This window comes from Lathyrus oleraceus, chromosome 3 (genome assembly GCF_024323335.1).
Source record: "Lathyrus oleraceus cultivar Zhongwan6 chromosome 3, CAAS_Psat_ZW6_1.0, whole genome shotgun sequence".
Classification (NCBI taxonomy): Eukaryota; Viridiplantae; Streptophyta; class Magnoliopsida; order Fabales; family Fabaceae; genus Lathyrus; species Lathyrus oleraceus.
In genome coordinates, this window is record NC_066581.1 from 494,162,628 (window position 1) to 494,234,716 (window position 72,089).

General features: G+C 36.7%; 3 protein-coding genes across 4 annotated transcripts; 2 read left to right on the forward strand and 1 right to left on the reverse strand.

Moving 5' to 3' along the window:
* The first annotated feature begins 13,542 nt into the window (after positions 1-13,542).
* On the forward strand, positions 13,543-38,533 carry LOC127128343 (probable aldo-keto reductase 2). Of its 2 annotated transcripts, XM_051057595.1 has the most exons (5): positions 13,543-13,729; positions 37,035-37,345; positions 37,432-37,604; positions 37,778-37,880; positions 38,017-38,533. In XM_051057595.1, exons 1-5 carry the CDS (start codon positions 13,627-13,629, stop codon positions 38,347-38,349), a joined length of 1,023 nt encoding a protein of 340 aa, XP_050913552.1. In that variant the 5' UTR covers positions 13,543-13,626; the 3' UTR covers positions 38,350-38,533. The 2 variants fall into 2 exon arrangements, with proteins under 2 accessions (XP_050913552.1, XP_050913551.1); XM_051057594.1 differs by lacking the exons at positions 37,035-37,345; positions 37,432-37,604; positions 37,778-37,880; positions 38,017-38,533 and adding exons at positions 13,920-14,120; positions 14,223-14,395; positions 14,535-15,111 and having other exon boundaries at positions 13,552-13,839.
* A 3,802-nt stretch (positions 38,534-42,335) lies between these two features.
* Positions 42,336-42,860, forward strand: LOC127131815 (secreted RxLR effector protein 161-like). Its single transcript, XM_051060715.1, has one exon. The coding sequence runs from the start codon at positions 42,336-42,338 to the stop codon at positions 42,858-42,860; it is 525 nt and encodes a 174-aa protein (XP_050916672.1).
* Positions 42,861-44,203: 1,343 nt separating this feature from the next.
* LOC127128344 (unknown seed protein USP) lies at positions 44,204-45,509 on the reverse strand. Its single transcript, XM_051057597.1, has 3 exons — positions 45,426-45,509; positions 45,189-45,222; positions 44,204-45,077 (listed from the first exon to the last, which is right to left on the reverse strand). The coding sequence occupies exons 1-3, from the start codon at positions 45,462-45,464 to the stop codon at positions 44,440-44,442; spliced, it is 711 nt and encodes a 236-aa protein (XP_050913554.1). The 5' UTR covers positions 45,465-45,509; the 3' UTR covers positions 44,204-44,439.
* Positions 45,510-72,089: the final 26,580 nt, after the last annotated feature.

Here is a 72,089-nt window from a genome sequence, read left to right on the forward strand (position 1 = left end):
ATAAAGCTATAAAGTTGGTTAGTCAAATGTTTTTCTATTGATATTTTTTTAATTAAAAAATAAAAATAATTTCTTTTATAATATTTTAAATAAATATTTTATATATATATATATATATATATATATATATATATATATATATATATATATATATATATATATATATATATATATATATTTGTTTATAATAGGAGAGAGAAATAAACAATAAAAAATTGAAATGGTACTGTATACGGTGTAGGTGTACAATATTGGTGTAAAGATATCATTTCTGTTTCTTATATCAACACCACTGTTCTTTAAGAGTTTAACACGGATGAAAGTAGATTTATAATTAAAGTATTTATATTTCTCTAAGATCATTTCAATATAATGAGATTGATCCAAAAAAAATTCACATAATAATCTTAATTTAAAAAAAAACTATATGTATAATAAACATTACATCTTTATAAGTCGCTAATCAGGTATTAGAAATTCATGAAAATAAAAAGATCTCGATAAAATATATTCATAATGGAACTAATATAAAGTCAGACTTAACAATATATTTGCATATAATCAGAAATCATGAATCTAACTCTATCAAAGATCATACAAAATTGAGAATTATAATAGAATTAAACTCATTTTACAAATGATTCTTTTTGGACATTTAGTTCGAATACCTTAAAGTGTGAACGAGATGAAAACAAATGGGAATATGTGCAAAAACAAAATGAGAATATGGTATAAATGTGATAAAGAATTCTTGGAACACCATATATCCTATCAATATGTTGATTCTTTCTCATAAATTAAAGAAGTTAAAGCTCATTCTAGAAGATTTGGAACACATCAAAAATTGCAAATGTTAAAGCTCATTTTAGCAGATTTGGAACACATCAAAATTTGGAAATATCGACACCCAATTGGACAAAGCTTCCACTAAGTTTTTTTTACTATAAAATAGATATTATCATTCTTCTACAAAGATTATAAAATGATAAAGCTTCCACTATTATTTTTTTTACTATAAAATGAAAATATAATAGGCTTATTGAAGAAGTGATCCCTCAATTAGTGACTTTACATGTTAGTCAATTTCTTACCATACATCCTAGTGAAGATGAAATTCATTATGTTGTTTTTGCCATGAATAATGGTGGGGTACTTAGGCCTCATGGCTTTGGTCTTTTTTTCTTCAAAACTTTTTGAAGCATAATTAAAGATGATAATGTTAATGTAATATTGGCCATTATGTCGGTAAGGATTTTAGAAATAATTTAGAAGTTGAATTTAACGAATGCAACTGGCCTATATTACTTAATTGTGTCTGAATTTTGAGTTTTAGGAATCAAAACAATAGATTTTCAATTCAAGTAGTATTCAACTAGTTGATAAGAACTAATCAAGGTGGAAATAAGGAAAACACTTATTGGATTGGATCTTATTATTGAATGTGTTGAAAAATTTTAGGTTTTGGGAAAGGTCTCGTGCTTGGATTGATACTATTCTCCACTTTGCTAAATTTTCCATTTCAGTTAATAAGAACAAACTTTGCTAAAATTTCCATTTCAGTTAATAAGAACAAACTTACTTATTTCCTTGCTAGAGAAAATCCAAGCAAAAGATCTGAGTGATAAAATAAAATATTTTGTTATAATTAGTCATAATTAGTTTTCTATAATTATGTTGTATCATAATTAGATAGTTGACCAAATGTTACACATTAATGTGTATATATTCTATTCAAATCAATGAGAATGACACAATTTCCATTATCTTACATGGTATCAATCCTAACCGATCAATCTCTCTAAAAAAAACAAAATGTAGAAATGCCACCTCTCAGCGTGGCAACCGCCACCCCGGCAACCGTTCTCTCTCCCGTGGCAACCAGGGTTGCGAAGGGGGACATGGTAATCGCAGTGCACCTCAGTCTGGAGCTCCCAGCGCTCCCTCGCCTTGGTCCGCTCCTCCTTGGCAACAACAACAGCAGTACCCAACCTGGCAACCATGGGGTTGGACTCCACCACCATGGACTATGCCACCGTGTTTGTATCCCACCTCTCAGTGGACACGCTCTTCCGGTCCTCCTAAACAGCTAGGCATTCTAGGACAACGCCCTCAGGTGTATGCAACCTCTACCTCATCTCATATACCGACAGACATTGAGACCGCAATGCACACCATATCACTTCACACTCCTGACAAACAGTGGTACATGGACACGGGCGCAACATCTCACACAACCGCATCACAAGGTAATCTCTCGTCTTATTTTCCGGTAAGTAATTCAAATCAGAAAGTCATTGTAGGCAGTGGTCATGGAATTCCAATTCACGACACCAGACACGCACAAATAACCACATCTCACTAACCACTTCACCTTAACCATATTCTGCATGCCCCGAAAATTATTAAAAATTTAATTTCTGTGAGACGACTCACCACTGGCAACAATGTTTATGTTTCCTTTGATCCTTTTGGTTTTATTGTCTATGATTTTCAGACGGGGATCACCCTTCTCAGATGTGACAGTCGTGGAGATCTTTATCCATTTACCACTCCTCCCAGTTTTGTCGGTCTCACATCCAGTCTTTGGCATAGTCGTCTTGGTCATCCTGGTGTGTCTGTTTTGAATTCCCTTCGCAAAAATAAGTTCATATGTTGTGAACCTTTTAATTTTTCTGTCGTTTGTGACTATTGTGTTTTAGGCAAACATGTTAAATTTCCATTTTTTGATTCTTAAACTACGACTTTGATGCCTTTCGACATTTTACATAGTGATTTATGGACGTCTCCAATTTTAAGTTCTGGTGGTCATAAATATTATGTCTTATTCTTAGATGATTTTACAAACTTCTTGTGGCCTTTTCCTATTAGCAGAAAATCCCATGTGTTTGAAACGTTCAAGTCACTTACTCAACTCATTCAAACTCAATTTTTGCAAAAAGGCAAAACATTTCAATGTGACAATGGCGGTGAATATAATAATGAGCTTTTTCAAAAATATTGCACTGATCATGGTCTAGTTTTTCGTTTCTCTTGTCCCCACACATCCTCACAAAATGGGAAAGCGGAATGCAAAATAAGAACCATTAATAATATGATACGCACTATGCTAGCTCATTCTTCTATTCCCCCCTCGTTTTGGCATCATGCTCTCCACATGATAACTTACCTGTTAAATATTATTCCCTGTAAAACACTTCATAATCAGTCACCAACATAACTCATGTATCATCGTGATCCCACCTACACACATCTCAGAGTCTTTGGTTGTCTATGTTATCCATTATTCCCGTCATCTATCATTCATAAGTTACAACCCCGCTCTACTATGTGTGTCTTCTTGGGTTATCCGCCGAATCATAGAGTTTATAAGTGTTTTGATTTGTCTAATAGAAAATTAATAATTTTGAGGCATGTTATCTTTGATGAAACTCAATTTCCCTTCACCAAGATACACTCCCCTTCACCTAACTCTTATCAATTCCTAGATGATGACCTTCACCCCTACCTTATACATCAGTGGAAAAAACAAATTTCACCACCTGTTGCACATAACCAACCAACACCCACAATCCCAATTGACCAACCACTACCCTCAATAAACCAACAATCATCATATCCTACCTCTTCGATCAACACACCTATTACAATAAACTCTCCATCACCACCATCAATTCAACCACGTCCACCTCCATCTACAAGAACCATCACCACCCGAAGCATGAAAGGCATTATCAAACCCCACACAATATTTAACTTATCAATCTCTCACTCTAACCACACCATCTCTCCCATACCTAAAAACCCCAAACTAGCCTTATCAGACCCGAATTAGAAATCCGCAATGCAATCTGAATTTGATGCTCTTATTCGAAATAAGACGTGGGATTTAGTTCCTCGTCCTTGTGATGCTAATTTTTTTCGATGCATGTGAATTTTTAGGCATAAGAAAAATTCGGATGCCTCCTTTGAGCGTTATAAGGCTCGTCTTATAGGTGATGGCAGGTCACAAGTTGCAGGTGTGGATTGCGATGAGACTTTTAGCCCCATGGTGAAACCCGCTACCATTCAAATAGTGCTTACCATTGTTCTCTCCAAATCCTGGCCCATTCATCAACTGGATGTCCAAAATGCCTTTTTACAGGGTGATCTTCATGAGACTGTTTACATGCATCAACCATTGGGTTTCCACGACCTCCGTCATCCAGATTATGTATGTCGGTTGAAGAAGTCATTGTGTGGTCTCAAGCAAGCTCCTAGGGCATGGTACCAACGTTTTGCTGACTATGTCGCCACCATTGGCTTTCGCCATAGCATATAAGACCACTCCCTCTTTATATATCGACAAGGTTTAGACATGGCCTACATTCTGCTGTATGTAGACGACATCATCCTCATCACCTCCACTCAGGTCCTCCACCAATCAATTATGTCACTTTTAGCATCTGAGTTTGCAATGAAGGATTTAGGCCATCTGAGTTACTTTCTGGGTATTGCAGTATCTCGTTATCCTGATGGCATATTTCTTAGTCAAAGCACTTATGCATCAGAGATCTTGAACATGCTGGCATGGCGTCTTGTAAACCATCAGCCACTCCTTTTGACACCAAGCAGAAACTCAGCACCTCCTCCGGCACTTCTTATGAGGATCCCTCCTTGTATAGGAGTCTTGCAGGGTCCCTACAGTATCTCACCTTCACTCGACCTGATATATCATATGTTGTTCAACAAGTTTGTCTTCACATGCATGCCCCTCGCACGAAACACATGCTTGCTCTTAAGCGCATTTTGCGTTATGTTCAGGGCACCTTACATTTTGGACTACACATATCCCCATCTCCCATTAAAAAGCTTATCTCCTACACTGACGCTGATTGGGGTGGATGTCCTGACACCAGACGTTCTACATCTAGTTACTGTGTTTTTCTAGGTGACAACCTTATTTCTTGGTCTTCCAAAAGGCAGCCAACTCTCTCTCCGTTCCAGTGATGGAGCCGAATATAAGGGGGTTGCCAATGTTGTCTCCAAATCATGTTGGATTCGTAATCTTCTCCCGGAACTTCATTTTCCTATTCCTCATGCCACTTTGGTGTATTGTGACAATGTTAGTGCCATCCATCTATCTGGTAATCCTGTGCAGCATCAGCGCACTAAGCATATTGAGATGGACATTCATTTTGTTCGGGAAAAGGTAGCTCGTGTCAGGCTCGCGTCCTTCACGTTCCCTCAAGACATCAGATCGCAGACATCTTCACCAAAGGACTTCCTCGTATTCTCTTTGATGATTTTCGGACCAGTCTAAGCGTCAGTGAACCTCCCGCTTCGACTGCGGGGGTGTGATAGAATAGAATATTTTGTTATAATTAGTCATAATTAGTTTCCTATAATTATGTTGTATCATAATTAGATAGTTGACTAAATGTTACACATTGATGTATATATATTCTATTCAGATCAATGAGAAGGAAACAATTTCCATTATCTTACAGTGAGATGAGAAGATGAATTTCTAAACTAGTGGAGTTTGATTCTGTCCATCTAACCAAAGGGCCAAGAGGGCCACTTGTTCCTTTCCACATACTATATGATGATGACATCGTGGTATTTTTTAAAGGGAAGGATTCAAATGTGACACCTCCTTCAAATTTCTTCTTGAGATATAGTAGGATATTCCGGAACCATTTCAACCCCAACAAATCCATAATGGTCTAAAATATATGGATAACACTATTGGCTTCCAAGTAAGCCACTTTCCTTTCAGTTATCTTGGAGTGTCTATTTTTAAAGGTTAACCTACGACTCAAATATGGATAAAGTTAAGGTCAAGCTCCCTTATTGAAAGACATCCCTTTTGTAAATAGTTGAAGAGTTGCAATTGATCAAGATTCTAACTCATGGAATGTTAGTTTTGGGGATCTATGAGTTTGTAGGTATTGAGTCTATAATGATCTATTTTATTTTGATGTTGGCAACGCTCATCAGTCTTGTTGTTCAAGCCTTGTGTCATACCCCAAATTTTCCCTCCCCATTTTATTTTCATTTTATTTTTGGTTTGTGATTCATTTGGATCCTCATAAACATCTAGGTCATTTTTTCATTTCACAAATATCATTGATTCAAAGGTTTTTATGACACAAATATTGAGTTCCTAATAATTGACTAGGCAAGTCTCATGGCCTAGTATTTCATGATACTTTTGCAAATCAAGTTTATTGGTTCGTTGTGCTACATCTTGTTTATTTGGACACCACAAGCTTTGAGTTCATCTGAGAGAAACCCTAATTTTAGTCTTTGATATTCTAATTATGGGATTGTATCATGAAATACTTGGTTTTGAAAGTCATTTTTTAGGTTTGATGTTTTGTGATCATGGTCATATGAATTCATGCTTAGTGATTACCATGGACTTCTATTGGATCCACGACATGGCATGTTTTAAGAGTACCTCAAATACAAGGTAGGATCCAGATTCATTCAAGATAAGATCAAGATTCAATTTCAAGTATTTTTTTTTCAAATTTCTCTTAAGAATCAAACCGTACACACATTCGTTCAAAAAAAGTCATTTTCATTGATAAATATCTATTTACATCACAAAAGAAACAAATTACAAAACTTTCCACAAATTATATGTTTTGACCTATAGTTGACTTCTAGTCAACTGTTGACTTTTGGTACATTCCCCCTTGATTTTAGGTTACTTTTAGAAATTTAAGCTTGTTGATACTTTGATTCCTTCATGTTTTAGGTTTATAAATCCTTGTGCCCAACTTACAACTGAATTTTTACCCTAATTGATTAAATTGATGAAATTTTTCTTTGATAAACTAAATCCTTTGACATGTGCATATTTCCTCAATCTAGTCAAGTGATCAGAAGTCTCTTAATCACTCGATAAGTCTACTCCCATGTACTGGAGCTATATTGGATCTTTCAAGACAAACAACTAAAGACTTCACATTCAAGTAAATACAAGACATACATAATATTGCAGACAGACTGGACACTAGACTACAGTTCAAGTACAAATAAAAAGATTTTCGTCTCAACACTTGTCAGTTACGATGAGGATTGTGCAGCACGAGTCTTATGTAGTAAAGAAGGAATGAGAAGGAGAATTCTTATCCTCACTCTGAATATCTTTTTTTACGGGACAAATGACACGGTTATTCAAAGTATTCACCTCTACTCATAGACTTTAATGCAATTCAAATCGAATAATTAACATGTCTCCTCCCCCCACAAACAACACTTTACAATCAAGAGTTTTAAGACCAAGGGATCTCAAGGATGAAGACTCTTCATCATCAAGAAAGGAAAAATACTCTTCTTCAGCAACTTGTCAGTTACAATGAGAATTGTGCGCCACGGGCCTTAAGTAGTAGAGAAGGAATGAGAGGGATAATTCTTATCCTCATTCTGAATATCTTTAAATACAAGACGAAAATGACCTAGTTGTTCAAAGTATTCACCTCTATCCATAGACTTTAGTGTGTTTCAAATCGAATAACTATCAAGTATTCTTCAACACCTCATCACACTACAACAATCCACACTCAATAATACACTTCCTCTTTTAACTAAACAATGCACTCTTTGGACTTCCATATCTTCTTAGGGTTAGTTACCTCATGGTGAAAAACCCATCTTTGAACCAAGAACCCTTTTCTTGTTTGCCTTTTCAGTCCTCTCGTGCTTAGGAAAACCTTTCTTCACGCATGTTTGCCTTGTCAGTCCCCTCGTGCTAGGAAAACCTTTCTTCACGCATGTTTTCCCCGTTGGTCCTCTCGTGCTTAGGAAAACCTTTATTCATGCATATTTGCCTTGTCAGCGCTGTCGTGCTTAAGAAAACCTTTATCTTTCTTATTTTCCTTGTCAAGCTTCATGCTTAGGCAAAAAACCCATTCTTCATGCATGTTTTGCCTTGTCAGTCCTCTCGTGCTTAGGCACCCCGCCTTTTTCATACATGTTTGTCTTGTTAGACCTTGTGCTTAGACAACCCTTTATCTTTCATGTTTTCCTTTTCAGTCCTCTCGTGCTTAGGCAAACACTCCTTCTGCTTCGGCTGGTACAACTATAAGTTCCTAGCCTCCCACACTTTCCACGACATATTGCACATGAGTTGGGCCACCAAAATGTATGTACTATTCAGACAATACAATATCCAGTCAAGGAGTTCAACATTGGGGGGATACAAAATCTAAGAGGGGAAGAGAAACATGCCATCCTTGATTAATCACATTGCAAAAATAGGTGATTTACATTCTCAAGACTAGAGCTACAGAAAGAACAAAGGGGATATATCTTGATACCTTTCCTTTGGAGATTTTTTTTATGGCCAAAATGTTTTTCCCCAGACGCCACAGGAAGTTATTTACATGAGGATACAAGTGTGCATGCCACACCTTCTTCCAAACTTGTTGATAAGAGATACTAGAGGGACCAGGCTTCTTACTAAGCATATTATGGTGAAGAGAGTGATACGCGAATCTAACTGAGTAAACACCATTTTTTTCACTATGCCATATAATCTCATCAGTAGGGCTTCGAAGGGAAATATGAATGTTATGGATTTGGTGTTCCTTAAAAGGGTCAAAACCAGCTTGCACAAGAGAAAATTTCTAACAACCCAAGTCATGGTCAATAAGCTCACTTACTTTGGCTTCGTTGTCCAAAACAAGAATTGGACTCTGAGGTGTAAAGCCAAAAACACAGGGAGTCCAATTATCCTTCCAGATTCTAACTTTTGCACCAGTCCCAATATGCCACCTTGTACCATTAGAAACACATTCTCTGACACTCAAGATACTTCTCCAAGTATAACTTGGATAAAAACTAGAAGGAGATTTTGTCACATGACATCTAGGATAATAACGACTTTTCAACAATTTGGACAAAAGTGACTCTTCACTTGTCATCAGCCGCCAAAAATGCTTCCCTAAGAGACTTGTATTGAAATTGCTGATGCCTCTTAACCCCATTCCACCTACACCTTTAGGGCAAACTAGGTTATCCCAATTGATCCAATGGACTTCCCTCTCACCATTTTAAGACCCCCACCAGAATTTTTCCAACATACCTTCAATTTCATTGCAAATACCCTCAGGAAGCCTATAGTCTCTCATGATGTAATTGGGAATTTCTTGTGCAACAACTTTGATGAGCACCTCCTTCCCCGAACTGGAAAAAACTTTCTCTTTCCAGTCCTTTATTTTCTTCCACACTCTATCGAGAACCATGCCAAAAATCTCCTTCTTAGATCTTCCAAAAATTACCGGAAGTCCCAAGTACTTGGCATGTCGCGACAGTGTCTTTACCTGCATTCTATTACAGATCAATTCTTTGACATCATCACACATATTTTGAGTGAAAGACGCTTCAGACTTATCCAAGTTAACAACTTGACCTGAGGACTCTTGGTAAATTCTCATAATACTTATGACACGAAAAACTTCAGTATCACTTGCATGAGTGAAAAGCAAATTGTCGTCGATGAAGAAGAGGTGAGAGAATATAAGGGCCTTCCTAGCAATTTGGATATCATGAAACTCCTTATCCTTGCAAGCCTTCTTCAACAAACCTGAAAAAAACATCAGCATAAAGGATAAATAAATAAGGAGAGAGGGGTCCCCTTGGTGAATACCCCTATTAGGGACAAAGGAACTGTTGGGCTTCCCATTGAATAAGCTTTGGTAGGAAACATTGGAGATGCGTTAATGGATTAAGAAGATCAAGAGCTCAGGGAAACCCATGGCGGAAAGAGTACCAATGACAAAGTCCCACCCCAACCTATCCTAGGCTTTTGACATATCTAACTTAAGGGTCATAACAACTTTTTTCCCCTTTTTTCTTCTTCTTCATCCAATGGAAACATTCCATGGCGATGTGAGTGTTATCCGTGATCATCCTACCATGCATAAAGGCATTTTATTCTTCATCAATCACATTGGGGAGGACCTTCTTAATTCTTTTGGCTATGGTCTTGTTAGAAATCTTCATAATCACATTGCAAAGGATGATAAGCTTAAATTCTCTAGGGGTTTTGGGTTTCTTGCATTTGGGAATAAGGGTTATGAGAGTTTTGCTTATAACACTGAGATCTTTTCCAATGTTTAGGATCTCTAACACCATCCAGCTAACATTAATACAGACAACGTGCCAATACTTCTGATAGAATAAGGCAGGGGGGCCATTAGGCCAGAGGCTTTGAGGGGGTGCATTTGGGAAATGGCCTCTTTAACCTCTAAAACAGAAAACCCTTATTTGCACCAGTTGATCAGACTCAGACTAATCTTGCCACTAACCACTAAGCATACCTCTATGATATTGATAAGAGATAAGGTAGAAAAAATGTCAGTGAAATAGTTCACCAAGATCCTCTCACAATGAAAATATCCCTTCCACCAGTCACCCATATCATCCATAAGTTTCTTAATATCATTGTTGTTCCTTCTTTGACTGGATTTACCATGAAAAAACTTGGTCTTACGATTTCCTTGCTTAAGTCAGACTACTCTGCTACACTGCCTCCACATTCTTTCCTCCACCTACAGAAGATTGTTTCATTGTCGCTCAATAGCTCTATAGGATTCCATCTCCTCCTTACCCCCTGACCAACAAGCCTCTTCTCCCATCTTCTCTTCAATTCAATTAATCTCCTCCTCAATTGTGCCAACTTTGAACTCCTTAAACTCAATTTCCAGTTGTTGCATTGTTTTATCTTATGATGACCCTAGAGTTACCCTCCATTCCAAAGCTAAAAAATAACCTTCTCTCATCTTGAATCCTTACTCCAACCCTCCTCAAATATTAATACATGAAACCTCTTTTTCCTTATATCAACCTCCGGAGCTTCCAAGTCAATTTTGATGGCTACGTGATCTGACCCAAACCGAGCCAAATGGAAAACCTTCATAGGAGAAAATCTGGTAATAAACCTTGTAGAAAAACCCCCTATCAAGATGACACTGGATATTCGCCTCCTCGTGTCGACCATTAGTCCAAGTAAAAGGGTAGCCTTCAAAGCCTAAGTCAGCAAGACCATAGATCTCCAAAGCTTGACGATTCCACCATTATTGACTATGGGTTATGAGGATACCACCATTTTTTTCATTTTCAGTTAGAACTTCATTGAAATCACCAAAACACAAAGCCTTGTCCCCACCCTTCTGAATTAACTCTTTAATAAGCACCCAAGTTTTCCTCTTATTTTGTTCCTCTTTAAATCCATATACACCATTAAAAAATTACTGTTGATCATCAAAATCCTCAATCACTAAGCCACTAATATGATTTGAAGAATAAGAAGTGATAGAAAAATTAACACAATCCTTCAAGAGTAATGCAAGCCTTCCACCTCTATCTCTGCCACTCCCATTACAATCCATCGAAAGACACATCTCAAAACCACTATTCGACTTAATAACCTACATTTCTTCATTCTCCAATTGTGTTTCCATCAGGAACGCGATTGTGGGATTTTCCAGACGAAGGAGCCTTAACAAGGCTCGAACAACACGGGGATTCCCCAACCCCTACAGTTCCAGCTAACAATCTTCATTGGTGTAGGCAGTGTTGGCCCCCCAACACTACCTCTGGTTCTTTAATTGTAACAGTCGTCTCCTACAAACTCTGTTTCCTTTTCTTATCTCCACATTCTTCAGGAGTTCCCTCATTTATCATAACATCAATTAGTTGCCTCTTCCCTATATCTCCATCTTTGATCTTCTATTGGCTTTGGTCCCCTTTTTAACCGCTTTCCTTCTTGTCCATTATCCTCTTTTTAACCGCTTTCCTTCTTGTCCATTATCCTCTTTTTAACCACACCTTGTTGACTTGTTTCTTTGTCTTTCCCAGTTTTGGATGTCTCCATTACCCCTAAGGATTCAGCCACAAATTCAATCTTCAGAGTATTTACTTGATTGGGATCTACTACTTCTCTCCTCAGCTCCTCAGCTTGCTTTGCACTTATTATTCGCTTCTCAACTTCGACTTCCCTTTCCTTCTCTTTACCTTTTGATTCACAATTACTTTGACCCGAAGAGATATTAAAGAGACTTCTACTGCAGGTTTTGGAACTAGACTCTTTTCTCTGTTGTACCTCCATGATTCTTTGAAATGGAAAGCTCTAAGCCATAAACAAAATGGCATATCTTGTTCTTCGATGTCTCCGAAGCCTTCTTCACTCAGATCTGTTAAAGCTTTACAGTCCTTCAATTGATGGCTTATTCTTCCACATACAAAACAGAACGTTAGGAGTCGTTCATATTTGAAATGGACTCACATCACTTTCTCTTTAAATTTAACCACAATACCTCTCTTTAGAGGTTCTCTCAAATCCGTAGTCACCTTAATATGAAGAAATCACCCATTTATGTAGGCCTCTATTTGATCCATCTCTTCGAATACTCCAATGATACCCCTGATCTTCTTTGTCATCGCCTCAGATCTTAACATAAGGGGTAACTCATAGATTCGAACTCAGAACACACCATAATGCATGTTTAGCGCCGAAGGTTTCTCTTCACCTAAGATACGAGCTAAGATCAACATGTTCCGATCGAAGCTCCACAAACCATTTCTCATCACGAACTCTAGATGTCTCTTCGATGCAAAGCGAAAAAGAAAAAGATTTTTGCTTAGCTCTTAAGTTTCCACCGAGTTTTTTAGCTTCCAAGCACTAATCTTGGTGCTAGTGAAAGCCCACACATTAAAGTTGTTATCTATCCAAAGTTTTCTTATAATAGTTCTTTAGAAGATTTCCTCACCGCTAACCTCATCTTCTGCCGCTACAGCCCCTTCTTCTTCCTCTTTGGATAGAGGGATATTTCTCCATTTGTCCATCACCGCCGCGAAACAGCCCACACCGGAACAAAGAAACTCAGGAGCTTTCAAAGGAAAGAGAAAAACCATGGAGGTGAAAAAACCAGAAAAGACCGGGAACGGACACCGCCACCAAAACCCTAGAAAGGAAGGGGGGAAACACGATAAGCCTAGAGAGAGAGTCTCACTTCTCTCGCAAAATACATGAGATATTTTAAGAAGCTTAGAGAGATATATATTTCCCTTTATTAAAATTAAATATTTAAAGTTATGTGTAGTGAGATGAAATCCACCTATCAAATAAATCTTTAATTATAACTAATTAAGCCTCTCTAATTTTCGCTCTATCTTTTCTTTTCCTCTATCTATTTTACTTAAAACAAAGTAACATACACCTTTTAAAGATTAAAAAACTAATTTATTATTTATTAATTTAGATAGCAACATCTAATTATAGAAACACATATTTGAATATGCGACACCTCACTTATTATTTTTTAATAATAGGATTTTGACCATTAAACTACTTTAAAAACTAATTTATTACATAAAAAAAATTCTATGATTAAGTTATAAATTTAAGTAAAAGGATGAAATGATACATTAGATCTCTTATTTGATTTAGTTAACAAAATCAAAAAATACATTTAAAAAAAAAAAAAAAAAGGATAATATTAAAAATAAGTTGAGCAGGTAGTCGGCATAGTACACCTTTAACTTTGTCTCACCTTTAACTTTGTCTCACCTTTACATAGTATTATATATATCATAGAAGATTTGTCTGGTATTTTTTTCAGAGGCAAAGCAATGTCAAAAGTAGGAAGAATGAAGTTGGGATCTCAGGGAATGGAAGTGTCCTTACAAGGACTTGGTTGCATGAGCATGTCTGCTTTCTATGGTCCTCCTAAGCCTGAATCCGACATGATTGCTCTCATCCATCATGCCATTCAATCTGGTATCACTTTTCTTGATACTTCTGATGTCTATGGCCCTCACACCAACGAACTCCTTCTTGGAAAGGTTACCACTTTCTCTTACCCTTTTACCTTTTCTTTTCATTACATCTTTTGTTTTGATGAAGTATGGAAACTGTGGAATAGGCTTTGAAGGGGGTGAGAGAGAAAGTTGAATTGGCTACTAAATTTGGAATCAAAGCTGGTGATGATGAGAAATTTGAGATATGTGGTGATCCTGCCTATGTGAGAGAAGCTTGTGAAGGTAGCTTGAAGAGACTTGATATTGATTCTATTGATCTCTACTATCAACATCGGATTGATACTCGTCTTCCAATTGAAGTCACGGTTCGATTCTTTTCGTTTTAGAATAACATATACTGTTGATAATCTATCCTATGAGATTCAACTATGTTTGATGACTTGAACTTTTTTGGTTTTCTTTGTAAGATTGGAGAGCTTAAAAAACTCGTTGAAGAGGGGAAAATAAAATACATCGGTTTGTCTGAGGCCTCAGCTGCAACAATCAGAAGAGCACATGCTGTTCATCCAATAACAGCTGTGCAGTTGGAGTGGTCATTATGGTCAAGAGATGTCGAGGAAGAAGTTGTTCCAACTTGCAGGTGTGTATGTTTTGTTATATAGTATTTCTCTTTCCTGTACTCTGCTAAACTGAACGTATGAAGCACTGACACAGACACCAGACTGACATTCTACATAGATATGAATTCTAACTTGATGAGTTATGATTTTGTTTCTCAGGGAACTTGGTATTGGAATTGTGGCATATAGTCCTCTTGGGCGAGGATTCTTTTCGTCGGGACCAAAGTTGCTTGAGAGCTTGTCGCAAGATGATTACCGGAAGGATATGCCTCGATTTCAACCTGAAAATCTGCAGCAGAACCAAACTATATTTGACAAAGTTAATGAACTGGCTGCAAAGAAAGGGTGCACACCACCTCAGCTCGCACTAGCATGGCTTCATCACCAAGGAAACGACGTGTGCCCGATACCCGGAACAACCAAAATTGAGAACTTGAATCAAAACATAGGTGCTTTATCTGTCAAACTAACACCAGAAGAAATGGCAGAAATTGAGTCCTTAGCAGATGCTGTTAGGGGTGATAGATATGGAGATGATTTAAGCACATGGAAGGATTCTGATACTCCACCACTCTCTTCATGGAATGCTGCATAATGAAGTGCTTTTCTTGCATAATGCTCATACTATAGTATTGTACCCTTTGGTGTTGTGTTTGATGCTGTTACGTTCTTTTGAGAAATAAATTAGTATGAGTTATCTTTTCAATAAATTAGTATAAATCAATGTTTCATGTGATTGCTCTTGAGCTTTAAAGTCTTCTTGAGAGATACAAAATGATAAAGTTAAATACAAAATAGGTGATGTCAAACCTTATCGCAAGAGTAAAAGAAAACAAACAGAAATAGAAATAATAAGGAAGAGGAAGAAAAAACAGATTCTATATTTTCGTGTAATGATTTTGTTAAAGTGCTGGCAGCGAAAGAAAAGATGCATATCTTGCAAGGTGAACAGGTGGCAATATTACCATTAATCTTCATTATGTGTTTAGGTGGAATAATATTTTGAGAATTAATTTAAAAAAATTATTTTCATTATATTAAATAATTCGAGGAGGATATCAACTTGGCGACCGGTGTTGGAAAAACTCAGAAGTCGGCTTTCTAAGTGGAAGGAAAAATATCTCTAAAAAAAAGAGGACATGTGACGCTTATAAATTTGGTGCTTAATTTACACATTATCATTTCACAAGGCATCTAAAAGTGTGATACAAGAAATGATTTGTATTCAACAAAATTTCTTGTGGGGTGGTAGCCGGGAGAAAACGAAAATGATGTGAATTAACTGATTATCGGTTTGTAAACCAAAGTCAGAAGGTGGGTTTGACATCAAACATTGCGGAACTTTCAATCTTTCACTCTTAAGCAAATGGAAGTGGCATATTCTCATCGAACCAAAAGTTATATGGTTGAAATTGTTAATAATGAGATACATGGATATTAAGAGAAAATTGATTGAAGAAAATAGACAGTCGTTCAACAAAAACGGTTCACTATGGTGGAGAAATCTATCACTAGTTGCTTTCTCGCGAGTTGAAGATGGCAATTGGTTTTCCTACAACATTTCATGTAAATTAGGTAATGGAAGGTCAATTGATTTTTGAAATAACAAATGGTTGGTTCTGGTTCCTTTCTGAACTTTATTTCACCTCATTTACGTGCGTGCGGAGCATATGAATCTTAAAGTGGCAGACATGGGATTTTGGGAGGAAAATATGTGGTTTTGGGATGTTAAAGTTGATGAAAACTTGTTGTTACAGGTGGATGAAAAATCTGAACTGGAGGCACTACTATCGATTTTACAGGAAACACAATTGAAGTTGCGGGTTGAAGACAGCTTCGTTTGGTGGAGGAACAAGATGGGATTTTCCGTCCGAATTTGTTACCAGGTTGTTACTGCTGTTGTTGATTATGGCTTGCAGGTTAAAGACAACTTAATTCAGATGTTAAACGTGTTGTGAATCACAAATGCACCGAGAAAACTCATATTTTTGGATGGAAGTTGTTGTTGCATCAGCTACCATCTAGAGTAGCATCGGCTAGAAGAGGAATCATCTAGAGTAGCATTGCCTAGAAGAGGTACGTCCATTATGTTTGGTTTTAGACGAATTCACTGCTCGTCTTTTTGTTGAATGTAGGGAGGTGTCATTAGTATGGAAAAATATATTTTTATGGTTGGATATATCATGTCAAAATTAGTTGGATGTTTCAAACACAAACTTTAGTTTCTTTTTGTCTTTCATAAAAGGTAGGATGAACAAACAGCTTCGGCTTCTCGTTTGGTTGGCGGCTTGTTGGTCAATTTTGATTAGCAGGAATGAAATGGTTTTCAAGGGTGATTCTTTTCGGGTCGAAGGTTTGGTGAGTAGGGCTAAAGTGTTGTCTTGGGATTGGTTTGTAGCTAGAAGAAAAGTATTGGTTGATTGTTATTAGGCCAATTGGTGTGTCAATATGTTATTTTGTCTTGCAAATCCGATTGGATTATTGGTCTAGTTTGGGGATTGACATTTTTCATTGTATTTCATTTGTCTTGTAAGGGTTGAGTACTCCTAGTACTCCTTCTCATTAATTCAAATTTTACTTATAAAATAAAATCAGGTAATTTTTATTTATTTTTTAATTTAAATTTAAATTATTACATGTTTTTTTATAATTCATTTTGCAAATATCTAAAATTTACGTACTTTTAAGAAATAAATTAGTATGAGTTCTCTTTTCAACAAATTAGGTTGTATAAATCAATGTTTTAAATTCTTCTTAATCTTGGATTAGGGCATTATCTTTCACTTTAAATATTTTTAATTAAAAAAAATGCAATGATATGAGAGATACAAAATGAGAAAGTTAAATACAAGATAGGTGATGTCAAACCTTATCGCAAGAGTAAAAGAAAACAAACAGAAATAAAAATAATAAGGAAGAGGAAGAAAAAACAGATTCTATATTTTCGTGTAATGATTTTGTTAAAGTGCTGGCAGCGAAAGAAAAGATGTATATCTTGCAAGGTGAACAGGTGGCAATATTACCATTAATCTTCATTATGTGTTTTTTTCTCGATATGTTATAAAGTGAGATGATATATGCTCAAAGTAAGAAATTTGTTAGAGGAAAAATCTCTAATAATCTCAAAAATAATAATAACCCAAAAACTACTAAATAACAAACTTAAGGATATAATTTAAATTGTAACATCCCTTTAAATTGGAATGAAGGTTTAATATTCCAATTTTGATAAGTAAATTAGTGAATGACCCAAGATAGAGAGGTTTGATGAATAGATAAGCTATTTGATTTCATTAGTCAATAGACATAAGGTTGGATTATAGACTACACAATATATTACTTTTAATTAATTCTATTTTTTTTATTATCTTACTAAAAATTCCAAAAATTCCAAATATTTCTTTGCACATAATATTATATTTTTTATAAGCACTTAATATTTTATATATTTATCACATGCTTAGAATGAAAAGTTGGTTGAAATAATATTTTGAGAATTAATTTAAAAAAATTATTTTCATTACATTAAATAATTCGAGGAGGAGGATATCAACTTGACGACCGGTGTTGGAAAAACTCAGAAGTCGGCTTTCTAAGTGGAAGGAAAAATATCTCTCTTTAGAGGACATGTGACGCTTATAAATTTGGTGCTTAATTCAATTTCAATTTACACATTATCATTTTACAAGGCATCTAAAAGTGTGATACAAGAAATAATTGTATTCAACAAAATTTCTTGTGGGGTGGTAACCTGGAGAAAAGGAAAATGATGTGAATTAACTGATTATCGGTTTGTAAACCAAAGTTAGAAGGTGGGTTTGACATCAAACATTGCGGAACTTTCACTCTTAAGCAAATGGAAATGGCACATTCTCGTCGAACCAAAAGTTGTATGGTTGAAATTGTTAATAATGAGATACATGGATATTAAGAGAAAATTGATTGAAGAAAATAGGCAGTCGTTCAACAAAAACGGTTCACTATGGTGGAGAGATCTATCACTAGTTGCTTTCTCGCGAGTTGAAGATAGCAATTGGTTTTCCTACAACATTTCATGTAAATTGGGTAATGGAAGATCAATTGATTTTTGAAATAACAAATGGTTGGGTCCGGTTCCTTTCCGAACTTTATTTCCCCTCAATTACGTGCGTGCGGAGCATATGAATCTTAAAGTGGCAGACATGGGATTTTGGGAGGAAAATATATGGTTTTGGGATGTTAAAGTTGATGAAAACTTGTTGTTAGAGGTGGATGAAAAATCTGAATTGGAGGCACTACTATCCATTTTACAGGAAACACAGTTGAAGTCGCGGGTTGAAGACACCTTCGTTTGGTGGAGGAACAAGATGGGATTTTCCGTACGAATTTGTTACCAGGTTGTTACTGCTGTTGTTGATTTTGGCTTGCAGGTTAAAGACAACTTGGTTCAGATGTTGAACAGGTTGTGAATCACAAATGCACCCAGCAAAACTTATATTTTTGGATGGAGGTTGTTGTTGCATCGGCTACCATCTAGAGTAGCATTGGCTAGAAGAGGAATCATTTCGGAACTCATAGTATGGTACGTCTATTATGTTTGGTTGAAGACGAATTCATTACTCATCTTTTTGTTGAATGTAGGCATGTGTCATTAGTATGGGAAAATATATTTTTATGGTTGGATACATCATGTCAAAATCAGTTGGATGTTTCAAACACAAACTTTAGTTGCTTTTTGTCTTCCATAAAAGGGAGAATGAACAAACAGCTTCGACTTCTCGTTTGGTTGGTGGTTTGTTGGTCAATTTTGATTAGCAGGAATGAAATGGTTTTCAAGGGTGATTCTTTTCGGGTCGAAGATTTGGTGAGTAGGGCTAAAGTGTTGTCTTGAGATTGATTTGTAGCTAGAAGAAAAGTATTGGCTGATTGTTATTAGGCCGATTGGTGTGTCAATCTGTTATTTTGTCTTGCAATTTCGATTGGATTATTGGTCTAGTTTGGGGATTGACATTTTTCATTGTATTTCATTTGTCTTGTAAAGGTTGAGTACTTCTAGTACTCCTTCTCATTAATTCAAATTTTACTTATAAAATAAAATCAGGTGATTTTTATTTATTTTTTAATTTAAACTTAAATTATTATATGTTTTTTTTATAATTCATTTTGTAAATATCTAAAATCCAAATTTAAAAAACTATTATACTGTAATTTATAACTCAAATTCCTTGTTATATAAATATACTATTTCTAAAAATATTGTAGTAATATAGATTGAGCATATATGAACCCTCTTAGTGCTTATGGTACTTTTAGTGAGGAGGGATAGATAGAATAAGGAAATAAGGATTGTATCATTGTATTGAATGAAAATACTAAATTACAAAGTGTCTTCATATATAACCAAGTTACTTGAATACTAAATAAAATAAAAAACTAAGTAACAAACCTTAAATCCGAATTAGCTTTGGGCTTGGACAACAGAACTCAACTTGGATTATATCTAATATCTCAACATACCCCATATAATCCAAGTTGTCGAAACACACTAATCATTATCGATCTGAACTATTCCTAATTTCTTTCTCAATGTTAGGAACATGTCGATCTTCAATCCTTTGGTGAAAGTATCGGCCAATTGTGCTTCACTTGAGAAATGCCTTACTTCAAGTTCATCTCGATTTACCTTCTCCCTTAAGAAGTGAAATCTAACTTCTATGTGCTTACTTCTTCCATGCAAAATTGGATTCTTCGTAAGATTTATGGCTTCCTTATTGCCGGTCTGCAGTACCAAAGGTTTCTTCACTTTGACCTCGATCTCTTCCAGCACAGATCTGATCCAAATTGCTTGACATGCAACATAAGATCTCGTTATATATTCAGCCTAACACGACGATAATGCCACCATAGGTTGCTTTCTCGAGCACCATGAGATTGGGGCACCAAATAATTGAAAGAAATATCCAATAGTTCTTCTTCGTTCTTCCTTATCTCTAGAATAATCAACATTTGAATAACAAGTAACCGTAACTTCTTTGCTTTCATAGTCTCATCGAAATTAAATTCCATAATTTATCGATCCTTTTAAGTATCTCGAGACTCCTCCTTCAGCCTTCATGTATAACGTGCTTGGTTCACTCATATATTTGCTCACTAATCCGATTGAGAAACATATATCAAGTCGACTATTGTAAACATATCTCAGAGATCCGAATATTTGTTTGAACAAAGTTGCATCAACTATGTTTTCCTCTCCATGCTTCTCCAACTTCAAATTTGGTTCGATAGGTGAAGATGTTGCAATCAAATCATCCATCCTAAATCTTTTGAGTATCTCATTAACATACTTTCTTTGATGTAGAACCATACCTTGCTTCGACATTTGAAATTCCATGCCTAGGAAGTATGACAACTTTCCCATATTCGACATTTCAAATTCCTTCTTCATCATCTCTTTGAACTTTGACAAGTTTGTCAAGCTATTTCAAGTTACTAGAAAGTCATTGACATATAAGCAGATCGTGGTTATATCTTGTGCCACAACCTGAACATAGACAACATACTCATATTTGCATTTGACGAATCCCATTTCGACCAAGTATGAGTCAATCTTATTGTTCAATGCCCTAGGTTCCTTCTTGAGACCATATAGCGCTTTCTGCAACTTGTATACTTTCCTTGCTTCCTCCTAAATCACAAACCCAGTTCAGCACCTGCAAGTAAAGCAAAATGAACTAGTTCTCCATCTGTTGTGACTTCATCATCACCAACCACTTCATAGTCTTGAAATCTTGTTGGAAGAGCCCTAGTTCTTTGAGGTATCTGACTTGTGCTTCTTCTTGCATCATAGGTTCACTCTTGTCTTCAAGCTTGTTTCTTCTTGTATCAAGAACATGCTTGTAACACATAGAGACAAACACCTTCGGATGACTCACTGATGGTTGTTTGCCACTCCACACTTCTTCGAGAACCTTGTTCTTCAGCTCCTTGGTAGGGCACCTGTTCAGTATATAAATAGTATTCGAAATAGCTTTACACCAAAAGGATTTTGGAAAATTCTTTTGCTTCAGCATGCATCTCACTATGTCCAATATGGTCATGTTTCTTCTTTTTGCTATTCCATTATGTTGAGGAGTATAAGGAGCAGTTACCTCATGATCAACACCATGTTTTTCACATAATGTTTCAAATATCTTGGATGTGTATTCGCTACATTCATCTGTTCACAACACCTTGATCTTCTTTTCACTCTGGTATTTGACAAGCATCTTGAATCTCTTACATATTTTGAATACTTAATCTTTTTTCTTGATCACATAGATCCACAGTGTTTGACTAAACTCATTGACAAATGAAAAAAAAATACATGATTCCTCTAATTTTATGCTCCTAAAAAAGACCACATACTTCTGAATGTACAACTTCGAGTATGCATGAGGATCTCATTGGCATAGTCGAAACAAAAGACTTCCTAGACTGCTTTCCGACTAGACAACCTTCATAGAGTTTGTCGGGCATCTTAAGACTTGGTATACCAGTTACCATATCTTGAGTGATTAATTGATTGAGCGACCTAAAATTTAGATGGTCAAATATCAGATGCCACAACCAACTATTTTTATGGTCGGCAACTGTTTTCAGACATTGTACCTCAGTCGTACTATTCATGGTCTTAAGTGTTCCATTCTTCGAAAGAGAATATTTCAAGACTAAGTTATTCTGGATATCGAAAAGTTCTAAGGCTACATCTTTCATAACCACTAAGAATCCCTTTTTGACTAGTTGTCCAACACTTAGCAGACTGCACTTCATTCCAGGGACATAAAGTACATATTTGATCAAGGCTTTCACTTCATTACTACTTTGAATAACTATGTTTCTAGTACCTTTATCTTGCAAATAGCTATTATCAGCAAGTTTGACCTTTCTCTTCTTCGACTCGTCAAAATCTAATAACCATACTTTTCGACCAGTCATGTGATTTGAGCAACCTAAGTTGAGGAACCAGATCTTGGGTTCGACATGGTCATATGCAACTGCAGCCATAACCACCATATCATCAGAATCATCTCAATCTTGACGTGAAAGGTTCATTCCTTCGTTCTTGCCTTTTGTTGATCCCTTGTTTTTCCTGTACCAACAATGCTTGGCCAAGTGACCCCACTTTTCATAGTTATAGTAGTGCACATCTTTTTTCTCTTCTTTGTCTTTCTGATAGGAATTTCCTTCCCCTCTTTTCAAGGATTCTGAAGCTCTATCATCAACCTTATTCTTTTGAGGATTTGACCAAGACTTCTTTCCTTGAGTCTTATCGATTTTGCCTTTGAACTTACTGGAACCACAATTCTTCTTCCATGATTGAGCATGTAGTGCTTGTATCGAGTCTTGAACTCCTTTACTTTCGAAAATCCTAATCTCATGCGCCTCAAATGAACCGACTAAATCTTCCAGTTTTAGGGTTTCAAGATTGTTGGATTCTTGAATAGCTACAATAACATGATCAAAGTGAGAGGTCAACATACACATTACCTTCTCAACTAACATATTATCAGTTAAGGTTTCATAATGACCCTTCATGAGATGGACGAGTTTCTTCACCTTCGACACATAGCCTGCAACCCTTTCGTCTTCTCCCATTGACAACAATTCATTTGTCATCACAAATTTGCAACTCGACAACCTCAACTTTCTCGCTTCTTTCATAATACTTTACAAGAATATCCCATGCCTCCGTCGCAACATGAGTGATTTTGTCGAAATTAGCCGCATCAACCGCCAATTCGATGTAAAACCTCTCCTTACAATCATTCTTCTTGGCATCCTTGTGAGCGGTTCTCTGTGCTTCGATTGCATCTTCACTAGCCTCAAGAACACCATCAGTAACCACTTTTAGGGTTTCATGAAAGCCAAATAGATATTGCATTTGTTTTCTCCATCGAAGCCAATTATTTTTGTCAAGAGTTAGAAACGAGTTTGGTAAATTTCCGTTATCATTCATCTTTGTAACGATTGATCAACAATAACCCATGATCCCGGAAACACGATATTTGATGTGTGATTCTTGAAAAAATGATCAAGAATCTAATTGGAGCTCTAGATACCAATTTGTTAGTGCTTGAGGCACTTTTAGTAAGGAGAGAAAGAGAGACTAATAAAATAAGGATTTTATTATTGAATTGAATGATAATACTAAATTACAAAGTGTCTATTTATATACACCTAAGTTACTTGAATACTAAGTAAAATAACAAACTAAGTAACAAAGCCTAAATCCTAATTAGCTTTAGGCTTGGGCTACACAAATCAACTTAGATTATATCTAATATCTCAAAAAACCCAATTAATTATAATTTATAACTCAAACTCCTTGTTATAAAAATATAGTCTTTCTTACATTAATTTCATAATCACGAGTCCTTTGTGTACTTTTAATTGTTTGGAACACATTCTTTGTCAACCCTTATTTATAAGCACATTTTAATCCTTGAGTATGAGGCTTATTTATATGGTTGAATCCCAATAACTCCAAATAATTGTACTCTTTGTTTTGCTTAGTGATTTAATCATAGCAGTGTCTGTATGATTTTTAGATGTTGTTTTGCATTGTGTTTTGATAGATTTTGCAATGTTGGATTTTAGTTTTTTCAAGTTTATTGACTTCTAATATCTATACAACTTTTGCCTAAGTTTTTGTGGCTTTCGGGAACATTTGGTTGACTATTATCTTCTCTAGTTTTATGGACCTTCTAAGGTCTTTAGTGCATATTGTTGGAGTTGAAATGCTCATGTTTTAAGAATGTTATTTTGACTCGAAATTAATTTTGGATGTACTCACGGCACACATCCAAGAGATAGCATCGAGATGTATACTTTTTAAGGATCATATAGTCCGTCTTGGAGAGTCGAAGGAGGATTTAAATGAGATTTTGGAAATTTAGAAACGAGCTTTATAAACATATGGTTTTTGCCTAAGAAGAAGTAAGACGAAATATATGAAATATAAGTTCAACAAAAGAAGAAACTTGTCTAATATAGAGGTGAAAGTTGGAGACCATATTATCCCTAAAGTCACACGGTTTAAATATCTTGAGTCTGTAATACAAAATGATGGAGAAATAGAAGGGGGTGTAAACCATCGAATTCAAGTTGGATGGTTGAAATGGAGAAAGGAATCGAGTGTTTTATATGATGCAAAGGTACGACTCAAGTTGAAGGGAAAGTTTTATCAGACCGCGGTAAGACTTGCAATTTTGTACGGGACAAAATGTTGGGCGGTTAAGAATCATCACTTAGAAACGAAAAATATTAGAAAGAGTGTCTAGGCAACACCTATAGTATTGAATATGATGGAAAATAAACTTAGGTGGTTTTGGCACATAGAGAGAAGACATATATATTTTGTAGTGAGGAGAGTAAATCCGATGGAGATAAGGAAAAACATTCGAGGAAGAGGAAGACTTATATAGAGTATAAGAGAAGTTATCAAGAAAGACCTCAAGATTAATGATTTGGATAGAAGCATGGTCCTTGATAGAACATTATGACAAGAGGTAATCCAAGTAGCCGAGCCTTAAGGGATTTAAGAGAGATTCTTCAAAACTTTGATTCTCTTAGAGGAAAAATCCCGATGAACGAATCTTGATTAAATCATCAATCAAAAATCAAACACAAAATAAGGATTCTGAATTACCTCTTGAAACATGTTTTAACTTTGATCACAAACGTGGAAAATACTATTGTCTCTACGAAGTTCACGCGAGTACAAAGTGGAACGTGGTGCTAGCCTTTTCTTGTTGAGAGAAAATTGACAATTAGGATTAGTAGGGAAAATATCTCATCTATTTATAGAGAGCTACTAAAACCCTAATGCTCTTATTTTGGATTTTTCCAAAATAAACCCAATCTTATTTAATTAAACTATTTCATTTAAATAAAATATTATTATATTTAACCAAACTCTTTTAATTAAATTAAGCTTATTTAATTTAATTAACTGTCAATTCTCATTTATTTAATTAAATAATATTTAATCAAATAAACTATATTTGTGTTAATTTATTAAATAATACAATTAATATCTAATTAAATTAAATCTTATTTAATTTAATCATTTGTTCCTATGTCAGTACTTTATGTGTGTGACCCTATAGGTTCTCGTTACGTTGACAATAATATTGAATCATATATTTAATATTATAAACAATGAGCACTATCTAGCAATAAATCACTGATATCCAAGTAACAAAAATCTCATGTGATATGACATAACCTTTCTATGATAATGATCATGTATACAATTACCCTTTTGTCATTATATCTATATTGAGCACAAGGTATAGAACGTGTCACCCTTGTATAGTCCAATATTATATTCCTTGATACTTGATAACAATAAATAAGCCCTTATATCTATATTGAACACAAGGCATATAATGTGTCACCCTTGTATAGTCCAATACTTGAACATAAGGCATATAATGTGTCACCCGAGTATACTTGATAACAACAAATAAGCTCAATATCTCATATCGACTTATTTGAGCACGTCCATGCATTTTACTGTCATACTTTATCAAGGGGCTCATAGATATTACTCTCGTATATGTAGGAGGGGCAAATTCCATCTAGGTCACTCATGTCCCTTAGCATGATTTGTAAATTACCCATAAACCATATTTATGGTCACCCTGTTATGGACAACGTTTGAAGGACAATAAAGTATTAAACTCTACATGTAGGGTCCATGAAGGAAAGTTAAAATATCGTAAAATCTTTAAAAACATGGTCGTCGCAACCATATTCGGGTTCGGGAGTCGATTAAGCAAGGTGAATGTATTAGAACCTCTCATGTTCGTTGTACTCAACGGGAACCTTTTAATTAAACATACGATTAAATGTTAGTTCATGTTATTTGTTTTCTTCGAGTTATTAAAAGTGTAAAAGGAAAGTTGAAAGGGGTCGCAAAAATGTTTTTATTAGGGTGCTTAACGAGATTGCGGGTCTCGCTCCTACGTATCCTCGGATACAATGAGGAACTCAAAGCTTTGTAATTTGGGGGGGATATATTTTGTTGGTTGGTTTGTTTTAATGAACAAGTGTTTAGATCGTATTTTAAGGATTAAACATTGACTTGCATGCTCACGGGGGAGACTTAAGCGCTAGTTTATTTATGCATTAGAAAGGATTAAGCGTCATTCTTTCGAAAATATTTTGATTGATTAAAGTGTTTTATAGTGAACACGTGTTCGGATCAAGTTCTAAGGGTAAAACATGGGTTTGTACGCTCGCGGGGAAGACTTAAGCGCTAGTTTGTATGCGTTAGAAGGGATGCATTTGAAAGGTTTCAATCGCGCGGGGGCGAGAAAATAAGTTTGGTGCATTTGAATATTTTTAAAGGTGAATGACGGATATTCGATCAGAACGAGACGTGGGCCTCAGAACTAATTATTCGGGGTATTACCGGAATGCTAAACTCCAACGATACATTTTTCATTCAATGTATTCATGAAAATATTTTGATGTACAATGAACTTTCAACAAGAACGAGATGTGAGTCTCGAAGTTAATTGTTCAAAGGTTCCACCAGAATGCTAGACTCCAATGACCCTTCTTTTCATCCAAGTTATTATGTTAAGTGTTTTAAAAGCGAAAAGAGTGAATAAAAAGCTAATCCAAGATGTGTGCCTCGAGAGCAATCATTCAATGATTTAAGGAATGCGAAACTCCAAGGATCAATTTCTTTCATATTTGTTTAAGAAAATATTTAATGTTACGTTTGAATAGATTTGAAATTGACTTGCTATGAATGGATCGGGTTTGAAAGAAATCACTTGACATTGGACCAAGGTTTCGAAAAGCCCATTTGGCGTTGGACAAAGGGTTTTAGTAGTTTTGAAATGCAAAATTAATCTCATTATATTCATCAATTTGTTTATTAATTGTCCATTTAAACAAATATTAACAAACATAATCAAAGGATAATGGATATAATTTGAATAAGCAAGAGTAAATATGCATGAAGATGATTAACATGATAGTTACACCAAAATAGTGAATTAATTAATTAAATTTTATTTTAATTAACTAATTATGTTTATTAATTATAATTACTTTGATTAATTAATGAAAACTTGATCTCATTATTTAATTAAATTAATTAAGAACTAAATAACTTAATCAATTAATTAAAATAAGGTTATGATTAATTAATTGGCATAATATATAAAAAAGAAGTAAATAAATTAAGAAAGAAAAAGAAAGGGTTGTTAGAAAATTGGGCTCAAGAGAGACCCCGACCCAACATTAAAGACAACAGATGGAAAGAAAATGGTGGGAGGGGGGAATCAGTTTTGGGAGAAGCTCAGGGTGCTAGAAGCACATCATAGGGTCAAAAATGTTGACTTCATCTCCATTACACGATGAGACTACCTTGGAGTAGTCAAAGAGATCAAACGAATAAAGGGTAAGGATCACAAGTCAACAATCCTGCACTCGCCTCACATGATTACACAACCACCAGTACATGAAATAGGTACAAGTGACACGTAACCCGCCACTTGTCAAAGTCAGTTAAACACCTTCTTAAAACAAGCAAAACAAGAGAGAGAGAGAGAGAGAGAGAGAGAGAGAGAGAGAGAGAGAGAGAGAGAGAGAGAGAGAGAGAGAGCAATTCATTCTTCACTTCAAATCTCTATTTTCATCTCCTACATCTTCCACCCTATCTCCTTTGCAACCTTCGGTCGCCAAAGAAAGGGCCCACTCGCGGTGGCTGGTGGTGGTTTTCACCATCTTCTCCGGTGGACCCTTGCTGAAAATCCCCGAAACAGAAATAACCAAACACAAACCCTAGGTTATTCTCCTTCCTGAAACTAAATTCAACCTCTAAAACCCCAAATATTTACTAGATCGAAGCTCTTCCCAAATCCAAAACCTAATTCTACAACTCAACCAAATGAAACTGAATCGCCTCAAATCCCTAATCACACAACAATTCTAATAGGAAATCAAACAGAGAAACTACACATAAGCACGAAATCAAGCTACGTGGAAAGGCAATCAAGTGAAATCAACAAATAATACACCAATATTTGGTTCGTTTCTTCGTTATTGGCTACAAACAAAATTAAATGTCACGAAGGGAGTCAAGTCAAACAAAAAGAAGAGGGTTATTACCAGCCAGAAGTTAATGGCGTGAAGAATCCCAACAGGTAACCTTCTATTTTCCCTTTTTTGTTTTGCTTTCGTCTCTTCACTTCCTCTCCTTCTGAGGATGCTTCTACTACTGCTAGTGGTTGTTGTTTGTTGTTTAGGTTGTAGTAATAGGGATAACGTAAGGGGCCTAGCTCAACTATCTGAGAAGTGTTTTAGGTTTTTTGAGCTTTTGGTGAGGCTTTGGAATGATTTTGGCAATGTTTCAGTAGAGTAAAAAGCTTGTTATTGAATGAAGTAGTGGGTTATATTTATAGGAGGCGTTGAGGTTAAGGTGACGTACGTATGAAATTGAGAAATTTTAGTTAGATGTTTCTTGAATTCACATGGAATGACGAGCTTAGATTTTGGATAGACTTAAAGGGAAATCAAAACGGTTAGGGGTTTTTGCTCAATCCCTGATATTGAGGGATTTAGGTGTAATGGAAATGAGACGCGTTTTGCTTGCTGAGATGCTTTTGCTATTTTTTTCCTTCAATTTCATGTATGTGATATGGACAATGTGTTATATGTGATGGTGTAATTGATCTTTTCTCTTTTCTTTTGTAAATCATGTTTCGTTTAAATGATTTATTGTTATGATGTGGTGCATTCTTGATGATGTTATGTTGCTGATGAATCATGATGTGCATTTGATGTTGTTTGTAGGGTATGTGGAGATGCCAAAATGGTGATGATGTAGAGAACAACAAGCACGAGTTGGGGATGCAAGTCCATATGATGTTGATGGGGATGCAATCGCGTGAGACCTCATTATAAAGACCTGGTTTTCCTTTCTCAAATTTATTTGTATTATGTTCTGGGCACACCTTAACTTATTCATGTAATGCATTATTTAAAAATGAATTTCTAATTCTATGATATGTATATTTTTGCACCTATTGGAAATGTGATTAGAAAACCCTTTTTTACTTTAAGAATGTAATGCATACCAAAAAACCTTTTTAAATTTTTTTTACATAACGTCTTTTACTAGTCAAAACAAAGATGAAAAAATATAGACAAGTGTGTTTTATCAATGATGTTCTGATCAGTGCATTTCGATGTATATTCTTCTACTATTGTACTTAGACATTTATCTAGTTTATTAATTTTACTATTTTATTGTGTTTTTAGATTTAAGTTTATTTTGCCTTTATTTTAATTTCATATTTTATTTTCAGCATTAACAATTATTTGATACATATTCACTATGCAGACCATAACTTGAGCTACGAGAGATGGATTGACACATTCTAATATGCGGTTGAAATCTAAGAGAAAGAGCTAAAAGTTTAATGTTGAAGTCGAAAGCAGATTCAGAGTGAAGGAGGGTCAATAATTTGTTGAAGTTCCAAACTTAATTAAAATAGTTAGTTTGAGCCAGTTTTTGTAATTTTTGGGTCATATCCCATAAGGGCCCGAATTTCTCTTTTGTTTTATAAGGATTTCCGCTACTACTGTTCACTCTCTCATTATTCACTATTCACAAAACATTTCTAAAGTTTTGTATGAACCTATGGAGAACTAACACTCTCAGAGTTGATCTACTGTAATCGTGCCTCCATCATGCTTTGAGGTCTTCATATTTCCCAATTAATATATTTTCCTTTAAATTCCTCTCTTTGATAATCAAATGCTTAATTTTATTTCTCTTAGGGTTGATTTATTTGTTTCGATGATTTTATGTTCCTTTACCTTAAATCGCGTCTGCTTAGTTCACGTTTGTGTTATCGCGTTTGCTTTATTTGTGATTGCTTTAACCCGTATACTTAATTTGGAAATTAGGAATATATATCTTGTGGTGTCAATTACGCTTGTTTGATTGATACTGTAATAAAAAAGGAATAGATACCGCTTAGAGATTGTAAATTATTTTGATCGATGATAAGTTAGGAGACCGAACAGTAGATCGACTTATTTCATAATCACTTATAATCACTTATTATAATCAAATTGAACCCTTCCCCCCTTTTTTGTTTTCTTATTTGGTTAATTTTCCAAGAGTCATTGCAATACGATACTCGAGTGTCGCTTCCCTTTTTACTGCGTTTTGTCTTAAACTCGTTTTTGACTCATATGAGACAGCGAATCATCATGTCCACAAATTTAAAGTACTTCCAAGTGATTAGATTAAAAGGTGGCGCTAAATGATATTTCAAGAGCAATTAAAAGTAATCTATCTTATCAATTGACAACATGATTTTTATTTTAAAATTTCTTTCCTTCACCTAGTCATGACAAAAGGCCATATGATTTAACTAATAAAATTACAACCATGAGGGAAAATAAACCATAATCCAATAAACATCTCAGTGACCCCAAGTCAAATAGTCAAAACCTTGATCTAAATTTTTCTCAAATGCAAACTAGTGCAATGAAAGATATTTAACTAAAGTGACAAGGATGAACGCATGGTCAAGATCAAAATATCAACCATTGACCTTTGATTTTATTGGATGTGTGCAATTGAGTTATTTTAGTTGATGAAGTAATAACATGACCAAATGAAATGTGAATGCAGGTGAATGTAATATAATTTAAGATAAAACAAAATTGGGGTATGACGGTATGTGACTGTATGGTCGAAAGGAGGCATTAAAGATGGATTCATATAACCTGTATCAACAAAAGAACTACGTGTCCGCTAGTTGTAATAGGAAAACTCCAAGGTAGTAACGCTTGACTTGAGGCATTTTGGGATTAAGGCATTACAATGGGAATTATTGATTTAAAATCTATCTAGATTTCTTAGGCGTTATATAAGGAGCCATATGACCAAAGTTTTAATTACTTCACCGAGCTAGGAGGCAAGTTCATGCCGAATTAGTTGGATTTTTATTTATACGGTTAAGAAGTCAGTTGAATAAGCTTGAGCAATCCGTGATGGGTCCAATTTGGAACTGATGCGTTATGATTATCCTGATGTCGAAATCTACCATAATATTCTAGGAGAAAAATTAATAGGCCGACTCTACAAGGAATGACTTATGAGACATTATACTAACGACTTGAGAGTACACCCAGATTTGTATATACAACGGTGTGCCGTGAAGTGTAGTAATTGATCAATTTCCAATACGGACTCGGGTACAACATAATTATGACACTATGTGGGTTCGTGGATAGGTAGAGGTGGAACTCGATGACCAGAGAAGTTATACGATCAATTGGAATCAGAGTAGCACATTGGAAGAATATGGGATTCATTATGCTAGGAAAAGATTGAGTCACAGACTGAGAATTCTTCCACGGTCAACAAAGCTCGAACAAAGTGTCTAATTTTCTTTTAGATGAACCTGTATGGATCTTTTGGGAAATATGTTTGGTGTAACACCATAACCCCAAAACTTATATAACAATCATTATACGTTGATTAAAGTGTTACCAACTTCAAAACATCTCAACTTTATTAAAATAACAACAGAAAATCAAATTAAAATACTCGAAAAAATCATGTTTGTTCTCAACTTCAAAATAACATCATAAAAACTCCTCAAAAACATTAATTTGAATTCAACAATTAAAATAAGCGTCCCAACCCCGGTGTTACATGATCAGAGCATAACCCTGGATAAGCAACGAAACTAAATGGAGATAACTTCAAAATCCACCTTCCACTCACAACATCAACTTCTAATCCTAATCATCTGCAAGATATCCATGGTAAACAACATCAAAGTAAAGGGGGTAAGAATTCACTTCAATTAACAAACAGTATAAGCTGCAAAGTAGAATTCAAACATCTACATAATCCACATCTATCACACATCATCATTCTCACACTCAATCCATCATCATACACCAAGAAATCACATATTCATCAATTAAATTATGCAATGAGACTCATATGCATGTGGTACCATATCATCATCAATTGTTTCACTCAGGAACCAGGTTCACTCTACTCGAACCCCGAATCCACCTGCTCAGATTCGGGACAAGTCACCAATCCACCCTGCTCGGATTGCAAATTTCCTCTTTCATCAACAACAACCCCATAATGATGCATGTCAATACACGTCAATGAAACAACAACATAATATTTAAAGTCCTCTCCCGACAATAAACAAAACTTGCATTGACACAACGATAATGATTCCCCTCACGAACTATTGTCCCACAATAACATTACAAAATACATTAATATAAATTATGATCATATAGGAGCATGTCAACATCACAACTTAAACATTCAACACAACATCATCATCAGATATTCACAATCACACAGTATCATAATCAGTAGGATTAACACTCAATATTATCGAACAACACCATTGATTCATGATTATTTCACCTTTATAATGATAACACATCACACGTATTCATATTATTTCATATACATTCATCATACTTACATGACTAAACTCCTAAACCATCACCATGTGATATTGCTTCATGTTATCTTTTCAATGCTTCAAACTGCGCCTCAAACGGAGTCACGGATCTCAAGTTACGACATTTTCAAACAATGTTGTATTGTCAGCGTCGCCAGGAAAGGATATCACTCGCTAAGCCACAACTCGCTATGCGATGCTAAGCGACGTCTCACTGAGCGAGGCCCTCCCTCGCTAAGAGAGGAGGCACAAACCTGCAACATAGAATTACAATTTTCTCTGTTGGAGGTCTTCCAGACCTCCAATTTCGATTTTTTTAAAACCCCGAATCTCAGAATTCGATATACTTCAATTATTCAATGATTAAAACAGAAAGTTCACAATATATCATAGATTGACATAAAAAATCATCACTTTTCAAGGTTTTCAAATTATTTTTCAAAGCTTTTTCAACACAATAATGGAGGAGTTTCAAAGCAAATATAAATAGAATTTTGACACATAATAGTACACGAATTTCATCACAACATCATCACATAACATCAATTCATCACCAAATTACATAATTCAATCAAAACCCAACAATCCTATTAGAGGTTAAGGACTTCTCATTATACTCTTTGTGTATTATACCCATTTATGAATAAACTTCTCCCCCTTACCTTAATCCCTAGTGAGAAATCTGAATCTGAACTAATTTGAATATGTCTTCCCTTCAACCTCTAGCCTCCCACTTGTCTTCCATTTCCTCAACTTTGATTTTTATGTACTGGTAAGAATTAGGGCTCTCTAAACTTGGATTATGCTTAATCTTAAATATTTAGGGTATTAACCTATTTAAAAATGTAATTACTCCCCTCGCTTAATCCTATATCTCTCCTTCCTCCATTCTATTTCTCTTATTTTTCACTTTTGGCCAAAGTTCTCTATTTCTTCAATTTTATTAAATAAACTACTATTATTTTAATTATTAAAATAATTCTAAATTAATTCTATCAGCCTCTAACTCCCTCTCTACACTCCCACCTCAAGGACATACACACCCCAAGCTTCTTATTCATTTAACCACAACAACATAATAATTAAATTAAAATACAAATAAATAAATTAAAATACTAACTCAAAAATTAAGGTGTTAGATTTGGGCTTTGTATTATTTGCATGAATTGATATTTCACTATTTTATCCAATTAACCTCATGTTTAAAGCTTTTTATGCGTTGATGAACTCAAGAATCAAAAATAGGTTTGTAGGGATTACTGAACTTAAGTCCATGAACCTGAAGTAGATTAATTGTTCAACTTAGTAACTGATTTAGGACTAAATGATTATAAGTTGTGACTTAAGGCTTAACGTACCGATTTCATATATTTTAACTTCAAACTGAACTTATGGATTAAGGACTAAACAATTATAAGTTGTGACTTAAGGCTTAACGTACCGATTTCGTATATTTTAGCTTCAAACTGAACTTATAGATTAAGAAGTTGTAGCATATAATAACGAGTTATACACCAAGCAATTGGGTATAACGGCTTTATTAAATTTTCGTAAACTATGAGAACTTGATTTAAGATAAATAGTCACCTTCATCAACAATGATATATAGAGAATTCAAAATAAGACTTCATAGTCTTTTTCATTTGATTACTTCCTATACTTTATTCATATTTTTTACTAAACTAAAATATTACAAAATCCCGAGTTTTACATTTTTCTTGCATTTATAATTGCTTTGTTAAAATAGAAGAATCCTTATGGAGAAGAAATTTTTATGACTTGTGACAATTTTTAGTTCACTTGCTAGAAATCCATCATCTTTCAACTCCTAACATTTATCAACACTATGAACGACACACACACACAAAAGCAAACACAATGATCATAAAAAAGACGTAAAATTAGATATTCATTTAACAAAGAACGCATAACCTTTCGTTCCACCAAAATACGATCATGTAGAGTATTTGACATTAGGGGCTATCTGCACACTTGCAAAATTCCCTTAAGTTATTTTTCTTGGAAGCTCATCAATTGCTAAAAGAGTGCCAATATGAAAAATAGTTACAAATAAAGTAGTTAGTTTTCAATACTCTAAGAGCATACCATGCTTCCTCGGCCACACTTGAGTATATGTAATTTTCAAATTTTTTGATATCCTTAATTGATTTGAATAAAAATTCAAAATAGCCACGTTTCAAAGGTGTTAAATCCCAATAAGTGATTAAACTCCATAATTTCGTGAGGTTGTAATGTAAGTCTAATACCTTCGATGGTATGTTTCTTTTACTAGTGATTAAATTTTCACTAAATTATTGTTGTAGAGTCCGAGTCCTTTTGTGAACCTGTTTAGGTATCTTGATCAAGGGACATGTTATCTTTAAGGCAAAGCTATGCAAAATTTAAAAACTAGTATGTCACACACATTTTAAAGAGCTTGTGTAAAGAATTTACTTTGCGTTTAAGGTTGTGATTCACACATAGGAGTCATTATAGGAAGAAAAGTTGATCATGGAAGGTCTTTGTGCTAGTATCTGGCGGTAGAAGAGCCCGTACCAATAACATTTTGTTTCAAACCATAGCCGGACATCTCGTCCATAAATTATTTCTATGATATAAAAGAATATTGACAATTTATTTAAATTTATTTTTTTAAGTTTATTTATTGATAAAAGTTTTGTCATGATGTTTAAGATGACTTATAACAACAAAACTTTTTTCATAAATAATTTTTAAATTTGTTTTTATTAATTCTTCATAATAACTTATAAAAATAGTTTATAATATATATATATATATATATATATATATATATATATATATAATATATATATTAATAATAATAAATAATATATTAATAAGGGGTGAGAAACATCAAAGTGGACCAAAGATAAGCAGAAAAGACTAGAAGTAGTTGAAGAAAACTATAGAACAAAAGAACAAACAAATAACAAATACAAACCAATACCATCAACATATTAGATCCTAGCATTAAAAAAACCAAATATTATAACCTAAACACTCAATCCACTATAGCTGCATATAGAGAAAAGGGTTCTGAAACCTTTTAGTGAAGGTGTAAGAATTCATTTCTAATTTATCTAAAAAACCATTTTTAGACAAAATAAAAATATTCTTCTCTTCTAACTCTTTTGTTGATTTTATGACTCCGTTAAAAATGAAATAATTACGAACTTTTCAAAAGGACCATTATACTTGGTATCAAATCATAAGAAAATCATGTTTATACTATGCCCTTAAAAGAAATTAAAAAATCACCCTAAATTCATTAGAAATAACTATCGGCCACCAAAAAATAATATATAATAAAACAGTTTAGCTTTATTTTATTCTTTGTGATAAAAATAATGTTTACAATCTTATACGTTAACATTTATTTTTAATAGGTACTAATGCTATAACCTACAAATAAACAGTTTATTATCCTTGAATAAACTCTAAACAATTCTCAACTCATAAAATTTTTATTTTACAAACTATCGATCTGTCAAATTATTCTTTTTTCTCTTGTCTCTTTTGTTTGGCTTGTTTTATTTAGGTTATGGTATATTTTTCTTGTTGGATTTTATTTTTTATTTTTTATTTTGTCTTGAAATTATCTCTGCTTCCTTGGTTTTCACATTTTTCTTAATGTGTTATTTTATTATTAAAAAAATATTTTTTATCTTATTTTAAAAGTAAGCTAAGTAACAAAAATATCAATGTAATTAAACTAATTTACAAAAATATTTAAGAGAGTCATTTGATATTCATAAAAAAGGTAAATAAATATAAAAAAACTCTATAATATCAAGTAATTAAATATAACCTATTATAGCCAATATAATTCTAGTGTTAGAAGATGTTTACCATTTTATGTTATTTATTATAAGTTAACAAAATAGGAAAGATATTATTTAGTGATTTTACAACCAAACAAAAAACTATAGTGATAATAACTTGTTTATTACAACCTTAAATTTGTCTGGCCTATACATAGTATATATCAATATCATAGGAGATTTGTCTGGTGTTTCAATCGGAGTCAAAGCAATGTCAAAAGTAGGAAGAATGAAGTTGGGATCTCAGGGAATGGAAGTGTCCTTACAAGGACTTGGTTGCATGAGTATGTCTGCTTTCTATGGTCCCCCTAAACCTGAACCTGACATGATTGCTCTCATCCACCATGCCATTCAATCTGGTGTCACTTTTCTTGATACTTCTGATATCTATGGTCCTCACACCAACGAACTGCTTCTTGGAAAGGCTTTGAAGGGAGAGGTAAGAGAGAAAGTTCAATTGGCTACGAAATTTGGAGTCAGAGCTAGGGAAGGGAAATTTGAGATCTGTGGTGACCCAGCTTATGTGAGAGAAGCTTGTGAAGGTAGCTTGAAGAGACTTGATATTGATTCTATTGATCTCTATTATCAGCATCGGATTGATACTCGTCTTCCAATTGAAGTCACGGTTTGATTCTTTTCTTTTCGACTCTCTTTGATTGAAAATGAACTATTTGTTGATATTATATAATATTTTTTGGTTTTAATTGTAAGATTGGAGAGTTGAAAAAACTAGTTGAAGAGGGAAAGATAAAATACATCGGCTTGTCCGAGGCCTCAGCTGCAACAATCAGAAGAGCACATGCCATTCATCCAATAACAGCTGTGCAGTTGGAATGGTCACTCTGGTCAAGAGATGTTGAGGAAGAAATAATTCCAACTTGCAGGTGAGATGTTTTGTTATCAAGTATTTCTCTTTCGTGTGCTCTGCTAGATAACAGTGATATGAAGCACTGACACAGACACAGAACATGACACTAATATGCAAACACACGATCTGAAGTTTCGATCTTATGTAGATATGAACTCTAACTTGATGAGTTATGTTTTTCTGTCTTAGGGAACTTGGTATTGGAATTGTGGCATATAGTCCTCTTGGGCGAGGATTCTTTTCATTAGGAACAAAGTTGCTTGAGAGTTTGTCACAGGATGATCACCGGAAGGTTTGTCGACATCATACTTTTACAGAAATTCATGTCAATTACATATTCAATCACATATTTCCTGTAGTTATCAACATATGTCAGAGAAATTGTCAATTCCGTCTTTATTTGATAATGATATACCTTAATGTTGCAGAATTTGCCTCGATTTCAACCTGAAAACCTGCAGCAGAACCAAACTATATTTGACAAAGTTAATGAACTGGCTACAAAGAAAGGGTGTACTCCGTCTCAGCTTGCACTAGCCTGGCTTCATCACCAAGGAAACGACGTGTGCCCGATACCCGGAACAACCAAAATTGAGAACTTGAATCAAAACATAGGTGCTTTATCTGTCAAACTAACACCACAAGAATTGGCAGAAATTGAGTCCTTAGCAGATGCTGTTAGGGGTGATAGATATATGGAGGGTATGAGTACATGGAAGGATTCTGATACTCCACCACTCTCTTCATGGAAAGCTGCATAATGAAGTGATTTTCTTGCATAATGTTCATTCTAGTATTGTAACTTTGGTGTTTGGTGCTGTTACATTCAAGAAATAAGTCTGTATGAGTTCCCTTTTGAGTGAATTTGATTGCATGAACTATGTTTTACAAATCAAACTTTACATTTTTGTTGTTTGATAAAAATCACATGTGATCCTTGTTTCATATTCTGAAAATTTTGTAGTTCAGTTTTATAATGATTATTTATTTACTGATATGAATTTCACTCTAGGGGTATTAACAAAATACCAAAAGAAGTGATTTTGAAAATGCATTACTTAATATTGTATCAGAGATACATTCAGTTGAGATGCTAGTGATGCGGAAACAATTACATGAAGGAAAATTTTCCTAGTTTCTGGTGTCGCTTGCTGGCCTCGTCCCTCTGAGATACCATCCATACATCAATATCATGACTTATTTTACTCAATCAATGGGAATCCACCAGTCCCTCCTTTCATAAACTAAGACTGTTGAATAAACTTAATGTTAGAGTTAATGGGTTTTAATAAATAAGTTAATGGAGAGAATTGGAAGGTCAATAGACAGTGGAAAAATTAAGAGTATTTACTATTTATCATAATTAGTAGAATAGCTAAAGTTTTCTTTGTATGTATAAAGTCCAAAATTGCATTCTAATAATATACAGAAGTTTATCAAACTATTCGTTCTTTCTGTCAAATTGGCATCAGAGCTAATGGCAAATATGATGAATCAAATGCCGTTGCCACGGCTAACGAAGTTGAATTACGAAAACTGGAGTATCCAGATGAAAGCTCTTCTCGGATCTCTAGACGCGTGGGAGGTGACCAAAGATGGGTTTGAAGAACCAACAGATGTTGAGGGATATACGGCAGCTCAAAACAAGGCGTTGAAAGAGACGCGATCGAAGGATAAAACGGCACTTTACATGCTGTTTAGGGCTGTTGATGAATCAGGCTTCGAAAAGATTGCCGGTTCGACTACGTCGAAAGAAGCGTGAGACACACTGGAGAAAGTGTTCAAAGGAGCACATCGAGTAAAGCAAGTTCGACTCCAAACACTTCGTGGCGAATTGGAGAGGATGCAAATGAAGGAGTCAGAAAATGTATCTGACTACATCACGCGTGTACAAAAGGTGGTGAACCAACTCACCAGAAATGGCGAAACAGTAACTGATGCACGAGTTGTCGAAAAGATCTTGAGATCTTTAACAGATAAATTTGAGAATATTGTGTGTGCAATAGAAGAGTCGAAGGACCTTTCGACGCTCGCAGTCGAAGAGCTTGCAGGTTCCCTCGAAGCACACGAACAACGTAAGATGAAAAAGAAGGAAGAAGGAGTAGAGGATGCAAATCAAACCAAGGAGCAAATCAAAGACGAAAAGGTACTTTTTTCCCAAAACTTTCGAGGAAGAGGACGTGGTCGTGGAGGACGTGACAATGGTCGAAGTGGTAGAGGCAGCAACTTCGACAGAGGACAGTCGATCCAGCAAAATTGGCGTGGCAGAGGACGTGGTCAAAGAGGTGGTAGGTCGAACCATTCCAACTTTGAATGCTACAAGTGTGGGAAGTATGGTCATTATGCGAAGGACTGTAACTCATTCAAATGCTATAACTGTGATAAAGTGGGACATCTTGCAAAAGATTGTCGAATCGAAAAGAAGGTAGAAGAAACAACCAATCTAACTTTGGAAGCTGAAGCAAATGAAGGTTTTCTCTTGATGGCTCAAAATGAGATCAACACAAATGACAACGTTTGGTATCTTGACTCAGGAGCAAGTAACCATATGTGTGGTCACAAACACCTGTTTAAAGAAATGAGAAAGATTGAAGATGGGAATGTGTCTTTCGGAGATGCATCAAAAGTGAAGGTCGAAGGCAAAGGAACGATTCGTTACCTGCAGAAAGATGGGCTGATTGGATCAATTCAAGATGTTTATTATGTACCAAATCTTAAGACCAACATCTTGAGTTTGGGACAACTTACAGAAAAAGGTTATTCGATACTGATGAAGGAACGAATACTGTATTTGAAGGACAAGCTGGGACATCTGATTGCTCGTGTCGAAATGGAGAGAAATCGAATGTACAAACTGAATCTGATAAACATTCGAGAAAAATGTTTACAAGTAAATGTCGAAGACAAAGCGTCACTATGGCATCTACGCTTTGGTCATCTACATCATGTTGGTTTAAGAAGGTTGGCGAAAAAGAACATGGTGCATGGACTACCAGATATGGATTATGAAGGAAAGTTTTGTGAAGAATGTGTGCTTAGCAAACAAACAAGAACTTCATTTCAAAAGAAGGCAGAATATCAAGCTAAGCATATCCTTGATTTGATTCACGCCGACATATGTGGGCCAATCACGCCAGAATCTTTCAGTAGCAAAAGATACTTTATTTCCTTCATCGACGATTACTCACGGAAGACATAGGTTTATTTCTTGAAAGAAAAATCTGAAGCATTCGAGGTGTTCAAAAGGTTCAAAGTAAAGGTGGAGAAGGAAACCGACAGACACATTAAAGTAGTTCGATCAGATAGAGGTGGTGAGTATACTTCGACAGCTTTTATGAAGTATTGTGAAGAGCAGGGTATAAGGAGATTTCTAACTGCAGCATACTCACCTCAACAAAATGGGGTGGCTGAAAGGAAGAATCGAACAGTCCTTGACATGGTTCGTTCAATGCTTAAAAGCAAGAACATGCCAAAGGAATTTTGGGCAGAAGCTGTACAATGTGCCATTTATGTTCAAAATCGATGTCCACATTCGAAGTTAGAAGATCAAACACCACAAGAAGCGTGGAGCGGACAAAAGCCAACAGTCTCTCATCTCAAAGTATTTGGAAGTGTTGCTTATGCACACGTACCAGATCAACGAAGAACGAAACTTGAAGACAAAAGTCAGAAATACATACTCATTGGGTATGATGAGAAAACAAAAGGGTACAAGCTATTTGATCCCATAAGAAAGAAGGTGATAGTGAGTAGAGACGTTCGAATAAACGAAGCAAGTAAGTGGGACTGGAACAGTTCGACAGAAGCTGTTGTCGAAGTTGAAGAACCATTTGTCGCTGTACCATCAAACATTTCGACAAAACTTGAAGATTCTGACGATGAAGATGAACCTACACAACCCAGAATGCGAAGTTTGCAAGATCTGTATGACTCGACAAGTGAAGTGCACCTTGTATGTCTCCTGGCAGATGCTGAAAACATCAGTTTTGAAGAAGCAGTACGAGACAAGTGGAAAAGTGCCATGGACGAAGAGATGAGGGCGATTATCCACAACAACACTTGGGAGCTAGTTGAATTGCCAAAAGGTAGTCAACCCATTGGTGTAAAGTGGGTATTCAAGAAAAAGATGAATGCTCAGGGAGAAATAGAACGATACAAAGCGAGACTTGTTGCGAAGGGATACAAACAGAAAGCAGGAGTTGATTATGACGAAGTATTTGCACCTGTTGCAAGAATGGAGACAATTCGACTACTCATATCTCAAGCTGCTCAATTCAAATGGCCAATATTTCAAATGGATGTCAAAACAGCTTTTCTGAATGGTGTACTAGAAGAAGAAGTCTATGTCGAACAACCACTTGGGTACATGAAAGCTGGAGAAGAGAAGAAGGTACTGAAATTGAAGAAAGCGCTATATGGGCTGAAGCAAGCACCGCGGGCATGGAACACACGTATCGACACATACTTCAAGGAGAATGGGTTCGAGCAATGTCCGTACGAACATGCCCTCTATGTGAAGAAAAAAGGAATGAATGTATTACTTGTTGCTCTCTATGTTGATGATCTTATTTTTCTGGGCAGTAATGATGAGATGATAGAAGAATTCAAAAGCACAATGACACGTGAATTCGAGATGACAGATTTAGGCCTGATGAGATTCTTTCTTGGTCTGGAAGTTCGACAAGAAGAAACAGGAATCTTCATCTCACAAGAAAAATATGCAAAAGATATCTTGAAAAGATATAAGATGGAAAGCTGTAATCCGGCTTCGACGCCAATGGAACCAGAAACAAAACTGTCGAAATTTGATGGAGGAGAACGTGTCGAAGCAGGAAGATATCGAAGTTTGGTAGGAAGTCTTCGCTATCTCACATGTACAAGACCAGATATCTCATTAAGTGTAGGCATTGTAAGTCGATTCATGGAGGAGCCAGTGTACACACATTGGAAAGCATTGAAGCGAATTCTGAGGTACATCCAAGGAACAGTGTCACTTGGGATGTTTTACTCGAATTCAGACAAATACAAGCTGGTTGGTTACTCTGACAGTGATTGGTGCGGAGACATAGACGATCGAAAAAGCACTTCTAGATATGTGTTTTTCATGGGAAACACTGCATTCACTTGGCTTTCTAAAAAGCAGCCAATAGTAACTCTTTCGACATGTGAAGCAGAATATGTAGCAGCATCCTGGTGCGTTTGTCATGCAATATGGCTCAGAAGATTGATGAGTAAAATGGAGCTAGAACAGAAAGATGCTAATACAAGTTGACAACAGGTCAGCAATTGAGTTAACAAGGAATCCAGTAAACCATGAAAGGAGCAAACACATTGACGTTCGCTTCCACTTCATACGAGAACACGTGAAGGAAGGAAGTGTCGAATTGAAGCATGTAGCAAGTAAGGACCAAGCAGCAGACATTTTCACAAAACCACTATCAAAAGAAATTTTCGACAGAGGCAAGAAAATGATAGGCATGATGAAGAGAAGAAACATTTAAGTTTACAGAGGAGTTTTGTTGAATAAACTTAATGTTAGAGTTAATGGGTTTTAATAAATAAGTTAATGGAGAGAATTGGAAGGTCAATAGACAGTGGGAAAATTAAGAGTATTTACTATTTATCATAATTAGTAGAATAGCTAAAGTTTTCTTTGTATGTATAAAGTCCAAAATTGCATTCTAATAATATACAAAAGTTTATCAAACTATTCGTTCTTTCTGTCAAAGACTAGGATTTTTAGAAGAGTACTAAATAGGAATCCTTCGAACTCTCCTTGCATAAATTAATACTTTTATAAGAGCAAAAGCAAGAATCTGATGGACTCTCATTGCACAAATTAAGACTCTTAAAAAAACATCAAGCAGAAATTCGTCAGACTCTCCTTGCACAAATTAAGACTCTTATAAGAGCACCAAGCACGAATCCGTCAGACTCCCCTTTCTCAAATTAAGACTCTTAGAAGAGCACCAAGCACGAACCCGTCAGACTCTCATTGCACAAATTAAGATTCTTAGAAGAGCAACTTTCCTTACCTAAAACAAAGACTCTTAGAAGAACACAAAGCAGGAACCCACTAGGTTTTGTTTGCCTAAAGCAAAGACTCTTAGAAGAGTACCAAGCCGGAATACACCAGGCTCTCCTTGCACAAATTAAGATTTTTAGAATAACAACTTTCCTTGTCTAAAACAAATACTTTTAGAAGAACATAAAGCAGGAACCCATTAGATTTAATTTGTCTTAAGCAATGACTCTTAGAAGAGCACTAAGCAAGAATACGCCAGGCTCTCCTTGCACTTATCTAAGACTCTAACTGAAGTATAATGCAGGAACCCTCTGTATTCTTCTTGCAGTTTGAAGACTCCTATGAAAGGGATATGCAAGAATCCTTTAGGCTTCTCTTGTTCCCGTGGAAGGATCCTACAAAAACATTATGCTAGATCCTACGGGATGTCTTCGTGCCTACCGACGACTTTGTCTAAAGCAATCACTAAACACGCGTACTACGATAAAGTTTGTACCGATGACTTAATGTATGCATCTGGGGGCTATTCCACCATATAAAAAATCAATTGTAATCTATGTAAAAAGTCTTTTTCTATATTAGAGTTGATGTGTACATATCAAGAAGATATTATATCAAACACACAATTATTTTTTACATCATGCAATACAAACGTACAATTAGTTTTTACATGAAACTCAAACATACATTACTTAATGTAACAGGAAACAAACTTGCACAAAGATAGAGAAATAGTTCTAACTAGTTTAGAACTAGTTTTATTTGAAATACATGAAAATCATAAAAAAGCTATCTGATATTTGTGTATCACATTACTCCTTATCATTCAAATTGCACAAGGATGATCATGGATGTCACTTGTAACAGGAATGGGTAGCCAAGCAACAGCCTTATTGCCAACAAAATGGCAAACCGGAACAGTCCCTGGTTTAACTTTGAGAACTTCATCAAGCAAATTTGGATTCATACCTCTTGTATCATGGTGGCAAGCGGCCAATGCCTTAACCGTAGTTCCATCAGAGGCGATCAATGGAACCATATAAGTCGTTGATGCATTGACTTGATGGCAATAAAAAACATCTTTTCCTAAATTCAATTTATGACACATCACTCCTTTGTCCGCAATTTTCTTTACTTCCTCGACCACATATTGATCTTGATTTTTAGCAAAATAACCTGAAAATGACTTAATATTCGTCCCAAGCTTTGAAATGGCAAAATCCTTCATTGATTCCAAGGATGTTGCACATAACTTGTCTTCTCCTATAGCAGGAGGACCCCCGCATATCTCATCAAGACTATAGCTCTCTTTTTCAATTACATTTTTAGATCGTTGATTTTCTTTTTCAATTGGCAACCATCCAATTGATCGGAATGGTTGAACATCAGAAAGCTTTTGAAGTCCTCTAAATATCTTGCCTGGATATAGGTCACTTTCTAAAAAGAGCACTTTGCCTTCGATGTCTACACCATTAAATGAAATATTAAATTAGTTTAAAATTTTTTAAAAATTTAAAATAAATAATTAAGCGGAGTAACTTAATACAAAATTACATCAAATATATAAGTACTAACCAGAATGAGATGCAACTGTTCCCGCAAGAGCAAGCTGAAAAAAAAAAGATTATATTACTATCATTTATTTTATTTTAAGTAATATTATTCACTTTTTTTTATTAATATAATATTATTTATTATTATGTCATTAGGTAATATCAGTTTTTATTTATGAAATCATTAGATAGTAAATCTTACAAATGACAAATAATTAGGAAATAAAGTAAGATAAAAAACAGAAAATGGCTTGCTTACACAGCACAAAGTTAAAAGAGATAGACGTGAAAACTCCATTTAAGCTTTATTAGTTAGAGACTTTAGATGTTTATTGAATGTGAAGGATAGTTACAAGATTATCCATATATATAGTGGATTAGATGATCTTTCTCATGATGCCTATTCACATTTTTTAATCCAATTGGTAATTTAATATATCATGAGCCTTCTATAATCTATGACTTCTAATAAAAATACCGAAAACTAATTAAAAATAATACAATTATTTAGAATATTAAATAGTTTTAAATAATATATTCATTATACGACAAAAAGTCCATGTGCGATGTAAGACAAAAACTATTTGATTATGTTTATCGGAGTTGACTTGGAAAAATGGTTTCAGCAGCCTCCATGTGTTGTTTATAGTTTTTCATGTGCGTGCGAGGTACGATGTCTCTCGACACTGTTGCCTGTTACAGGATTCCATGCTTACATGCCTCATGCATTTCTTGATGTGTTTTAACTTTTAATTTCTTTATTTTAAAAATTAATTTTTTTAATTATGAACTTTATATCATTTAGAATTTGCATGGCTGCTTTCAATTTTACGTATGTCTTAATAATGATAAGATAAAAAATTTATTTTAATGGGTTGACAATATGACTTTTACATCATAAAGTGAATAACATCACAAACCTAAATTAGTATTATAGTTATTCACGAACAAAAACATTTGTGTTGGTGATATGACTTTTACGTCACAAAGTAGTAAATTTTTTATCACGTAAAAATGACTTCATTAATTTGTGACATGATATTCACATTGTTACCTATAAAATTAATTATGTCACATTACCGCGTGAAAAACATATCACTAATTTATGAGATAAAATTTACGACATTAATATATAGATCTTCCATATTACATAGGCTACCTACAAGACATTAATATATAGATCTTCCATATTACATAGACTACATGTAGGTAGCATGTGGGTCAATATAAACTATATTATGACACAAAAATCACGTCAATATATATATATATATATAATTTTTATATTCTATTTTTAATTAAAAAAATATTAAAAAATAAATTATACATATTCATTTAAACATTTTGTGTTTAGAATTGTGTGTTTTAAAATAAATTCTGTTTTAAAATATATAAATTATGTTTTGAAAAGATATAATGTTTTTAATATATAAAATTGTATGATTTTTATATATTAGTAATGTTATAAAATAATTATATATTTATCTTTTAATATATATTATATTTTTATATTCTATTATAAATTAAATATATATTCTGCTTTTAACTATACAAATAATAAAATAATAATATATTATACATTCTATTTTAATATACATTATATTTTTATAAAAAAATATTTAATAATGAAATATATTAAAACAAAAAATAATATATTTATTTCTATTTTAAAATACAGATAAAACTAAATATTTTCAGATTTTAAATATATATAAAAATTAAAAAAACAAACAGTCCACAAATCAATATATATATATATGAAAATAAAAAATAATACATACTTTTTAGTGAAATAATCAAATAAAAATGGAGAAGCTTTAATCAGTCAATAGAGCTAAAGCTTGATCAACTTTTTGAGTCTTTGTCAATAAATAAAAGAAAAATTAAATAATAGAAAAAATAAAAATAGAGTTTAACCTTAACAAAATTAAAAAATAATATCTTCGAATGAAATTCAGATAAGATTAAGCTTTGTAAAAAATGGTGGAGTGGAGGAAAATGAGAATGAAGGTACTGGTTTGTGGTGGAGGAAAAATGGTGGAGGGAAGAAAAAAGTAGGAGGAAGAAGAAAATGGGGAGGAAAAAATGTGTAAGGAAAGAATGAGAGGATTGAAAAAATGAGGAGAATAAATGACACTGGAAGCATAATTTGTGGGGAAGCGTTGAAGCCTAATAAATAGAGTCTATTACATCATAAAATCCACGTAGCTAGTTTTTTAACCGTTGGTGTTGTGACGTGAATTTCATGTGGCTATTAATGACGTGGAAACTATGACACTATCTTACAAATGTCAGTCAAATCCATTCTACTAGTCAAAATTTCCAACTCTTTTTTTTTTTTGAAATTTGATTAACGACGTGATATTCATGTCACAACGAATTTTTTGGAAATTTCAAAATTTTCTCCCATGTGAAAAGTTGACGTTTATTATTTTATCATTTTAAATAGTTAGTGGCGTTCTTTTCACGTCGCAATGCTACTTTTTAACCACGTGAATTTCACGTCACTAAATCATGTCGCTGGAGAGCATTTTTCTTGTAGTGAGTTCCACAGACCAACTCCATTAAAGACGATAGCGACAATAGTTCCATAGAAGAAAATAATGAAGCTATACGACTATGGTATGATTCCTCACAGGTAACCTACTAAAATCGTGAACTTTTTTCTTTAGTCATCCTCCTTAGTACTTATGTTATCTTGTGTAGGTTGAATAGGTAATAGGGAAGATGTTTATGTGTGTTGTTCATCATTCTAGTGAGTTTTATAGGGAGTTTGCTAACATCACAAAGTCAGGGTATAAAAGGTTAGAGACCATTTGCGATGTTGATCTGGATTATTGGAGTTACTTTGAAATTTTAGGCAACTTAAAAGGTTTAGGTTATCCAACTTAGATGAACTCTAGTATTACGATGAAATGAATGCTTGTGATATTGTGTCGTTGGAGGATGACAATGGAACTATGAGGATGAAAATAATTGTAGTAATTACTAGGGAATGTCATTTATATGTTGATCATCCTGTTTCACATCCTGGCATTATTGATGAACGGATTCTTTCATTAGAATTACATGATGAAGTTGTTGTGGATGTGGGAGCTGAGTTATGAGTTAATGAAACTGATGTGATGGCCAATGTGGTGCAAGATAGTACAAATGTAGGGACCAATGTGGGCGAGGAGGGCCAAACTGTGACATTGAGGAGAATGTAGGGACCACTGAGGGACTCAATTGTAACCAGGAAGAAGTTGAGGGAGTTAATGGTAACTAGGCAGAAGATGAGAGACTAAATAGTAACCAGATAGAAGATGAGGGAGTGGAGGCAGAAGTGGAGGTGGAGGTAGAGTGTAATGAAGACAAAGCTTTAGATGTCAATTTTGAAGAATCAGAAAATGATATAGGAATTGATGGAGAGATACTAATTGATGACAAGGAAGTGACTACAAATGGCAAGGCAAAGGGCAAGGCAAAGGGTAAGGCAAAGGGTAAGGCAAAAGGAAATGTAAATGTGGAAGGATCAAGTGAAGGGAGTGGTTCACTTAATGTTGTGAATGAAGGTGAGGTATTAATGAATGTGGAAGGATAAAATGAATGTGGAAGGATCAAGTGAAGGGAGTGGTTCACTTTTTGTAATGTTATTGGTGTGCCTTATAATGGCTTACTAACAATGGATTATAATGTCTTTTTGTAATGTTATTGATATGTCTTATAATGGCTTATAATATCTTTTTGTATCACTTTTTGGAATGTTATAGATATGCCTTATGATGGCCTTCTGTTACTGAATATTATTTAGGCTTATAAGTCCCTTAACTTTATAATTTGTTTCACATCGTCTATTAACTGTTTTGATTCATACCAATAAGGTCCCTTTAGCTACATGTTTCATAGGTTATATCTTGTTCCAAAATTTATATCAGTTATGTATCAGTGTTAAAATAGAGAAGAATGAATAAACATTGATAATGTGTTAAAACAGATAATAGCATTCTTCATTAAACCAACAAAAGAGCGTATTCGTAATGTGAAAACAGAACATTGAATTACCCTAATCCTAATTGAAATACATTATTACAAACACAAGGTCCAACCCTAAGCTCAACATTCCAACCACAATGGACATTTTCAACCATCCTCTAGTGTGGATAACCTCATTCTTCAATTTTTTAATTTTTTTCTTTTGTCTTTCAAATTTCAAATCCTTTTCATCAACAAATTCATCACCTAACCACTTGAAGAAATCAGATCCCTTATCCATGTGATTTCTATAATTTTTACAATCCCAAAATTGTTTCCCATAGTTGATATTGTTCACATCACTTACACTACGAAGAACACTTTCATCTTGGCAAAAACACTCCATTCTCTTATTTCTATGAAACATAGATCCAGATGTATAGAAGATTTGGTTGTTTGACATTGAAGCACATCTTGCATTCTTTGACATTGAAGCACTAATGGAAGATGGTGATTTAATCATAATTTTGAGAAGAAAAAGGAACATGATGGAAGATGGAAGAATAGGAAGCCACGAACTAATGGAATATGGATGAATAGTGAGGAACAAAGAAGGAAGATGAAGAATAGGAAACCACGAACCCTAAACCGTTTATAACACAGAGTTGAGTATTCACTGTACTGTTTGCATACATGGCATGCCACCTCAGCCATAATTAACATTTTTTCATCCAAACTAACGGAAGAGACAAGTAGTTTAACATAAGAGAAGTTAAAGGATCATTATGTAACGTTTTTTAGTTAGGGGACCAAACCGAAACTTCTCTTAAAGTTAAGGGACCTATGGACTAATTATGCCTTATTTGTAAGTTAGTATGGGGTATGTTTAGAGTTGAAAATGAATTGAGTCAAGTCGAACTCGCCTCAACTCTGCTCGACTTAATAAAAATTGGTTCAATTCAAAACTTGATTCTAGATCGATACATTTTTTTAATTCAAACTTAACTATTTTAAGTTTATGAAAAAATCGATTAAACTCGTTAGATTCAGCTTATTATGTTTGTTTCAAAAATTTAAAAATCATTTTTTTATTATTTTAAATATTTGACAGTTTAAATTCCTTTTTTTATCATAAAATAATTTTTGGTTTTCCAAATGCTACTTAAATAAATAAAAAGTGTACTTGTAAGACCCCAATTTTGACCCTAAGATCCCTCATGTCATCTCATCATATGCATTGACATTGGGATCACACATTGGCATCCTCCTTACCCCTCATTCATTGGGTTTGCATTGGGAGAGATCACCAAGCACATTTGATTTTAGCATACTTCATTTTTCTTTATTTACTAACCAAATACCAAAAATATGTCATTGTATAGTTTAACTGCTTTTGTAGGAAGTGTGCATGCTCACCTTTGATCTATCAAGCTCATATCTAGGGTTCAAGACCCTCAATGCAAGGATCTCAATCAATAAATGGTTCACATTGGCTCTAGATATCATATATGGATCCCCATGATCTTCACATATTATTTTGATCAAGAAATCATCAAGAGTTTGGAGTTGGTTTGCCTTGGAAACCCTAATTCATCTGGGTATCTTGTGTGACTTCTTCAACAAGTTTCTTCACCAATTGGTCAAATATTTCAAGGTATACTTCACATTTAATCATCTTATGCATATATGATCCTCCATGAGTCCCAAAAGTCAAGAGAATATCAAGCTAGCAAGTTGGTTCATGATGGTTGACCAGAGGAATTCAACTAGTCAAAACTGGGGTTCCCTAGACCCTATCTCCTACAATTTTTATCATATGAAAATTATTTCTAGATACAAGTTACTCTAAATGACATTACTAACAACTTTCATGTTGAGGTCAAGAGCTAGTATTGCTTGGAAAGTCATTTTTTATGGTGAAAGATTATAGGTCATTTTGTCTAAACCCTAATTTGGAGGTCAACTTCCCAAGATCATAACTTTCTCATTTTGTATGATATGAAACCCATTCAAATTTCATGATCAAATTCAAGATGTCTAATTCAAATTTTATGGTTGGAGGAAGTGCAAACTCAACTTGCAAATGTATGTTCCAAGAGGAAACATTATAGGTCATTTTGGCCTATACCATTGAATAAGTGATTTTCCTCAACTTCTAAAATTCATAACTCCTTCATCCCAAATCCAAATGAGGTTACATTTATGACTAATTTGAAGTTATTTGGAAGAGATACAACTTTGATGAAGGAACGTTTCTCATTTGAAGCCCATAGAAAAAGTTATTCAAAGTGGAAGAAGTGAACATATGGCTTGGTACTTAGAATTTTTTTTGATATGTTTGATTTTCCAAACTTCCACCTCAAAATTCATCATAATCCAAGCTTCAAATTAAAAGGTGTTCAACATGAAAGTTGTTCCTCTTGATCTAACCTTTCCAAAAAGTCCCAAATCATCTCATTTGGATAAAGGATGAATAACTTGCGCATGGGTTAAAGTTGAAGGACCATTTGGATAATATCAAGTTCCACTTTTCATACACGAATTCATGGCTTGACAACATGATTTCAGCATGGCTTACACTCAATTTTGGACCTAAGTGCATCACTTGATGGGCCTATCACACGCCCATGCAAGCATGCAAGAGAGATTTTCAAGTTTTACCAAAAATGGAAGTGTGCAAATATCAGTCCCATTGGCCTATAAATAGAAGCTCTCTTGCTCAGAAATAAAGACCTCATGTGCAAGCTTTGATTCAGCAACCCTAAACTCTCACCATTAAAGGATAAGCTTGGAGATTTTCTTTGAAAATCGAGTTTCAAATCTCCAACTGTTTTGAGATTGAAACTCCAAGAGTTCATCCCTTTCCTTGATCCATTTCTATTCCATCAAGCATCTGAAGCAAGGCCAAGCATAATTGAGAGCAAGATCGTGCCAATCTGAAGCTCCATTGAAGGTGATTTTCCAGATTTGTCCACTCTTCAATTCTCTCTTATTTCTCCAATATTCTTGTTAATTTTTGGTTGTCTGAAGTCCTACCAATATAGGCAACAAGATTGAGTTGCTTAGAGGTCAAATCGAAGTAACTCAGATCAGGATCCTCAAAATTCAACTCCCTGTATCTTCCTATATACTTGGAGTTAGACAAAATTAAGGCCAAATTCGAGCTCCTGAGCATTTTTCTTTAAATCCATGTCTTGCTTTTTCATTTTGGTGATGGTTGAAGGTGGACCAGTTCGGTGAGGTCCACTGGAGAAGAAGACCGGAGCTCTGGCTCCGGTGATGTGTTGGCAAGTCTCTGAACCACATGATCCATTCAAAATGTTTTAATCTTGAGCGTTGGTTGTGATTACCACGTGTGTTGCGGAGTTGACTAGAGATCACATGGAGTGCGCGCTTTGGACCATTTGATCTGCCACCTTAATTAATGAGGGAGATCAGATGGTCCACGTAGTTTTGATTTTCTGAATTTTCATTTTAATTGCTTTATTTTCATTAATTCATATTAATTTTAATATTGATCCAAAAAATATGAGACTTTCACCAAAAAAATCCAAATATTTTTCTATTTCATTTTCTAAATTAAAATTATTTTTTGGATCAACATTAATATTTTTCATGATTTAATTGTTTTTGTGCATATTTTTAATTGTTTGAAAATACTTTTGACTTTCTGAAAATAATGAAATTTTTTCTCCAAGGTGTCGCATTACGCGAAAAACCGGCGGGAAACGAAAACAACCAGAGCCACCACCGTGCGTTATTTATCCCAAAAGAGGGAAAGGAAACACTCGAAGTAAACCTGGAAAAAGCGTGGTCTCACGACCAAAGAGAATGGGATCGCGAGTCGGTTATGCGAAGGGAAGGTATTAGCACCCCTACGCATCCGTCGTACTCGACGGGATCCACGCACTAAAGGAAGGAATATGGTTGCTAGAACACTGCTCAAAACATCACACACACTGGCTGAAAGAGACACAAGAAAACAAACGAGACTGACTCGGCAGGATATCGCATCCTGGGCCTACTTAGTCTATCAAGCATAGACATCAGAGTCGAAGTAGTTCGGACTGGGGAAAAACACATGCTCGCTAGGATGTCGCATCCTATGCATACGTATCTTCTTGGACTAAGAAGAATCAGAGCATCCGTAGCTCGGCTCACGCACGCCAAACACAACAGACACAGGCAAACGTGGAATCCGAATGCCAATCGCTGAACTTATATCAGATCCCGAACCAAAACACACCCACACTGGAAACCAGATTCCACTTGATGGACTTATACCGGACTCCAAGCACACAACAAGAGGATGCGGAATGCCAATCGCTGGACTTACATCCATCTCCTGACACACACAAAACAAAACAAAAAGGGCGCCCGGAGAGATCAGCTCATCTCCTGCCTACGTACCTCATCTGGTATGAGGATCAGGGCGACGTAGTTCCCCTACGCAGGGACAAAGGACTAGCCTAACCAGATAACAGAGGGAGACACAACTAGGGAGACTAACTCGAGCCTAGATGTTATCATGCATAATCATCCCTAAGTCAAGGTTGTTATCTAACTTGCACAGGAAGCAAGCTAAACCTAAAGCACAGGCAATAGCAAAGCAAACAATTACAGATAGCACACACTATATACACGCCAAGTGGGGCTCAAACAAAGGTTAGGCTGCAAGAGCAAGCCAACTATATTAGGGTGATGTTAGCTCTTAACCTTGACATTGAGAGTCAAGGTGAAGCTGATGAAAGGTGAGTGAAGATGAGACTTCACAGCTCTTATCCCTGGCCTGGGAGAGCTTTCAGACAAATGAAGTGTGGGTTCAGAAAGTGGGAACCCTTCTACACTTATGACACTGACTCAACTGTACAACTGTACAAGGATCTTGGGTTAATGTCCACAATGCATCAACACCAGTTGTGTGAGCAAAGGGACGACTCAACAGAATAGCAGGAGATGGATTGCACATCTCTTGTGTCTGCCAATTGCCTTATCAAAGGTCTTTACCTGCTTTGGGGACAAAAATAAACAAGCACAAACATTGCCTCTTAAGGAGGACTTCAGACAGGTGCCTGGCCAAGTAACAGGCCAGGTCTTCCAGACTACATGGAGAAGAGATCATTATACCTCAATGCTCAAGCTAGCAAGCAAAGCAAACACAAGTTCATAAGTGAACTATAGCAACTAAGGTACCTGAAATCAATCCAATATAATCAGTACTCAGCTCAAACAATAAGCAAACAGACAATGGTCAACAGTTAACTATACAGTCAAACAACAGTCAATGCACAAAGGTGCAAGCCATAAGGCACAAACTCAAGTTTCAAAACCTACAAAACAAACTCAAGGTTAGTCATAAACAAACAATAAACCAACTCCAATTGAGTGCACATCATCAAGCATAAGCAATTGTGCTCTTAACCTGAAACAAAGCTCAAATGTGAGAGCACAAACCACTAATACAAGACTAGGGTCAAAATGAGAACAAAAAGTCAAAACAGAACATGAAACTTATCAAAAATCAAGATCAATCAAATAAGAATCAAATCCAAGTGGTCTCATGTTCATATCATCAACCATTATCATTTCATGAGGCAAAGAGTACAAAGCATGAAATTTGAAGCTCATAGAACCAAACAGAAAGATTCAACTCAAATCAACTCACAAACACTTCAATAAATCCCCAAAAAATTCATGGTCAAACAACATTCATAACATGACAATCATACCAAATTTCAAGTCATTTGGACCAAGGGAAGCAAGTCATTTAAATTCATCAAGTCAACACAAGTTCAAACAAGCTCATACAAGGCATCAAAACATGCATCAACTTCCAGCAATCATAAAACAGCAACCAATCATGATAAATGAGTGAAACCAAAGCCATGGCAAACTTCAAGATGTCTATAATACACATGCCAAATTTCAAGTCCATCCAATTAGCCACAAGGATTTCACAAATCAAATAAAATCATGTCTCACAAGAAGTCCACATTTGGTCAAACAAGGGAGAAATTATCAAACAAATAGGAAATGCATTCAAAAATTCCAGGAACATTCACAAGCATACTCAACACTCATAAGTATTAACATGCAAAAATCCAGATTATTTTGAGTTCATATGGCATGGTAACAAAAATCATCAAATTGGACAAGAATGGTGTGACACAAATTGTCACACCTCTATTCAAAAAATCATATCTCACAAACCAGAAACTCAAAAATCACAAACCACATATCAAAATGCTCCTCAGTGTGTCTAGAATATGCACAAACAATTTCAGCCTCATCCAATTAAGCATCATTATTTCACAAGCAAAATGGCATGGAAGGTACAAATTGGATACACATGAACAAACCCTAGGCAAAACAGAAATCCACACGTGCATAAATTCTGGAAAAATCACCATAAAAAACTAGAGATCATGAGGAACATTTCACAAAAGTTTCCACATTATTTGGACAAGTATTGAAGGAGTTATGATTTTTCTAAGATTGAGGATGAAAATGAAATTAAAATTTGAAATAAAAATAAATTAAACGATTTAAATGGAGAAAATGGCAAAAGCGTAAATAAGGAGCCACTTAAGTGAAACGTTGCGTTTCACTTAAGTGCGTGGCGCAACGCGATTGGTCACATGGCACAAAAACATGAATCTCATGCAGAAACACGGGCAAACGGATCTACGCTAGTTCTGGGCAAAGTTCTTGAGCACATTCAACGTGTTCTTCACCAGAAATCACTCAAGAACAAATGTTCATGAAAACTTGCAAACTATACATCAATCGAACCAGCATTCAACATAGATCAATAATCCATCAATAATTTGTTCTAATTTCACACATGGCAAAAGATTCGATAGAAATAAGTTTCATCATGTAAACTTCAAATCAAGATATCTTGCTCAAATCTCAATGGAAATTCACGATTCAACTTGCAGAATGCTCTATGTTCCAAGGTCTACCAAAGCCACATGATAATTGTGAGAATTGGAGGATTCGAGTTCTAACCTCGTGAAGATGCAGATCTTGATTTTGTTGGATAAAAGGCTCCAATTGCTGAAACAGATGCTCAATGATCAATAGGAAGATGAATGCAAGCAAGGAAACAGCTCAACAGTGCTCGATTATGAAGAAATCTCCAACTGCCATGTGAATGTGCAAGGTTCCAACAGTTGCAAACTTCAAGATTCTTCCACGATTCTCCTTCAACAGATGTTCAGTTATACCTACAGATGAAGATTAGCACAAGAACAAGCAAAAAGAATGGTGAAATTTGATGAAAGAAAGTGAAAAAAGTTTGAGCAAATTTGAGAGAATTTGAGAGATTTCGATTTTGGATCTGAGATTGTGAAATGTTCATCTGATTTTCTGTTACAATTAAGACTATATACCACCTCTTAATCCAATTAGCTAAACATGATTAGCAAAATGGAAATGGATTAGTGAATGCTCATGTCATGTAACTTGGCCAAAATGCCCTTTTTCAAATGCAACCAATGGAACAGTGTAATTCTTCTTGCAGCAAGTCACAAAACCTGTTTAGAAGCAATTGCAATTGGTTGGCATGAAAATTGTATGTAGTTTTCAAAATGACCTTTTTTCCCACCAAAATTCAAATTGGTTCACTTGAAAAATGGACTTTTTATATGATGATTTTTGATGAAATGTAATGATGGATTATGATAGTGCATGTAAAATGGAGTTTGCTCAAAAAAGAATCACTCAAATTGGCCAAATGGTTCAAGAGTTATGCCTCCTTGAAGTTCAACAATTCTTGACAATGATTTGATCATAACTTGCCAACCACAAATGAGAAATGGATGTTCTTGGACTTTTTGGAAAGGTGAGAGAAAGATCTTCAACTTTCATGTTGGACAAAATTTCATTTGATGTATGATGATGTAAATTTGAGGAGAATACCTTTCCATTTTTGGCAGTTTGAAATTACAGGTCCCTTACTATTTTTGGAAACTTTTCATATGACCTCAAATTCTTCAATCTCGATCTTTGAAATGTCAAATGAGACTTGTATGGACATGAATGAAGCTTTTCAAACCATCTCCCACCTTCAAATCCATGAATTTTGGCATAGTTGACCACAGTTGACTTCCTAGGGTTTCAGATGCAATTCAGCTTGACTGATGACTTCTGAGCATCCAATCTTTGGCCAAACCACTTCAAAATGATCCCTAGGTCATATGAACTTGTAGAATCAATCATAAGGCTTTGCTTTCTTGAGAAATGCACATGCTTGCTTGCTTGACTGATGAACTGATGGCTTGCACTTGGGCAAATGACAATGCAATGCTATGCAGTGGACTATGTTATGTTAATGACCTAATATGAAATGAATGTACAAAATGGGAGGTGCAAATTTGAGGTGCTACAGCTGCCCCTTTTCAATCAACTGGGAACTCGAATGGATGAGAGCAACGGCTGTCAGACTTTCAGGGTAAATAGGGATTGAATACCAAGAACCGTAGAAATTTGCACAATGCGAGAATCCAACAACGGAAACGTCCACCGGGGTCTGATCCTTATTTCTAAGGATTTTGGGTTTTTTTTTTCTCAAGGGTACAACCACCTCCAGACATCTCAAGACGATGAATGGGAACCGAAATCACAACTAGACGTCAACGGGCAACTAGGAAAAACTCGACGTTTATCGGAACCAACGGAGAGGTAACCAGACATCAACGGATGAATGGGAAAGAGATACAACCACATGTCAGCGGACATAGTGGGAAAAACTCATCGTTTACCAAAACCAACGGAGAGGTAACTCTACTGGAGGACGACCAGGAAAAACTCGACGTTTACCAAGACCAACGGAGAGGTAACCAGACATCAACGGATGAATGGGAAGACTCGACCAGACGTCAACGGACGAAAGGGAGAAGCTCGACGTTTATCGACACCAACGGAGAAGGAGAAAACTCGACCAGACGTCAATGGACGAACGGGAGAAGCTCGACGTTTATCGACACCAACGGAGAAGGAGAAGACTCGACCAGACGTCAACAGACGAACGGGAGAAGCTCGACGTTTATCGACACCAACGGAGAAGGAGAAAACTCGACCAGACGTCAACGGACGAACGGGAGAAGCTCGACGTTTATCGACACCAACGGAGAAGGAGAAGACTCGACCAGACGTCAACGGACGAACGGGAGAAGCTCGACGTTTATCGACACCAACGGAGAAGGAGACCAGACATCAACGGACGACGGATGAACTGGGAAGAAAGCAATACATCTAGATGTCAACGGACAACTAGGAAAAACTCGACGTTTATCGACACCAACGGAGAAGGAGAAAACTCGACCAGACGTCAACGGACGAACGGGAGAAGCTCGACGTTTATCGACACTAACGGAGAAGGAGAAGACTCGACCAGACGTCAACGGACGAACGGGAGAAGCTCGACGTTTATCGACACCAACGGAGAAGGAGAAAACTCGACCAGACGTCAACGGACGAACGGAAGAAGCTCGACGTTTATTGACACCAACGGAGAAGGAGAAGACTCGACCAGACGTCAACGGACGAACGGGAGAAGCTCGACGTTTATCGACACCAACGGAGAAGGAGACCAGACATCAACGGACGACGGATGAACTGGGAAGAAAGCAATACATCTAGATGTCAACGAACAACTAGGAAAAACTCGACGTTTATCGACACCAACGGAGAGGAGAAGACTCGACCAGACGTCAACGGACGAACGGGAGAAGCTCGACGTTTATCGACACCAACGGAGAAGGAGAATTACTGGGGAAAATGCAACTAGATATCAACGAATAACTAGGAAAAACTCGACGTTTATCGACACCAACGGAGAGGAGAAGTCCCTTTACTAAGGAAGGGGTATAACAACCGGAAACTGAATAGTTGTTAGATGCCCAAAAGTGCTTATTTGAGCTATCATATGTGGGCATCTTTCACTCTATTTCCTTGCTAAATTGTCTAAATCACCTTTGTTTTAGATGAAATGCATTACATTGATAAACAAGCTTGGTGCCTTTGATTTGTGTGTTATTGTGCAGGAAGAAGGCATGAAATAATTGAAATTTAAGACACAAGAAAGTTGGAAAAGGAACCAAAGAAAAACAAGCATTCATCATCATGCTCGCTAGGCGAGCGCCCAGCGAAAAGCTCCAGTAAAATGTCAATAAATTCGCCAGGCGAGCTGATAGCGAAGGTGGTAGCGAGTTCGTTCAGTTTTGGTGGAAAGCGCAGCCAGCACTCACTCGCTAGGCGAAGCTCTAGCGAGTCCCCAGCGAGCATTCCAGTAGCAAAACCTCTCAACCTCACTGGGGCGAAGGTTGGAGCGTGTCCTTCGCTAGGCGAAGGTTTGTTCGCTAGGCGAACATGACAGTTCAACAGACCCTGTTTCTCTGGGCACAGGTGCCTTGTGTTCCACAATTAGACCCTCGCTAGGCGAGCCTTTCTGCTCGCCTAGCGAGCATGACAGCCCAGTACTACTCTATAAGTAGCAGGTGCCACTTTTGAGCACCATACCTAGTTTTTACAGCATTTTTCCACTTTTGTACTTTTGTTAGATATTTTTACAGCATTGTTCTTGGGAGCTTTTATGCCCTAGTTTTCATTTCTCTTCATCTTGTAACCATCTTCTACAAAAAGAAGGTGGATTCCCATCCAATATCGATTATCCGACTTGGATGTTGATCAACCTTCTTCCGAAACTTGCCGACGAAGCTACCATGAAAATGAGTAGCTAAGTCCTCCATTTGTCAAGGTTAGATGTAGGTGATTACTAGCTTTGTGTGTAAATCTATGGATCTTCATGTGTAAACTCTTTAATGGTGAATATATGATGAAAACTTTGTTTCTATTTAAAACTCTTTGTGTTGGTTTATGATCGAGAGATGTTTACCAACTCTTGACCTAGGTTTTCATCCAATCTTGTTTGTTAGCTAGAGATAGTAATGAATGATTTTGTTCACCATAAGGTTGAACTAAAAAGTTGTCATTTTGATAGATTGTGTTCGAGAGAAATAATGGATCAAAATGGCAAAACTCACAATGGGTGTTCGAGAGAAACACATTGGGAGGACCTTGTGAAATAATTTATCATCTAAAGGAGTTTATAAGATTGTTGACCGAACAAATACATGCAAAGTGATCATCGAACCCTAACTTTGGCAATATTTCTCATTTATTCAAACCATAACTTTTACCGTAATTTATTACCTTTTTATGCAAGATAACGTGACAACCAACCAAAACCTTATTGTTACATTGAGCTAGAATTAATACAACCATCGAACGGAGGTGATATCTTACAATCCCTGTGGATACGATAACAAAAACCCGACACGTAAATTTACAACTAACAATAGGACGTCCACCGACGACTCTACTGGGGATTCTGGCTGGGAAGCAACCAGACATTAACGAATGACTGGGGAATAGGATACACAATCAGACGTCAACGGACGAATGAGAAAAACTCAACGTTTACCGAGACCAACGGAGAGGTAACTCTGCATGGGGAAGGGTACAACTAGACGTCATCGGACGAATAGGAAAAACTCGACGTTTATCGACACCAACGGAGAGGAGGAAACTCTGAGGGGAATCATATGGTATTACCAAATGATCTATGGGGAATAAGCAACTATACGTCAACGGACGCATAGGAAAAACTCGACGTTTATCGACACCAACGGAGAGGAGGATTACTCTTCTGGGGGAGGAACAAGACTCAATCCAAACGTCAACGGACGATTGGGAAAAACTCGACGTTTATCGACACCAACGGAGAGGAGGAACGGACATCAATGAATGACCCAGAAAGGAGATACAACTAGATATCAACGGATAACTAGGAAAAACTCGACATTTATCGAAACCAACGGAGAGGTAACTCACTGGGGATCAAGGTCACGACAGGGAGCAGACGGGAAGGAACACCAAGGATGCCGGGTTGTAGGCACAAAACAGGTGACCGACCAAAGCGTGAATTGGTTTGTGTTCCAAAACACTCATCATCCTGAAGAGAGCGAAAGCAAACTTGTTAGAGGATGGACATTCGATTCCACAAGGAATACGAATCTTACTCAGCTGGGGAACAAACAAAGAGTTCACCCAAAGAGCGTATGAGATATATTATCTATAGCCGTTAAAACGTAGATAATACACTTGCATGGAAGATCATCCTAACCGGTTTGTAGGTTGTTAAAGGATAAATCGACCGACATCATCCTGAAGAGAGCGAGCAAAGCAATCTTGTTAAAGGATGGACATTTGATTCCGAACAAAGGAATACGAATCTTACTCTGATGGTGAAAACAATCGACAGACTGACCAAAGAGCGCATGAGGTATATTATCTATAACCATCAAAACGTAGATAATACCCTCGCATGGAAGATTATCCTAACCGGGTTGTAGGTTGTTAAAGGATAAATCGACCGAAAAAGAAAGGCATCGGGGTACCAGGACTAGGTATGCAAAGATGACCAATCAAAAGGGGAAACCACAAACATTACCGGCAAATGGTGAATGAAAGAGGACCCGCTGGGGATAAAGTTGCTTACTCGGAGCAAATATCCGAAAGGAGAAAGGAATATCAATACCGAAACTGGATAATGATAACCACAAGGAGGGGATTACATCTACCGGTTAGTAGGTAGAAAACCACAAAGATAGGGCTTACAACTACCGGTTCGTAGGTAGAAGCCAACAAATTCCGCTGAGGATAAGATGAATGAGTGCCGATTAGTGAGCCACTATTCATTTATACCACAGGGAAGCACAAGAGACAACCACAAGGAAGCCAATTTAGGACCGATCCAAAAAGGCAAACTGAATCAAGACATCCTAATGAGGAAAGAACTCACTAGGGAAAACCCATCCCATTATGTGTGGGGAGGGAACGGAAGCAACCGTCATCCACGAGAATATAACTCAGTGGGGAGCGCAGAAGGAAATGGTAGACACTTTCTGCCTAAGGGGTCGACTCTATATGGAGAGATCAGACACACCCACATCTGCTAGGGGAACAAACCAAGCTTGCCAAATGCTACCAATTCTAGGGAATAACACTGCTGGGGATACCCGCTCACTTGCGGAGTCACTTGTTGGGAAAACACTATTCTACCTTGTTGGGGAACCCAATTCCGAAATCAATCCAAAGGCGCGAGGCTAAACTCCTTCCAACAATCCATTCTTGGTCACCACGGCTTTAGGGCTAATGGATATGTTTGCAATGCTAATGCATGAGTTTTTTAGCGCAATGCCCCATGATCATGGAAATGCTACGCACTAATGATGCAATATGCTATGCTTATCTAAATGATGAATGCATAAAAACACATCTCCTTCAGAGACAACACCGGAGAGCTCCAGGAACCTTGCTGAGGATCTCAATCCCACGTCAATTTCCACCCTGCTGGGGAAAGACAACCCTTGCCGGGGATGACCTCCATCGACCCGAACTGCTTGGCGATTACCCTGCTAGGGGAGAACACCAATGCTTATCTCTACTGGGGATGATTTTTCCGGACTCGATCCACTCGGGGACCTTACTAGGGGAAAACCATCAACACGAACCCTTTGCTACGGAGATCCACTAGGGGAAAACACTCCACCCCCTGATGGGGAAACACATAACTCTGTTGGAGAAAGGCCTATACCCCTCTGCTGAGGAAATAATACACTAGGCCTTACTGGGGATAGACATCCACAACCCTGCAGGGGACAGACGTTCACAACCCCACTAGGGATACATCCTCCACCCTTAGGAACAATCTACCCACTGACGTTTCCACTGGGAATATGGCAACCTTCGGGCTCGCTAAAGAGACACCGATCTCGAATCGGCTAGAGAAATAACACTTTCAGACCCACTTGGGAGATACGGCCTTTTTGACACGGAACACTCGTCGACTCGTCGAACACTGGCATTCATCTTCCAACCATAGTGTTGACTTCCCACTTTTGAGAACTTCCAGACTCGTCTGGACCTTTCTGAGTCATCACCTTGTATTCCCGACTACTCCGTACTTTATGGGGATCGATCCTCTGGGATTCATACAAATTTCCCAGTCTTCAGACTTTGAAGAGTCTTCTTGATTACTCTCTAGGATCGTCGTCCTTCTTTCGTCGTCCTTTCACTGTTCGTCTATCCCTTGCCCCTGGTTGGACTCTGTGGGGATCTTTTGTCAAAAGGCTCTATATCACAACCTGCCAGTGAGTGAACATATCTAACAGTATCTGCACAAGAGATCGTCAGATAAAAGCGTGCCCCAAGCGTGCCAACATTTCAACACCTAAGTCACTCAAACTTCCGAATAAGATTTTTAGATTCCAATCTTACAAGCATGCATCGGAAGGGATCTCCATGTTACAAAATGCAACTATTCTTATAAAAAATAAACTGATGTTTTTGCAATCAAAGCGGTAATGAAGACAAAAATAAAATTATTTGACTGAACACGCATTTTACTGACTGAAAAAGACAACTCAAAACCGAGCAACACACAGGAAGCAATCCCTGAAAAGAGGTGATTGCGCACAAAAGGAAAAATCTATCCTAATGGCAATGTGAAATCGTGATCTCATCGAGTTTCAACTCGGTTACACCTCATATGTCCTCAAGACTTTCCGCACTTTCTGTCTTCTGAACAAGACGATTCCGATCGATCTCTGTCGGAGATTATCCGAGTCATATCCAAAGCGCAAACGATCATGCTGGACGCAGTTGTTCGTTTCGATCCCTCTTTTGCCTGGACCGCCCTTTCGGGTTTCAGTCCACCAGGATACCCTTTTTTGCCCAAGTCGCCCTTGTGGGGTTTTCGACTTGCCGGGTGTACAGTTCTTTTCTTTTCTTATCCCTAACTTTTGCCCGAACCTTTTCTCTTTTTTTTCGGTTCGCCGGGATGCCCTTTTTTGCCTGGACTTTTTCTTTTTTGTCCAGCGGGTCAATTTTTCACGAAATATCTTTTAACTGCGTCCGCATTCACAGGGGATGGAAAATCTTCGTCATCCGTGGTCGTCGACAACAAAGCTTTGTTAGAGAAACCTTTTTGACCACGAATGGACATCCTTAACTGTGTGTCCACTTGCCCCACGATCGTTGAGGAGGAAGGATCCTTTTCAACACCATACTCACGATACCCACGAGGTCGCACTTCTTGGTTAACAACACGCTTCATTCACTGGGTACAACTGCTCCATGACAAGTAACCGCCAGCCTCTTTTCCTCAATCAGGCTCAACGTGTCATACCGAATCCTTATCACCTCAGCCTTCTCTAATTAGGACCTCAAGTGGTAGCACCGATTCCTTCTCATACACCTCCGAGGAAGGCGTTGCCCCAGTAGATGCACGCATCGAAGTACAATACCCAGGATACCACCTTCGTACTCAGCCACCATCGTTGGTGCATTCAACTGTTATCAGGGAAGCACTAACTCATTCACTTTAAACTCTCCCCATCAGCCATCAGAATCCGTTCGGATTCAGGGTCAGGCCCCTCCTCCGGGATCGGTCACTCTCAATCTTTTGATTTGAGTACCTCGAGATGTCCTCATCAGGGACCTCAAACTTCCTTGGTTGAGAATCATCAATGGGTTGCTGGGATAATCATACAGTACTCCTCTTGATTGCTTTCTGGGAGGTGTGCTGAATATTGTATCCAATCAACATTATTTGTCCTCTCCCAACCTGTCCGGTCATGCTGACTTCTCAAACATATACTTGATCAGATCCATCTTGGAAATCCACGAAGTGGTATGAATCAGCATATACTGTCTCAGTCGGCGAGCAGCCTATGCCAAAGTACAGCGAGTTTTATCGAGCAGTGAATGTATTGTTTCACAGTCGATAAACTTTTTGCTAAGGTAAATTGCATGCTCTTTTCGACAAGACTCGTCATGCTGACCCAATACACACCTCATAGACCCCTTGAGGGCAATCAAGCACCAGATTAATAATCATCCCCATGGGAAGCATCAGAATCATAGGTTCCTGCAACTTATTCTTTTTCCAATGCCCTTTTGGCAATATCCACCTGACCGTTTGCTCTTTTTGTTTTCGGTTCAGGCGTTTCTTGCATTGCTTTTTCCTTTTCTTTTTTTTTTTTTTTTTTTTTTTTTTTTTTTTTTTTTTTTTTTTAGCAGGATCGACCTCGATTCCTCTTCGTTCACAATAAACCTCAGCAGTTTACCGGACAGCACTCCACAAGTGCACTGATTCGGACTCAACCTCAGTCTGAGTTGTTTCGATCCGGTCAAACAATTTGTCCCAGATCCACCAGATGCCCCTCTTCGGCTTGGGACTTTGCTATCATGTCATCAACATAGCATTCGATTCTACGATGAATCGTACCATGAAACAAAGTCACTCTGATACGTGGCATCGGTATTCCTTAGACCGATTGGCATCGCCTTCGCTCTTGACACTTGCCTCCAGGCGGAACCAACTTTCACTTCCTTTCCGACCTCGGCAGTGCTTGGAATATCAATCTTGAATCGCTCCTCGTGCGGTTGAATCACCTTCTCTTCTTGTCTCAACCTGGCTAATCTTCCAACAGATCACAATCTTCTTCGCCTTTTTCTTCGACATGATAGAGCGGATTGTCGAAGTCATACAAAGGTGTAACCGAATTGTTACCAATGAGATCCGGAGAGTTACTTTTCGAAGTTGGAATCAAACGAATCAAAAGGAAAGAGAAAAAAAACATTGCCATTTTTATTTTTAAAACTGCAAAAAGTGAAAAACAGGGAACACCGCTTTTAATCACAAAAACATCCATTTATTACTGATGCAAAATGTTGCACAATGAAACACATGAGATGACCCTTACAATGGACCATTACGTTTCGGGCAAAACGTATGGCTTTCATGCAAACAAAAATTGAAAAACAGAAATACTACACTTCAGGATGAGCGACAGTGATGCTTTTGGAGGCTTTCCAGTAGCCTGGTACGCACGACTTTATCCATAACTCGAGCTCGCGGTCACTGTCGATCTCTTCGCTTACTGAACAAGCATGATCAGGATCCAGCATTCCTGCACTGACAAAGGTGTACGGTGGACGACGTCCTCTGTTTGGTCTAGACGACTCTTGATCTGGCCGATAACCGATCCCAAACATGTCTGCCTTTACCACAATGTCAATGATCCTACCCCAGCCTTGGGCCTCTTGGTTCTTCACCACCTCTAGGGCTTGTTTATAAGAAGAAATGGACAACTTCTTCTCTTTCTCAGCAACAAGGGCATTCTCCACCTTGACGGTTTCGATCGCTTGACTGGGTGTTTCAACTTTTTCAATGTCCATTTCTACTTCTATAATCTTCTGGGTCGTGTCTCTCATCAATACACACCCCTCTGTGGTGACGGTCGCACAACAATTATCAACAACAGGGAAAGCTCCATCCTTCATCAGAGGTTCTGGGACCACAGACATTGGAACTTTTAACTGATCTTCCTCAGTCACCCCCATTCCTTTATTGTCCTTTTTCACCATCTTCACTTTTATAAAACCCTGCCTGGGTACGGGGTTAACATCACCATTCATTATCTGTGCCAAACTGATGGTCTTGGAGTCCACCATGTCTTGGACGACATGCTTGAAAGCCCTACAACCCTCAATACTGTGTCCGGGTGCCTCTGAATGGAACTCGCACCTGGCATTCTCATCATAGTGTGCAGGCCTCCGCTGCCGTTCTACGGGAATCAGTATCCTTGGCCGGACTAACCCCAGATCCCTCAACCTTCTGAACAGAAGAGTATAAGTCACAGGTGGCTCCTCAAACTGACGATCAACCTTCTCTTTCTTCACTAGGCTCTTAGCTTTCAGTGCTCTCCGTTGAGGTAATGGTTGTTGCTGTGGTACAGTTGGGTTATCAACAGGAGTGACTACAGCGGCAGCATAAGGGTGATAACGATCCTTACCGCGTTCTTTCCTTGTCTCCACACCTCCTGATTCAACCTCCTTTTTGAGTGGACCACGGCCAGATGGTTTCTTTGCTACTGTGTCAGAGGGGTTGTTTGCTTCGGTTGACAGGGTCTTTCCCTGAACTTTCTCCTTGATCATCCAGCCTTCAATTCTTTCCAATCTCTCGGCCATGGCTTTCTGTCCCAGGGCAAGCCCTTGCACCACACTGAACAACTCCTTTATCATCTCTTTCATCTCAAGAAGGTCGACGCTGGGTGGATCCATCCTGAACAGAAGAGCTATGCGCACCGGTTGACACCTACAAAACAACAAATGGGTTAGTATGACTCACACATGCAATGTCTATCCGTATCAGGAATATTCTGTCCCTTGATTCTGGCGTCACTGAGACAAATAATTTTTTCATCAACAACATTTGGACATCTGGACGTCTCTCAACCAGAATCTTAATCAAAGATGGACCCCGAGTACGGATAGACATGAGTTGAATGCAGATGAATGCGAAATGATAATGATGCAAATGCATGAATGCAGGTCACTGTGCCACCAAGTCATCTGAAGACCCATGAAGTCTCTGAACCAGTCACAGTCATCTGAGGGACTAAGTCACCATAAATCCGACTTGGGGAGTTCCGAAATAAACGGAACCAAGGGATTATATCTCCATCATCACCAAAGGTTCTCTGAACAGATAACCACAACAATCTCTGAATCGGCCCAGGGAATCCTGAAATAAACGGATCCCCGCTGATAAACCACGGACAGAACTCCGGCGTCCCAGAAATAAATGTCCATAATTCACAGTCACCATCAGTACCAAGAGTCACCAACAAGTCACCGACAAGTCACCAACTGTACCTGTAATAATGATCATTCCCTCCCCACTCACGGGTGTCATCTAGGCCAGGGTAAGGTAAAGAAAAACGCAGGATAAACAACCCTTTCAAGAATATCATCCTGTGCACACCCGAAGTATGCACCGATAATACCCCATCAGAGTCTGAACTGCTCGTGATATCAATGTTCCGCTAAGTGGCGCATACCACCCGCTTCCCATGAATCACTTTATTCCTAGGTTTCCTAGATTTCACTCATAGCCTGGTATTGGGCCTTTTACCTCGAGTAACTCCCACCCCAAACAGAGAAACACAGCACAGCCAGCAGATGAATATAAATGAATGCAAACATTAATGCACACATAAATGCAAACAATAAATAAATGAATGCAATAAATAACAACAAACAGCAACCAAAACCCTAACCTAGAGAGCGCTAGGAGAGACTCGCTTAGGGAAGATGGACCAGCAAGAGTCGCCAGCTGTCGCATTACGCGAAAAACCGGCGGGAAACGAAAACAACAGAGCCGCCACCGTGTGTTATTTATCCCAAAAGAGGGAAAGGAAACGCTCGAAGTAAACCTGGAAAAAGCGTGGTCTCGCGACCAAAGAGAATGGGATCGGGAGTCGGTTATGCGAAGGGAAGGTATTAGCACCCCTACGCATCCGTCGTACTCGACGGGATCCACGCACAAAAGGAAGGAATATGGTTGCTAGAACACTGCTCAAAACATCACACACACTGGCTGAAAGAGACACAAGAAAACAAACGAGACTGACTCGGCAGGATATCGCATCCTGGGCCTACTTAGTCTATCAAGCATATACATCAGAGTCGAAGTAGTTTGGACTGGGGAAAAACACATGCTCGCTAGGATGTCGCATCCTATGCATACGTATCTTCTTGGACTAAGAAGAATCAGAGCATCCGTAGCTCGGCTGACGCATGCCAAACACAACAGACACAGGAAAACGTGGAATCCGAATGCCAATCGCTGGACTTATATCAGATCCCGAACCAAAACACACCCACACTGGAAACCAGATGCCACTTGATGGACTTATACCGGACTCCAAGCACACAACAAGAGGATGCGGAATGCCAATCGCTGGGCTTACATCCATCTCCTGACACACACAAGACAAAACAAAAAAGGCGCCCAGAGAGATCAACTCATCTCCTGCCTACGTACCTCATCTGGTATGAGGATCAGGGCGACGTAGTTCCCCTATGCAGGGACAAAGGACTAGCCTAACCAGATAACAGAGGGAGACACAACTAGGGAGACTAATTCGAGCCTAGATATTATCATGCATAATCATCCCTAAGTCAAGGTTGCTATCTAACTTGCACAGGAAGCAAGCTAAACCTAAAGCACAGGCAATAGCAAAGCAAACAATTACAGATAGCACACACTATATACACGCCAAGTGGGGCTCAAACAAAGGTTAGGCTGCAAGAGCAAGCCAACTATATTAGGGTGATGTTAGCTCTTAACCTTGACATTGAGAGTCAAGGTGAAGCTGATGAAAGGTGAGTGAAGATGAGACTTCACAGCTCTTATCCCTGGCCTGGGAGAGCTTTCAGACAAATGAAGTGTGGGTTCAGAAAGTGGGAACCCTTCTACACTTATGACACTGACTCAACTGTACAACTGTACAAGGATCTTGGGTTAATGTCCACAATGCATCAACACCAGTTGTGTGAGCAAAGGGACGACTCAACAGAATAGCAGGAGATGGATTGCACATCTCTTGTGTCTGCCAATTGCCTTATCAAAGGTCTTTACCTGCTTTGGGGACAAAAATAAACAAACACAAACATTGCCTCTTAAGGAGGACTTCAGACAGGTGCCTGGCCAAGTAACAGGCCAGGTCTTCCAGACTACATGGAGAAGAGATCATTATACCTTAATGCTCAAGCTAGCAAGCAAAGCAAACACAAGTTCACAAGTGAACTATAGCAACTAAGGTACCTGAAATCAATCCAATATAATCAGTACTCAGCTCAAACAATAAGCAAACAGACAATGGTCAACAGTTAACTATACAGTCAAACAACAGTCAATGCACAAAGGTGCAAGCCATAAGGCACAAACTCAAGTTTCAAAACCTACAAAACAAACTCAAGGTTAGTCATAAACAAACAATAAACCAACTCCAATTGAGTGCACATCATCAAGCATAAGCAATTGTGCTCTTAACCTGAAACAAAGCTCAAATGTGAGAGCACAAACCACTAATACAAGACTAGGGTCAAAATGAGAACAAAAAGTCAAAACAGAACATGAAACTTATCAAAAATCAAGATCAATCAAATAAGAATCAAATCCAAGTGGTCTCATGTTCATATCATCAACCATTATCATTTCATGAGGCAAAGAGTACAAAGCATGCAATTTGAAGCTCATAGAACCAAACAGAAAGATTCAACTCAAATCAACTCACAAACATTTCAATAAATCCCCAAAAAATTCATGGTCAAACAGCATTCATAACATGACAATCATACCAAATTTCAAGTCATTTGGACCAAGGGAAGCAAGTCATTTAAATTCATCAAGTCAACACAAGTTCAAACAAGCTCATACAAGGCATCAAAACATGCATCAACTTCCAGCAATCATAAAACAGCAACCAATCATGATAAATGAGTGAAACCAAAGCCATGGAAAACTTCAAGATGTCTATAATACACATGCCAAATTTCAAGTCCATCCAATTAGCCACAAGGATTTCACAAATCAAATAAAATCATGTCTCACAAGAAGTCCACATTTGGTCAAACAGGGGAGAAATTATCAAACAAATAGGAAATGCATTCAAAAATTCCAGGAACATTCACAAGCATACTCAACACTCATAAGTATTAACATGCAAAAATCCAGATTATTTTGAGTTCATATGGCATGGTAACAAAAATCATCAAATTGGACAAGAATGGTGTGACACAAATTGTCACACCTCTATTCAAAAAATCATATCTCACAAACCAGAAACTCAAAAATCACAAACCACATATCAAAATGCTCCTCATTGTGTCTAGAATATGCACAAACAATTTCAGCCTCATCCAATTAAGCATCATTATTTCACAAGCAAAATGGCATGGAAGGTACAAATTGGATACACATGAACAAACCCTAGGCAAAACAGAAATCCACACGTGCATAAATTCTGGAAAAATCACCATAAAAAACTAGAGATCATGAGGAACATTTCACAAAAGTTTCCACATTATTTGGACAAGTATTGAAGGAGTTATGATTTTTCTAAGATTGAGGATGAAAATGAAATTAAAATTTGAAATAAAAATGAATTAAACGATTTAAATGGAGAAAATGGCAAAAGCGTAAATAAGGAGCCACTTAAGTGAAAAGCTGCGTTTCACTTAAGTGCGTGGCGCAACGCGATTGGTCACATGGCACAAAAACATGAATCTCATGCAGAAACACGGGCAAACGGATCTACGCTAGTTCTGGGCAAAGTTCTTGAGCACATTCAACGTGTTCTTCACCAGAAATCACTCAAGAACAAATGTTCATGAAAACTTGCAAACTATACATCAATCGAACCAGCATTCAACATAGATCAATAATCCATCAATAATTTGTTCTAATTTCACACATGGCAAAAGATTCGATAGAAATAAGTTTCATCATGTAAACTTCAAATCAAGATATCTTGCTCAAATCTCAATGGAAATTCACGATTCAACTTGCAAAATGCTCTATGTTCCAAGGTCTACCAAAGCCACATGATAATTATGAGAATTGGAGGATTCGAGTTCTAACCTCTTGAAGATGCAGATCTTGATTTTGTTGGATTCAAGGCTCCAATTGCTGAAACAGATGCTCAATGATCAATAGGAAGATGAATGCAAGCAAGGAAACAGCTCAACAGTGCTCAATTATGAAGAAATCTCCAACTGCCATGTGAATGTGCAAGGTTCCAACAGTTGCAAACTTCAAGATTCTTCCACGATTCTCCTTCAACAGATGTTCAGTTATACCTACAGATGAAGATTAGCACAAGAACAAGCAAAAAGAATGGTGAAATTTGATGAAAGAAAGTGAAAAAAGTTTGAGCAAATTTGAGAGAATTTGAGAGATTTCGATTTTGGATATGAGATTGTGAAATGTTCATCTGATTTTCTGTTACAATTAAGACTATATACCACCTCTTAATCCAATTAGCTAAAC

Coding starts and splice junctions, on each gene's coding strand:
- LOC127128343 (XM_051057595.1), top strand. CDS start 13,627: ATGTCAAAAGTAGGAAGAATGAAGTTGGGATCTCAGGGAATGGAAGTG. Junction 37,346..37,431: donor GTCTTCCAATTGAAGTCACG/GTTTGATTCTTT, acceptor TTTAATTGTAAG/ATTGGAGAGTTGAAAAAACT. Junction 37,605..37,777: donor GAAATAATTCCAACTTGCAG/GTGAGATGTTTT, acceptor TTTCTGTCTTAG/GGAACTTGGTATTGGAATTG.
- LOC127131815 (XM_051060715.1), top strand. CDS start 42,336: ATGGAAAGCTGTAATCCGGCTTCGACGCCAATGGAACCAGAAACAAAA.
- LOC127128344 (XM_051057597.1), bottom strand. CDS start 45,464: ATGGAGTTTTCACGTCTATCTCTTTTAACTTTGTGCTGT. Junction 45,223..45,425: donor CTCTTTTAACTTTGTGCTGT/GTAAGCAAGCCA, acceptor TTTTTTTTTCAG/CTTGCTCTTGCGGGAACAGT. Junction 45,078..45,188: donor AACAGTTGCATCTCATTCTG/GTTAGTACTTAT, acceptor TTAATGGTGTAG/ACATCGAAGGCAAAGTGCTC.